This window comes from Nicotiana tomentosiformis, chromosome 8 (genome assembly GCF_000390325.3).
Source record: "Nicotiana tomentosiformis chromosome 8, ASM39032v3, whole genome shotgun sequence".
Lineage (NCBI taxonomy): Eukaryota > Viridiplantae > Streptophyta > Magnoliopsida > Solanales > Solanaceae > Nicotiana > Nicotiana tomentosiformis.
Genome location: NC_090819.1, coordinates 66,517,123 through 66,589,211, shown reverse-complemented (window position 1 = coordinate 66,589,211; position 72,089 = coordinate 66,517,123). Strand labels below are relative to the sequence as shown.

At 38.0% G+C, this 72,089-nt stretch overlaps 4 protein-coding genes, 1 long non-coding RNA gene and 1 other non-coding gene across 10 annotated transcripts; 3 read left to right on the top strand and 3 right to left on the bottom strand.

The window, feature by feature from the left end:
- The first annotated feature begins 10,128 nt into the window (after window positions 1-10,128).
- LOC117276222 (small nucleolar RNA R71) lies at window positions 10,129-10,235 on the top strand. The gene has a single exon (XR_004506461.1). It is a non-coding gene; the product is annotated as a small nucleolar RNA R71 (small nucleolar RNA).
- An 18,844-nt stretch (window positions 10,236-29,079) lies between these two features.
- On the bottom strand, window positions 29,080-31,256 carry LOC117272934 (glycine-rich protein A3-like). 2 transcript variants are annotated; one of them, XM_009599816.4, is made up of 3 exons: window positions 31,104-31,256; window positions 29,784-30,061; window positions 29,080-29,494 (listed from the first exon to the last, which is right to left on the bottom strand). In XM_009599816.4, the coding sequence occupies exons 2-3, from the start codon at window positions 30,043-30,045 to the stop codon at window positions 29,244-29,246; spliced, it is 513 nt and encodes a 170-aa protein (XP_009598111.1). In that variant the 5' UTR covers window positions 30,046-30,061; window positions 31,104-31,256; the 3' UTR covers window positions 29,080-29,243. The 2 variants fall into 2 exon arrangements, with proteins under 2 accessions (XP_009598111.1, XP_070038512.1); XM_070182411.1 differs by lacking the exon at window positions 31,104-31,256 and adding an exon at window positions 30,975-31,096.
- Window positions 31,257-32,276: 1,020 nt separating this feature from the next.
- Window positions 32,277-33,886, bottom strand: LOC104093977 (glycine-rich protein A3-like). Of its 2 annotated transcripts, none has more exons than XM_033655566.2 (3): window positions 33,732-33,886; window positions 32,729-33,027; window positions 32,277-32,571 (listed from the first exon to the last, which is right to left on the bottom strand). In XM_033655566.2, exons 2-3 carry the CDS (start codon window positions 33,012-33,014, stop codon window positions 32,393-32,395), a joined length of 465 nt encoding a protein of 154 aa, XP_033511457.1. In that variant the 5' UTR covers window positions 33,015-33,027; window positions 33,732-33,886; the 3' UTR covers window positions 32,277-32,392. The 2 variants fall into 2 exon arrangements, with proteins under 2 accessions (XP_033511457.1, XP_033511458.1); XM_033655567.2 differs by having other exon boundaries at window positions 32,729-33,042; window positions 33,732-33,871.
- Window positions 33,887-34,703: 817 nt separating this feature from the next.
- Window positions 34,704-47,678, bottom strand: LOC104093979 (F-box protein SKIP31-like). 2 transcript variants are annotated; one of them, XM_009599819.4, is made up of 9 exons: window positions 47,137-47,678; window positions 45,018-45,488; window positions 44,765-44,838; window positions 41,453-41,528; window positions 36,625-36,735; window positions 36,154-36,328; window positions 35,918-36,036; window positions 35,115-35,175; window positions 34,704-35,024 (listed from the first exon to the last, which is right to left on the bottom strand). In XM_009599819.4, exons 1-9 carry the CDS (start codon window positions 47,209-47,211, stop codon window positions 34,954-34,956), a joined length of 1,233 nt encoding a protein of 410 aa, XP_009598114.1. In that variant the 5' UTR covers window positions 47,212-47,678; the 3' UTR covers window positions 34,704-34,953. The 2 variants fall into 2 exon arrangements, with proteins under 2 accessions (XP_009598114.1, XP_070038511.1); XM_070182410.1 differs by having other exon boundaries at window positions 35,115-35,169.
- LOC138896773 (uncharacterized) lies at window positions 38,259-40,227 on the top strand. The gene is made up of 3 exons (XM_070182079.1): window positions 38,259-38,645; window positions 38,894-39,543; window positions 39,664-40,227. The coding sequence occupies exons 1-3, from the start codon at window positions 38,375-38,377 to the stop codon at window positions 40,225-40,227; spliced, it is 1,485 nt and encodes a 494-aa protein (XP_070038180.1). The 5' UTR covers window positions 38,259-38,374.
- On the top strand, window positions 41,784-44,131 carry LOC104093978 (uncharacterized). 2 transcript variants are annotated; one of them, XR_685769.4, is made up of 4 exons: window positions 41,784-42,285; window positions 43,185-43,220; window positions 43,314-43,368; window positions 43,841-44,131. It is a non-coding gene; the product is annotated as an uncharacterized lncRNA (long non-coding RNA). The 2 variants fall into 2 exon arrangements; XR_685768.4 differs by having other exon boundaries at window positions 41,785-42,285; window positions 43,185-43,368.
- Window positions 47,679-72,089: the final 24,411 nt, after the last annotated feature.

The following is a 72,089-nucleotide window of genomic DNA, read 5'->3' as shown; positions in this document are numbered from 1 at the left end:
CATCACAAGGAATTTGTAGTGACCATAGCGGCTCCTGAAAGCCATCTTCAGAATATCAGAGTCCTGAATCTTCAACTGGTGAAACCCAGACCTCAAATCAATCTTGGAGAACACTTTAGCTCCTTGAAGTTGGTCAAATAAGTCATCAAAGCGCGGCAAAGGGTACTTGTTCTTAATTGTAACTTTGTTCAACTATCTATAATCAATGCACATCCGCATAGTACCATCCTTCTTCTTCAAAAATAGAACTGATGCATCCCAAGGCGACACACTAGGCCTAATGAATCCCTTATCAAGAAGCTCCTGAAGCTGCTATTTCAATTCCTTCAACTCTATTGGTTCCATATGATATAGAGGAATAGAAATGGGCTGAGTGCCCGACACCAAGTCAATACCAAAATCAATGTCCTTGTCGTGTGGCATGCCCGACAGGTCTATAGGTAACACATCCAGAAAGTCTCAAACTACCAGAATAGAATTAATGGTAAGAGTATCAGCACCAACATCCCTCACAAACGCCAAAAATATGCAATAAACCCCTTCCCAACCATCCATTGGGTCTTTAGATATGAAATCACCCTACTGGGAACATAGTCTAGAGAACCTCTCCACTCTATCCTACGCAACTTTGGCATCATCAACATCACGGTCTTAGCTTGACAATCCAGAATAGCATGACATGGGGACAACCAATCCATGCCCATAATCACGTCAAAATCAACCATACTAAGCAATAAGAGATCAACTCTCATCTCCAATCCCCCAATGATCACCACACATGACCAATACACACGGTCCACAATAATAGAATCACCCACCGGCGTAGATATAAGAACAAGCATAACTAAGGACTCATAGGGCATATCCAAATAACAAGCAAAGTATGATGATACATATGAATAAGTGGAACCAGGGTCAAATAATATGGAAGCATCCCTGTGATACACTAAGACAATACTTGTGGTCACCGCATCTGAAGCAACAACCTCTGGCCTGGTGGGAAAAGCATAGCATCGAGCCTGACCGCCACCTGATTGGCCTTCCCCTCTAGGATGAACTCTTGCTGCCTAAGCCCCATCCCGAGCTGGCTAAGCAGGTGGTGAAGTAACTGGTGCTGGAATCGTAGGCTGCGATATCTGATGTGGATCCCTACTCAATAGTTTTGGGCAATCGCTCTTTAGATGACTCAAATCCTTGCACTCATAGCAACACTCTTCATGGGCTGCTGACCCTGATAACCCGAGGAACTGCCTGTAGAAACCTAGGAAGATGAAGCATGGTAAGAACTCTATGCTGGTAATGCACTAAATGGTGACTGACCCGAACAAGCACTATAGGAACCATAGCTAACTGATGCACCACGATGAACTAGATGAGCCATCTGAGCAGGCCTATAAGGATGACCCTTGTTGTGATGGGACTGTCCTCTAGAAGAAACACTATTGAAACTACCCAAACCATGATGCCTCTTGGCCTTCCTCTCCTCATGCTCCTGACTGCGAACCTGCTCTAGGCACCTAGCAATATAAACCACCTTATTGAATCTAGCGCATGACGCAATCTGTCGAGTCATAATGTAACGTAGTCCATAGTTGAGGCCATCAATAAACCTCCTGACCCTATCTCTCTCAATGGGAACTAACCATATCGCATGACGATCCAACTCTAAAAATATCATCTCATATTAGGTCACTAACATACCCTCCTAGCGTAGCTACTCAAACTGCCTACACAACTCCTCCATGCGAGTCGGTGGAACGAACTTCTCTAAGAACAAAACTGAGAGCTCATGCCACGTAAGTGGTGCAGCACCGACTGGCCTACTCAACTCATAGGCATCCCAATATCTAAAGGCTACTCCCGATAGCTGAAAACTAGTAAATAAGACTCCAGTAGTCTCTAGAATTCCCATCGTGCGAAGGATCCGCTGGCATCTGTCTCAAAAATCCTGAGCATCCTCTGACTCGGCCCCACTGAAAGCTGGAGGCCTGAGCTTCCAAAACTTCTCTAGCCTCTACTGATCCTCGTCACTCATAGGTGGACCAACCTGGGCCTGAACAGCTGCAACCGGATGGGCTGGTAGTACCCTCGGTGTCTGAAGTCCTTGAACCACCTGCTTTGGGGTACGAGTGGTGGGAGTCTGAGCACCTCCCCCGGCCTGAGAAGTGGATGGTGCGGCCTGAACTAAACTTGCCTGAGAAAGGCTAGTGCATACAATCAATATTCTACATTTTAGTATAAGGAAGGTAAGAAGAATAATTTCAAATTCACATAAGGTATTTTCAGAGTGAGTGTTACAGTTATGGCAATATGGAGGTGCTTAAGAAGAATACAATTGCGTATGGGCCGTAGGGCATTGTGGTTCTATGGTAAGGTTTGTGGGGTGAGTTGTAGCTAAAGATCGTGGCGTTTTAGTAAGGAGAAGTATCAATCGGAAGACAAATTCGGAAGGGACTCAGAGAAATAGGACAACTTGGTAGTAGGTTGGATCAGTATGGTAATGGATATGATCGGTTCTCTGGGTGCTTATGATGTGGGGGTTTTCTACAGGTGCTTTGTGGCAATACTCTTGGGTTTGGCGACATGCGTGGCTTGGTTGAGTTAGAGAGATTTAAATTTGATGGCTTGATTATGTGTTCTATGGATTTGGAGACTAGGAGTTTTTAGGAGCAAATTGTTTCATGGTTGTGGACTGTGAGGTCGTGGCCGAAGCTAGCCAGATGATAATATGTATTATGACTCAGTCATTGTGGATAGGTTCTAGGGATGGTTAATTCTATTTGTGGGGACCAGAGTTGATGTAATGACCCAACCGATCATTTTGACTTTTAGAATTCCGTTCCCCTAAATATAACTCTCCGTATGTACTTTATATATTTATGACTTGCGGGGATGGTTGATTCGGGATTTGGAAGTGTTCGGGTTGAAATCGGAACACTTGATTTCTTAAGTTGACCTTAAAATACTAAGTTTGACTTCGATCAACATTTTGAGAAAACGACCTCGGAATAAAATTTTGATGCATCCAACAGCTCCGTATGGTGATTTTGGACTTAGGAGCATGTTCGGAATTTTATTTGAAAATCCGTAGTTAAATTAGGCTTGAAATGGCTAAAATAGGAATTTAAGTTTAGAAGTTTGACCGGGGGGTTGACTTTTTGATATCGGGGTCGGAATCCAGTTCTGAAAATTTTTACAGCTCCATTATGTCATTTATGACTTGTATACAAAATTTGAGGTCAATCGGACTTGATTTGATAGGTTCTGGCATCATTTGTAGAAATTAAAAGTTTCAAAGTTCATTAAACTTGAATTGGGGCGGAAGCCCCCTGAAAGCCTGGAATCACAATGGGCACAGCTTGTGCCTGAGTTGGTCCCACTGGCTTAACCATATCCGGTATCTGCTCCTGAGCTGGAGCAATAGGTGGCTCCACTAGTGCTTCTCTAACCGTTGTACGACCTGCACCTTAACCTCTGCCGCGACCCCGGTCTCTTGCGACTCTAGCTGGTGGTATTGGTGACTGTCTACCCAATCCGATCGCGCGTGTCCTCACCATCTATGAGAGAATAGAATAATAGAAGTTTAGTTTTTGGAATCAATAAATCCACACGATAAGAATACAAGAAAGTGAAGTTTCCTAATGGTTTGGTAGCCTTTCAAAGATAAGTACAGACGTCTCCGTACCGATCAGCAATACTTTACTAAACCTACTCATAACTTGTAATACCTATGAACCTAGGGCTTTGATACCAACCTATCACGACACAAAATCCCTAACCATCATGATGGCGCCTGACACACCGACTAGGCAAGATGAAACATGATAACAAAGGAAAACAGAACAATTGAACTTATAGAAATAGCATAAGTCTGAAATCTTAATACCACAAAACTGCTAATACAAAATAGACCCCCCAAAAACTGATAAATACGGAGTCATGAGATTTACAACGGAATACAAGTCAAAAACTAAATAATAATAACATTGTCTAAACTGTAACAACAGTATGAAAGGAAAAGACCCAATGATAGTCCAACACGCAAGCCGACTGTTGATAACTGGTCCCCACACCTAGATCTGCATAATTAAGTGTAAACTGTAGTATGAGTACAACCGGCCCAATTTACTCAAAAAATATTGTAAATAAATACGGCGAGGTAAGAGAAGCACAAATTATTAAATGATGCTAGTTATCACCTGTGTAGTTTCATCTTTTAAACAGGTGCAGAACAATAATGGAATCAAATCATAAAGTTCAGTAAGAAACCATTTGTGTGTGTATGTGTACAGTTTCTCAAATACCCTGCTCTATCAATACTCAGCATATAGAGATGATATGTTGTTAAATTAGATAAATGATCATGAAATGAAAATCCATACAAAACACTAGCCAGACTTCCTCAACTTTTCCATATCCGTACCAAACCACTGATTAGTTTCCTCAATAAGTGCGTGTACACCATCAATAAAGAAACATGAGAGAGTGACCCTAGGGGAATGGATCCATATCCATACGCAAGCACGACCAATACAACATGCTACTAGCCCGGCGTGGTCACATGCTTAATATCATAATCTGCCTGGTGTGGTCACATGCATAACAATACAATTCGCCCAATGTGGTCACATGCATAACAACACAATCCGCCCGGCATGGTCAGACGCACAACAACACAATCTACCTGGCGTGGTCACAGTCACCCAGTCCAATCATATCATACAGGAGCAAATAAACAAGAATACATGAAATGAGCAAATAAAAAATCTCATGCTCCTGGACTGGTATAAACGACATGCTAAAGTGTAGGCATGTGCAAAGTATACTATCATCAGAGAATAACATTATCAGTTCATTCAGGGATTAAAACCCTATATAGCCTCAAACATAGCTCAAATAGTTCACAACAATGACACAAATGTGCGAAGCATTATAGCTTAAGGTTAAACGCTCAATTCTAGGCTTATTATAACCTGAGCACAACCCGAACATGAATAAATACCCCCAGTGTTAGCACATGGGCTCAACCCCACACATGTGCACACCCAATAGCACGTAGATATCACAATAATTCAGGCATATAGTACCTCAATCGAGTTTATATAAGATACTTGCCTCAAGAAAATCAAATCACACTGCTAGCAAGCCCTTCCCACGTGTATCAATCTCTGGGAGGCTCGAATCTAGCCAAAAATAATGTAATACTATCAATAAAAGCTATAGAAATTGATTCCAAATAATAAATCTAATATATTTAACCAAAATTAAAAAGTAAATCAAAAAAGTCAACTCTAGAACCACGCCTCCGAACCCGACAAAATTCACAAAATCCGAACACCTATTGACGAGAGCAAAACACACACTAAAATATGCTCGCTAGTCGAATATAGTAAATTATAATATCGCATCCACATTGATTGGAGTTAAACAGTATTATCATAATTTGTATTTATATTATTATCCAGGATGATCAACAATGGATACTTATATGATTTAAACTAAAATTAACTAAGAGTCTAAACAATTGACTAATGACAATCAACGCAAGTACTGAGCAAAGGAAGTTATCAATTGGGAGAAGATAGGGTTGATAGGATAGGTGCAAGACATATGTTTGGGATTTAACTCTAGGTAATTCACTTCTAATGTTCAAGTGAGTCTCTCGAATTCACTGGGTTATTAGTTTAATTGATTAGTAGAAACTCCTATCTTGATTAAATCTCAACCTCACAAGATGAACCAATTTTAAGCACGCGAAGATATGCAAGAATTCGTAGTGGATTGGTCTTTAGGAGAACCTCTCTCAATTATCCTCCTAACTAAGTTTAATCAACAATTCAACTAGCCTCTTCCGATTACTAAGAAGAATTAATGACTTCAACCAACAAAATGTAATGCAACAATATCACAAGTTATGCCTCTCTCTATTATACGAACATGTGAATATAGATGCAACAGTTAAAACATTCAGAACGATTCAATACATAAAAACTAGAGTTAATTATCCACAAACAAGTATCAAGACACCAAATACATCAACCCAAAAGAGAACTACTCCATAGATATGGAGTAATTCATCACAAATATAAAGAAAAACATAAAACGATCCAAACTCTTGTCTTGAGCGAGGATTAGATAATGAATCCCTTGTGCTTTTGCTTCTCCACCATCTCTCGAGCCTCTTTAGGTCTTAGATGTGTCAAAAGTCCTTAAAATAACGTTTTTACATGTATTTATACTAAGTAGGGTCGGGCCCAGACGAAAATGTATTTATACTAAGTAGGGATAATAACTCTGTAAATATTGCATAGGCGCATCGCATGGGGAGACACACCATGCGGGGAGGTTGTGGGAAACTTCAGAGAGCTTGTTCTGACAGACTTTAGGAAAATTGGGCAGCCGCGGTGCGCCACGCGCCGCTCCACGTGTCGCGGCTATGGGACTTTTTTTGAGTACGGGTTTTTCTTGCTTTTTAGCTATCCTAACGTGGTTCTCGACCCCCGAACGCGATCCCGGCTTATTCCCTTAGGCTTTTACTCAGACTTCAAAGCTCTAAATCACTCGAATTCATTCCATAACATCTACATACCTCGAAATCACTCCTATAAGGCATAAAACACATAATTAGTGCAAAACACTAGTGATTAAAGCTCAAACTCAATTAAAGTGCAGTAAATTAGAGTGAAATAAGCGACTAAAACATGTAATTAGCCTACCATCAACACCCCATACATAAACCATTGCTCGTCCTCGAGCAATCAAACTACACTTTATATAGACACTACCGTTTTAAATAACTCTCATAACTCATCACACCAAGAATAATTAAAATAGATTAAGCATAACACTGTAACATCCTAGCCTCAAGATTTGACTCGAAATCACCACGCATTATTTATAACCCGCTCAGTTACTCTAACACGGAGGTCAACGACATTACCTTTCATTCATGAATCAAGTGCCCTCCCAACAATAGAGAGTAGTTCCACACACCATTAAATTTAACAACAATCAAGAACTCAATATAGAAAGAATCACTCACTCTCATAAATAACATTCATATGCCACAAAAGATGAACCATAGGCTTGCCCGTAGTGTACTACTCAACTAATCGAGCTCATTCAGTCAAGGATCAAGTAGGACTTTAATTGGTTGTAATGTAGGCTGCGGGACGGTTAGGATACATTTAGATATAAGAGTGACTACACCTCCCTAAGCACTTTAATATATACATACCTTTCATTGTTCAAAACCCTACACTTATGTCAAACCATAACTCTACCTTCACATCAATATAGATTAACTCCCAACTTCTTTAAGCACAATTACATCAAGAGTTATCACTATCATGGAATATTTTGCACAGTCATACAATTAACTTTTTTTTCTTTTTCTTTTTCTTTTTCAATTCAAGTGGCTCTTACTTTTTTCAACACAATGCATCTTTCTCCTAATTCAATGGTTCCACTCAAAAGCCAAATCAACTATCCCACACTTCAACTTTTACAAAGTTCATAACAAATTAAAGTGCTCATGAGAGGTAAAAAGTTAAAATAGATAGTCAATTCAAACAAATAGGTAAGGCTTGTAATGTGGTTGCCAAAGAAATAGGATTACAGGCTCAACAGGGTTAACTAAGATACATAACAATTAGGTGGGTAAAAGCATATAACTGGCTCAACAAAGAAATGCCTATATCACTTCCAAGACTGAACAAAACTACCATTTTGCTTTGCAAACACACGGGGCAAGTTCTAGACATCAAATCCAATGCACAGAATAACACAAAACCTCACACACACATGGCATATAACTCACTCAGGATCGGACTATCAAGATACTCTAGTCAAAGCAGTTAAGCAAAGTTAAGATCATGCACTTTAAAGTATTTATACACGAGTCAAAAACTGAGCGTAAGCATCACAACTAAAGCACTCACTATTCTCAAGGCATAATAAAGTCAAGAGACATTGCTTTCAATTCAAAACACAGCACAAGTTCCCTACTACTAATAAAAATAAAAACTAACTACACCCGGTTCAAACAAAATCCTTGGAAAAGAACTGCAGCACAAAGAAAAATCAAGGGGGAATTATTACACTACCTAACAAAATAAAATCTTTTTGTATTTTTATTTCTACTTTAATCCCTCAAGAAACCCATCGAATGATATCCATCATCGGGAAAAATCGAAAATTTTAAAATTTTTATGGTTTTTCTCATTTTTCTATCTCTAACTACTAAAACAACAAAACTAAATTACTAACACAGATACATACAACATATAATTTTCCCCACCCCATACTTTAAGTTGTGGCATGTCCCCATGACACACAATTAAAAAGTATAAGGTAAAGAAAACTTCCCTGAATTTTCAGTCAGGGTCTGAATCGAAGTCGGGCTCTATTCCACGCACCCAAACCAATGCACACATCCATGCAAACAGCTTTTTCTCGGCCTTCTTGGGGTACACTCCACACTTATCTTTTCCACTCATTGTAGCACTTTCTTTCGAGCTCTTCAGTTTCCTCTCAACACTTGTAGTTGGCTTCTCCTTTTTCACCCACGTTTCTACATTCATCGCAAAAGTCACAGTCTCCTCACCCACTCTAAGCATGAGTCTTCTATCGTGTATGTCTAAGATTGCTCTGCCCGTTGCTAAGAATGGTCTTCCTAAGATGAGAGGGACCTCCTTATTCTCCCCCATATTCACTACTATAAAGTCTACAGGAAATACAAACTTATCTACCCACACTAAAACATCTTCCACAATCCCCTCGGGTATCAGAGTTGTTTGGTCAGCCAGCTACAAAGATATTGGTACCGACCTTATCTCTCCAATCTCACTCTCCAGCTTTCTGTAAATAGATAAAGGCATTAGATTAATTGAGGCACCTGAATCACATAAATACTTATCAAAATTAAGAGTGCCTAACGAGCAAGGTATAGTAAAACTCCCTAGATCTCCACACTTTTGTGGGAATTTATTTTGCAAGATTGCACTGCAATGCTCTGTGAGCTTCACTACTGATGTTTCTTCTATCTTTCTCTTCTTTGTCAGGATTTCTTTCGAGAATTTTGCATAAGCTGGCATATGGGAGAGCACTTCTGTGAATGGAAAATTTATATTAATTTGTTTCAGCATATCCAGAAATCTCTCAAATTGCTTGTCCAGCTTCTCTCTATAAAGCTTTTGGGGAAAAGGTAAAGCAGGCATGTGCTTGCTCTCTTCAGATTTATCCCTTCTTGAATTCTCTTCCTTCTTATTTTTCTCAGTTCCCTTCTTGCCTTTCTTCTTCTTATCAACTTCATTTTTCAGCTTCTCCCCACTTTCTTTTTTAGGTATCACCTTTTTTTGGATAGGGGTGGGCTATTTCACTACTTATCTACTTCTCAGAGTTACAGCATTTACCGTTTCCTTGGGGTTTCTTTTAGTATCAGCTGGCAAAGTACTTGGGATCCTTTCAGACAATATGGTGGAAATTTGTCCCACTTGCTTCTTCAAGTTTCACAGCCCTGTGCCAAGTTCTTTAATAGCTGCACCATGAACATCTAATCTCTCATCGATCTTGACAATGAATGACTTCATTAGATCTTCTAACCCAAACTGAATTGGTTGTTAAGTCTGAAATTGCGGCCTCGGCTGATTCACAAAACCATGAGCTCCTTGAAATCTGGAGTTATTTTGTTGCCATGCATTTGCTGTACCCCCAGGTGAACTCCATGAAAAAACGGGGTGCTTCCGACCTATTGCATTGAAGTTATAATTACCCACAGCACTAACTTTCTCAGTTGAGGCTTGACACTCATGGGTAGGGTGACCTCTTCCACATATGTCACATACTGTATGAGGCTCGTTATGTATCGAAGCTAAGGTCAGGTTCCTTATTTCTTTCGCCATGGCATCAAGTTGTACCTGGACAGATGTGTTAGCATCAACCTATGATCTTCTTCTTTCAGCAATTTCAGAAGGCCATTGATTTGCATCTTCAGACAACTCATCAAGAATAGTGACTATCTCCTCTAGAGTCTTTTTCATCAACGGGCCTCCAACTGCATTACTCAATGTTCTCCATGAGGTTGGTGTCAATCCATCCCAAAAATCCTAGAGTTACATCCAGAGTTCAATTCCGCTATGTTGACACTTTCTCACTATCTCCTTAAACCTCTCCCATGCTTCAAACATAGTTTCAGTCTCATTCTGGCAGAAGTTATGGATTTCTCTTCTAAACTTGCCCGTCTTAGCTGAGGAGAAATATTTATCAAGAAATTTTCTGGTCATCTCCTCCCATGTTCTAATTGATCCCTGGGGCAAGCTTCTAAGCCACTGCTTTGCATCATCTTTGAGTGTGAAGGGGAATTTCCTTAAGTAAACTGCATCTTGTGAAACATCATTGTATTGGAAGGTGTTCATAATCTCCTCGAAGTCCATTAGATGTGTATTTGGATCTTCGTTTGGCTTTCCTCTGAAGACACAGCAGTTTTGCAAAGTTTGAATCAATCCCTGCTTCAATTCGAAATAGTTCGCAGCCATTGGAGGTGGTCTAACACTTGATAAACCTTGGTTGTAGACTGGTCTAGCATAGTCATCAAGTGGTCTTCCATCCCCGATAGGTATATTTCCGAACTGGTATTCACCCACGAGTCGATTCTGAGCAATTCTTCGAGCCCTCTCCTCTTCATAGACATGTTGTGCATTTTGAAGAGCATCTTCCTCCGCATCTCGTGCAGCTTTCTGTCGTTGTTGGGCTGCCTCTCTTGCAGCCAAATCAATATTATCATCATCTCCCGCCATAATTTCTTTAGTTGAGCATTTCCCAACCTTCTCTATTTTCTCGGGGAGATTTCTTTCCTTCCTCAATGGTCGCAGTTGTTTCTCGATTTCTAGTTCGTATGGGAGTTCTTCTTTCCCATAGGATCGAGTCATACACCAATCTAACCTGTAGCCTGCGCACAATCAAGTAACACCAAATGTAAAAAGATAAAAAGAAAAGAAAAAAGAAAAATTCCTGAATTAGCACTACAAACTATTTCAAACACTATTAATTGCCAATCCCCAGCAACGGCGCCAAAATTTGACGAGCGCAAAACACACACTAAAATATACTCGCTAGTCGGATATAGTAAATCATAATATCGTATCCACATAGATTAGATTTAAATAGTATTATCGTAGTTTGTAGCTATATTGCTATCCAGGATGATCAACAATAGATACTTATGTGATTTAAACTAAAATTAACTGAGAGTCTAAACTATCGACTAATGACAATCAACGCAAGTATTGAGCAAAGAAAGTTATCAATTGGGAGAAGATAGGGTTGATAGGATAGGTGCAAGACATATGTTTGGGATTTAACTCTAGGTAATTCACTTCTAATGTTCAAGTGAGTCTCTCGAATTCACTTGGTTATTAGTTTAATTGATTAGTAGAACCTCCTATCTCGATTAAGTCTCAACCTCACAAGATGAACCAATTTTAATCACGTGAAGATATGCAAGAATTCGTAGTGGATTAGTCTTTAGGAGAACCTCTCTCAATTATCCTTCTAACTAAGTTTAATCAACAATTCAACTAGCCTCTTCCGATTACTAAGAAGAATTAATGACTTCAACCAACAAAATATAATGCAACAATATCACAAGTTATGCCTCTCTCGATTACACGAACACGTGAATATAGATGCAATAGTTAAAACATCCAAAACGATTCAATACATAAAAACTAGAGTTAATTATCCACAAACAAGTATCAAGACACCACATCCTTCAACCCTAAAGAGAACTACTCCATAGATATGGAGTAATTCATCATAAATATAAAGAAAAACTTAAAACGATCCAAACTCTTATCTTGAGTGAGGATTGAATGATGAATCCCTTGTAATTTCGCTTCTCCACCTTATCTCGAGACTCCTTAGGTCTTAGATGTGTCAAAAGTCCTTAAAATAACATTTTTACATGTATTTATACTAAGTAGTGTCGGGCCCAGACAAAAATACCTTTTCCTACGCGAACTAGGATAATAACTCTGTACAAATTGCACAGGCGCGCCGCATGGGGTGACGCGCCATGCGGGGCGGTTGTGGGAAACTTCAGAGAGCTTGTCCTAATAGACTTTAGGAAAATTGGGCAGTCGCGGTGCGCCACGTGCCGCCCTACACGCCGCGACTGTGGGACTTTCTCTGAGTTCGGATTTTCTTGCTTTTTAGCTATCCCGACATGGTTCTCGACCCCCGAACGTGATCTCGGCTTATTACCTTGGGCTTTTACTCAGACTTCAAAGCTCCAAATCACTCGAATTCATTCCATAATATATACATACCTCATAATCACTCCTACAAGGTAAAAAATACACAATTAGTACAAAACACTAGCGATTAAAGCTCAAACTCAATTAAAGTGCAGTAAATTAGAGTGAAATAAGCTACTAAAATATGTAATTATAGCCTACCATCACCTATCCAACCACGAGTCCAACCATACCAAAATCATCCAGTTCTGACCACAAATCGACCCTCAAACCCCCAAATCTTACTCTCCAATCCCTAGTAAAAAATCACCCAAATCGCACCTTAATAACATATAATCTAGGTGTAGAAATCAATGAGTATTCAATATTATTGGACAAAAGTGAAGAGAAATCCCACTCAAAACATCGCCCCTAGCCGAGCTCTCCAAGTCCAAATGTGAAATAATACTCTAACCCACGATTTGGGGTTTTAAAATCTGCTGAGGTACGACTTCTTCACGAACGCGAAAAGTGCCTCGCGTTCGCGAAGCACAAATTCCTCTTACGCGAACTTGAGACCTCCCTTGTGAACGCGACTACCACTGGACCATTGCCTCCGCGAATGCGAACTCTCTCCCGCAAACGCGAAGGCTTACATGCCTGATGCCCTAGCGGCCTCATTCTTCTACGCGAACGTGAGTCCCTCTCGCGATCGCAATGCACATTCCCATAAGACCTTCACGAACACGATGAACAAACTTTACAAGTCACCCAAATAAACTTCGTGAACGCGAGATCTCTCTTGCGAATGCGGATAAGGAAACCAGACACAACCATAACAGTAGTCCAACAAGTCCAAAAATGAGCCGAACATGATCCGAATCACACCCGAGGCCCCCGGGACCCCATCCAAACATACCAACATATCCTAAAACATCATACGAACTTAGTCAAAGCCTCAAATCATATCAAACATTGAAAACACAAACCACACCTCAATTCAAGCCTAATGAACTATTGAACTTCCAACTTCTAAAACCAATGCCGAAACACACCAAATCAACTCCGATTGACCTCAAATTTTTCACACAAGTCATAAATGACACAATTGACCAATTCCAACTTTCAGAATCAAAATTTGAGCCTGATAACAACAAAGTCAACTTTCGGTCAAATTTTTCAACTTTCCAACTTTCGTCAATTCAAGCCAAAATGACCTACGGACCTCCAAATAAAAATCCGGACATACTCATAAGTCCAAAATCACCATACGAAGCTATCAGAACCATCAAAACTCTAGTCGAAAGTCATTTACTCATAAGTCAATATCCGATGAACTATTTCAACTTAGGCTTCCAACTTTGGGACTAAGTGTCCTAATTTATTCTGAAACATCTCTGGAACCAAACCAACTACCCCGCAAGTCACAAAACAACAAATGAACATAGAATAAGCAATGAATGGTGGAATGGGACTACAACACTCAAAACGACCAACTGAGTCGTTGCATACTTATTCGTATGTGTCATCCTATTTTGCTTCATATTTGGCTATGTCTCGTGATTATTTGAGTACTCTTGTTTATGTGTCTACACCCTTTGGGGATTCTATTATGGTAGACCAAGTCTATCATTCTTGTTTGGTCACTATCAGGAGCTTTGAGACTAGGGTTGATCTTATATTACTTCATATGATGGATTTTGATGTGATTTTGGACATGGATTGGTTGTCACCATATCAAGATATCTTGGATTGTCATACCAATATTGTGACATTAGCCATGCCAGGTTTTCCTTGATTGGAGTAGAGAGGGACTCTCGGTCACTCCACTAGCAGGGTTATTTCATATGTGAAGGCTCAGTGTATGGTCGAGAAGGAGTGTTTGGTGTATTTGGCCTATATCTGTGATTCTAGTACCGAGATACCTTCTATGGATTCGGTACCGATGGTGAGTGAGTTTTCTGAGGTGTTTCCTACATATTTGTCGGGCATGCCATCTGACAGGGATATCGACTTTTGCATTGACTTGGTTCCGGGCACTCAGCCTATTTCTATTCCACCGTACCATATGGCCCCAGTTGAGTTGAAGGAATTAAAGGAGCAGCTGTAGGATTTGCTTGACAAAGGATTCATTAGACCTAGTTTCTCACCTTGGGGTGCACCGATATTGTTTGTGAATAAGAAGGAGGTATCGATGAGGATGTGCATAGATCATCGGTAGTTGAACAAAGTCACTATCAAGAACAAGTATCCATTGTCAAGGATTGATGACATATTTGACCAGCTTCAGGGTTCCAAGGTATTTTCCAAGATTGATTTGAGGTCGGGCTACCATCAGGTGAATATTAGGGCATCGACGGTCCCTAAGACAACTTTTCGGACTCGGTATGGTCACTACGAGTTCTTGGTGATGTCATTTGGCTTGACTAACACCCCAGCAGCCTTTATCGATTTGATGAACCAGGTGTTCAAGCCTTATCTGAATCCATTCGTGATCATCTTCATTGATGATATTTTGGTTTACTCCCGTAGTTGAGAGGAGAATGAGCAACACCTATGGATCGTACTTAGACTTTAAAGGATCATCAGTTATATTCTAAGTTTTTGAAGTGTGAGTTCTGGTTAGACTCGGTTACCCTTTTAGGGCATATTGTATCTTTCGAGGGCATCAAGGTTGATCCTAAGAAGATTGAGGCATTTTAGAACTGGCCTAGACTTACTTCAGCTACAGAGATTCGGAGCTTCTTGGGTTTGGGGGTTATTATCGCCAATTCGTAGATGGGTTTTCATCTATCTTATCCCCATTGACCAAGTTGACCGAGAAAGGTGCTCTTTTCAGATGGTTCGACGAGTGTGAGGTGAGATTTCAGAAGCTCAAGATATGAAAGCTCAAGGCTGCATTGACTACAGCCCCGGTATTGGTGTTACCTACGGGTTCAGGATCTTACACTATCTATTGTGATGCATTGCCTATTGGACTTGATGTAGTATTGATGCAGGACGGTAGGGTGATTGCCTATACATCTTGTCAATTGAAGGTTCATGAGAAGAATTACCATGTGCATGATTTAGAGTTGGAAGCCATTGTTCACGCGCTAAAAATTTGGAGACACTATCTATACGGTATTCCATGTGAGGTCTATATCGACCATCGGAGTCTCCAGCACTTGTTTAAGCAGAAGGACCTTAATTTGCGGTAGCGGAGATGGTTAGAGTTGTTGAAAGACTATGATATCACCATATTATTCCATTCAAGGAAGGCCAATATAGTGGTCAATGCATTGAGTAGGAAGGCTGAGAGCATGGCAGTTTGGCATATTTATCGATAGTGGAGAGTCCACTAGCCATGGATGTTCAAGCTTTGGCCAATTGGCTCGTGAGGTTGTATATTTCGGAGCCTAGCCAGGTTTTTGCTTGTGTTGTGGCACAGTCATTGTTGTTGGAGCGTATCAAGGCTCGCTAGTTTGATGATCTTCACTTGTTGGTGTTGAGGGACACGGGGCAACAGGGTGGTGCCAAGGAGGTTGTGACTGGAGAGGATGGTGTTATGTGGCTTCAAGGCCGGATTTTTGTTCCAAATATTGACGGGTTGAGAGAGCAGATCCTTGAGGAGGCTCATAGTTTGCACTATTCCATTCACCTAGGTGTCATGAAGATGTACCATGACTTGAAATACCACTATTTGTGGCAAAAGATGAAGAAAAATACTGCCAGTCATGTCTCTCGGTATTTGAATTGTCAACAGGTGAAATACGAACATCAAGAAATCGGGTGGGTTGACTCAGAGATTGGAGATACCGGAGTGGAAGTGGGAGCGCATCACTATGTATTTTATGGTAGGCTTACCACAGACCTTGAGGAAATATGATGCAGTTTGGGTTATTGTGGACCGGCTGACTAATTCCGCACACTTCATTCCGGTGATGATGTCCTATGCTTTAGAGCAGTTGGCTCAGATTTACATCCGGGATATAATCCGTCTGCACGACATGCCTATTTCCATCACTGCTAACTGGGGCACGTAGTTCATGTCACATTTTTGGAGAGTCGTACAATGTTAGTTAGGCACGCGGGTTGAGCTGAGTACTACGTTTCATCATCAGACAGACGGACAATCCGAGCACACTATTCAGATTTTGGAGGACATATTGCGGGCATGCTCTATGGATTTTGGGGGCCAGTGGGATCAGTTTTTTCCTCTAACAGAGTTCACCTACAAAAATAGTTATCAGTCGAGTATTCAAATGGATCTGTACGATGCCTTATATAGGAGGCGATGTCATTCACCGATTGGTTGGTTTGAGCCCGGTGAGACTAGATTGTTGGGGATTGATTTGGCCTGTGATGCTTTAGAAAAGGTTAAGGTGATTCAAGAGCGGCTTCGTACAGCTCAGTCCAGGCAAAAGAGTTATGCAGACTGGAAGGTTCGAGATGTGGCTTATATGGGGGGTGAGAAGGTTCTTCTCCGAGTGTTGCCTATGAAGGGAGTGATGCGGTTTGGGAAGAAGGGCAACTTGAGCCCGAGGTTTATTGGCTCGTTTGAGATGTTGGAGATTGCTTATAGGCTTGCATTGCCTCCTAGTCTGGCAGGGATACATCTGGTATTTTACGTTTTCATGCTTTGGAAGTACCATGAAGATCGGTCACATATTTTAGACTTCAGCACGGTGCATCCTGATGAGAATTTGACCTTTGAGGAAGAGACGATGGTTATTCTAGACCGGTAGGTTCGAAAGTTGATATCCAATAGTTTTCCTTCTGTGAAGGTGCGTTTGAGAGATCAGCTAATTGAGGAGGGAGTCCGAGTCAGATATGTGGAGTAGATACCCACACCTATTTACCAGTCCAGATACATTTCTATGTTAGTTCGAGAATAAACATTTCTTTTAAAGGTGGAGAATGTGACAACCCGATATGTCGTTTTCAGTACTAGCCTTTATTTCTGTATTTTGAGACCTCTCATAGCTTCATTTAATGTTATATGACTTGTGTGCATGGTCCGTGTCATTTTTTCGGAAATCCTTAATGTAAAATTTTAAAGAAAGCGTGATTTTTGACTTAAAATGAGTCTAGAATTTACCACGGTCAATATTTTTGGTAAACGACCTCGGATCGATATTTTAATGATTCTGGTAGATTCGTATGATATTTTTAGATTTGTACCCGTGTTTGGTTCAGGTTCCGGGTGACCCGAGAGCATTTCAGCGCATTATGTGAAAATTTAAAAATGAGTTTCAACGTTGAAATTTTGAATTTTGATGATCGATTCATGATATTTGATGTTATTTTTATGATTTAAGTTAGCGAGCGAGTTTGTATGATGTTATTACACTTGTGTGAATGATCGTATTGGAGCCCAAAGGGCTCGGGTGAGTTTTGGATGTGTTTCGGAAGGTTTTGAATGGCTAATGCATTTTCTAGTGCTTCAAGTCTACAGGTATCGCAATTGCGATGACCTATTCACAATTGTGAGTCCCGCATTTGCGAATTCGGGATCACAAATACGATATCTGTGGGGGGTTGTGACCTTCACTTTTGCAAAGGGAGCGTCGCAAATACGACCTGGTGGGAATCGCTTTTGCGATGCTTGTGTCGCAAATGCAACTGGGAACTTGGCTGGGCAACCTTCGCTAATGCGAAGAAGGCATCGCTTTTGCGAGTTGGGGCTCTTCGCAAATGCGATACTTTTGTCGCAAATGCGACTTCATAGTGCTGGGATGTTCGCAATTACGACATCTGTAGCTAGGTAAAAATGGAAAATTTCGGGACTTAACTCATTTTACACCATCTTTCAATCTGAAACACTCTAGAGACGATTTTTGAAGAACATTTTCTCCCCAAATTCATTGGTAAGCAACTTTAATTCATTTTTCATCAATTTTCATAACTTTTCCATGAATTTTAACATCAAATCTATGAATTTTAAGGTAAAAATTAGGAAATTTGGGTAGAATTTAGGGATTTTGTATAATATATATTTATATCTCAAATTAAGGTCGGATTTCGAAACAAATTACATAACTGGGATCGGAGATGAATGGATAATTGGAAGTTGGACCAAATCCCGGATTTCGACCAAGCGAGTCCGATGTTGACTTTTGTTGACTTTTTCAAATATGATCAAAATTGAACCTTTTTCATTCGTTGGGTAGTTTCTAAAGCTTGTTCTGAATTGTTTAAATGATAATTGACTAGGTTCGGTTGGTTTAGAGGCTTGTTCAAAAGGAAAAGTTGTGGTTGATTATTGATTTTGTTGCGGAAAGAGGTAAGTATCGTGGTTAATCTTGATTTGAAAAAATTAAGGTAGAATCGAATCTATTTGCTATGTGAACTATGTGTTGGGGGCGGCTATTGACACCCAATTTTATCCATCCTTACTCCATATTATTCTAATGAGCTACTACTTTATTTAAGTGTCATAGTAATATTTATAGCATATTTTAAGTATCACTACTTTATTTTTATTTTATTTTATATTTTTTCGCTGCATATTTTATTATTTAAATAATTAGCTATTGGTAATATAAAACGTTATAATTTACTTAAGCATCTGCATAAAGTGCATTTGTTTTAAGGTTTATATCTCACTCATGCATTTTACTAATTATTTATTATATTGATTACTATATTGTTATGGTATTTTAATTAAAATAGTAGCTCATTATACTTGTCCATTAATTATTCCCTTTTTTTAATTCCCAAATAGAATTCCCCGTCAACTTCGTCGTTGGAGAATCCCGTCAAGACTCCTCATCTTATTTATCCATCTTGGTTTCATAATTTTATTTTTATAATATTTTTTTTCTTTCTCTTATTATTTGTTTCTTTTTTTTCAGTACCTACTAGTTTTCCTCTCCCTCTTTTACAAGATTTTTGCCTAACTAGGATTACCATACAAAGCTTTTTTGCACCGTTGCAGATTCTCATACAAGATTCCTAAAGTTTTGCTCTAGTTTTTCATACTATGTTTGTTACTCGCAGCACCTTTCCCATACATTTACACAGATTCATCCATTTTTGGGGAGGATTTAATTTGGTAAGAAAATTAGAACCCCCTTTGATTTCTCTGTTGAAATTTGAACGAAATCTTTGCCTCAACTTCTACCTATAAATAACATGCTCTTGAACTGATTAGGAGCAGGGGCGGCCCGATGGTAAGGCAACTTGAGCAACTGCTTGAGGCCCCATATCCATTGGGGCCAAAATTTTCTAATATTAAATAGATAATTTTTTAAAAAGAATATCTAATATATCAAAGAAAAAATACATTTTTCATGAAAAAGGAAATAAGAGATAATTTGGTAATATGAATAATTACTTTTGGGATTCAACCCTAAACTTTAGCTGTGAATAAATTTCTTGCTCCTTTATACACTATCATCATTATCATGAGACACATATTACTTTGATTACTTTGTCTTTCTTTACAAGTCCACTATCTCATAAAACATTCCGTCAAGTAAGATAGCAAAAAACAATTGCAACCCTTTTTTGTCAAGCTTTCCCGGCATTGCACCAAAAATATTGATTATAAATAAATTATCCTAGTCAAGAAATCGATTATAAATAAATTAATAATAATTTTACATCTGAAAAAACTAAAAAAATAAACTTTAAATAAAATTTTACTAAACGAGTTTTTTAATACCGAAAAATTTAGGGCCCCTCGTTGAAATTTGGCTTTAGGCCCCAAACACTGTTGGGCCGCCCCTGATTGGGAGATCACTTTCACCATTGTTATTCACTACCCCTATAACACTTTTCAGTGAGATACATTATAATCATGGTTTCTCAGGTTTTGCTGTGCCGACTGTAAGCCGAGACAAAGTTTGTTTCTTTTCATTCCACTTTATATAACTAGTACCCGAAACCCTCAGAGGTTCTTGTGATTTTTGAAGTCTCAAGGATCAGGTTATCTTTCTTGTTGCTGCTGCGATTGTTTGGCTTATTTTCTGTCGAAAACTCTGCTCGCGAGCTATTTATTTGGATTTTTGGTTTTCTTATTAATTAATTCGGCACTTGGCGAACTGGTTAGTTTTCGTGAACAACGCATTATGATTCTTTCGTATGCTAGTTGTTGTTAGAAGACTAGTAATCTTCTTTAATCTTCGTTCCTTTTTACCTTCTTTTGCGTGTTATTCACACTTGGTTCCTTTGAAATGCATACCAAATTAAAGCTCAGGTACGTCTCTTAACCTCTGTAAGTGCACAATCCGGTGTGCTTAAACATGTTATCTTCCATAAGCAATTAATCTTTAATTGTCTAGGAGCATATCTATAGGATATTAATCTTTAGACATCATGCCTATAAAAGACTAATCTAGACAACTCGCAATCAATAACCTGCAATGTTTGAAGCCCTGTTATAACTATCCGTTGTTTAGGTTGAATGATTAAAGAACCTTAGTTAATTGCTAGAGATCCTGCCTTTAGGAATCAAAGGCAAATGAAGTCGACAATCTATTTGTGGCAAAGTCTAATTCCATTCTGAAGTTTATCTGCAACTATTTGTATTTCGTTCTAAACTCACTCCCTTTTCCATAAGCATATTTAAAATCTGGAGTTTTCTTTTATGTTGGTTTTTTTACAAATTTGAGGCTAGCTTTGCAAATGTTTTGGCGGTTTGGCCTTATCATTTAGTTAAGTTTTTCTTTACCAGTATACTTGTCGCATTTGTCTTTATAATTTTTTAATGAGTAATATTTTACTTGTGACATATGAGTTGCCTTTACAAATAATCAGTCATGCTTACTATTTTAAAAACGTCCTTTTAAAATACTTGTTTTCAGTTAAATTTGCTTCAACTTATTTCAATCTTGAATATTATATCAAATAACTTAGTTTATTTTAAGAGCCCATATAACTGTTCATTTTACTAATTATTTAATAAATTCGGAGGCCAACATGAGCCATTTCTTGCCTTATATGCTATATGGTCGAGTCTTTACCTATTTGCCTTATGTGACGCTTAGCTAAATCAAATGTAGTAACCTTAGCTTTTATTTGGGTCTAGAACTTCCTTTTAGATAGTGTCCAACGCCTCCTGGACTATAGGAATGGGACAGGTAGACCTATTAAGACACGATTTAGAATCAACTAGTGCGCTTTAGGTAACAACTTAAAGATAGTAACGAGGGTAGCAGACATGATACACAAATTGTCCGAATAGCCATTGCACTTTTGGCTATAAAAGTCTTAGCATGTTTTGCACGGGAGTTGATCTATTAAGCGTAAAAAGTTAGGTCACCCTTTAACTATTTAACTGGTCATCCTTATATATTTCATTTGTGGGGATAGCTGGATTTAATTTTATTTATTTTAGTATGTTTCCAATGGTAATTTATGTAACAGTCATTACATAATAGAAGAGGTTTTACCTACCTTCAAATAGTAGCTTTATTTCTTCGTTCCTTGTGATGCCTATTATTTATAACTTATAAGTATTGCTGCCTAATGAAACTGTTTCGTTCTTTGTTATCATTCAAATTGTTTGTTTTACTTTCTTTGTCACTTACTATAATTAGTAATTGATGTGTATGTTTAACCGGTTAGTCATTTTTAATAATTATTCAATTGGTATGATCAATCACTTAGTCTTATAAATAATCTCACATAGTTTAAAATTCGGCCGGGAACCACAATTGTGGACCTCGAAGAGTGACTAACACCTTCTCTTCGAGGTAATTTGAACCCTTATCTGATCTTTGGTAACGCAGACTAGTTAAATCAGAGCTATCTTCAAATAGGTGCCCTAACGCACCTTATAAATCGTTAGGTGACGACTCTCTCTTTTAATACCCATTTGAAAGAGTTGTCACATGTCGAAACCCGCTTTTGCGAGGAAATGGGGCGCGACAGCGACGTATATGCGAGGTGACGAGTGTATATGCATTGTCCATGGGGTAAGCATGCGGGTAGAATTTACCTTATTTGCACAATGTTATTTCATTCACTATACCTTCCATGCCTTTAAGATAGATAACTTATTCCTTGACTATTCACTTTCAGGTTATTTCTTACATTGAATTGTTGCGATATTGGGTATTGAGCATGCGGAACTTGTAATTTGTTGTTAGATCTAATTGGGGTAAGTTTCTCGTGTGACGAGTGGAGTTCAATACTACTATTGAAATGAATTTTCTTCCCACCTTGCTTGCTATTTGTGATGTTGTTGTTGCTTGGTGATGAAAAGTGAAGAGCATGAAGGTGTTGTCGTTCCTCATTCGTATATTGATATCATTGATTGAGTGAATGTGAGGATAAAAGCATAAAGGGTGATATCGTGCACATGCTTATTTATCATGAGATGTTAAAGCACGAAGGGTGATGTCGTGCATATGCATTTTTATTATGACCGCGTAAGGAAGAGAGTAAAAGCACGAAAGATGATTTCGTGCACTTGCATTTATGTTATATGGTGAGGATGAGAGTAAAATCATTAAGAGTGATGCCGTGCAATTTGTTGATTTTATTGTTTTGACTTGATAATTGAAATGTGAACTTGACCTGATGGTTTCAGTTCTTATTTTGAAAGAGGTTAGCTTGGTGATTCTAACTTATTTTTTCCGCTTATTGTCCCTTTATATATATCCCTACCGTGTTGTTACTTTTGATTGATTGAGATTTTGGGTCGTGACATGAAATCAGGAGAAGGATCCACATCTTTAATACTTTTTTTTTAAGGTTGAAACTTTAAACACTTGAGAATGGTTTATAACCTCCATGGCAGCTACTTCTTGCTTCAATTTCTCCATGTCTAACTTAACAAAATACAATGACGACCCTAATTTTAGGATTGCATTTATAGGTAAATCTGGGAAAACATCATCTTCCCGCTCCCAATACCCACACGAAAAAATCTGTCAACAATATGAAATCACACTTAAGACTAAAAGCTTATATGTTACACAATTATTTCACCAAAATTATGTAACAAAAATTTTAAACTTTACAACAACAACAACAACAACTAACCTTAGGCTTAGGGCATTTATAGAACTTCCTTCAAGGATTAGAAATAGTTGTGGAAGTTAAGTGGCTGGCTATCATACCACAGTGGCACCTAATCTGAGACGAAGAACTTCCTTGAGACATTGTATGCTTTGGAATAGGTTAATCGCTGGAGACAAGAACGAGTGAATCTAGTTTCGGGAGCATGCCTTACTCTAATAGGGGGCGTAGAGTTTCTAAATGAAGGCAAGCGCAACTATATATGTAATATCCTAGCTGTCAGCAAGGCAGGTCCGCTATAAAGCCTACCGGCCAGAAAGTCCTTAAGAACGAGAAAGCCGACTAAAAGTGAACCAAAAGCAAGGCAGACAAGGAGAGAATAGAGGAGAAATTTTAATTTTTGAACTAAATCCTAGATGTTACAGCTATGGTGGTGTTAGGAAGAAGAAGACATTAATATGAAGGATGGGTTGATTTATTTAAAGGAAAAAAAAGTCAGTAATCTCTAACGTGGCTTTCAGGTGGCTTTTTAATTGACACGGTGGACAGCCGTTTAAAATATGAGCAGTTTTATCAAGTTTTGGTAACGGTAGGCTTCTAGGTAAACTGATAGTATAACGGAGGATAATCCTATACTATTTATCAAGATAGAGGGGTATATTAGTCCCTTTTCCCATCTGAGAACGATGGATAACGAAGAAGGCGTTGTTTCGTGGTTGTGACATCAGTGAGTTTAAAGAAATTGTCACTCCACATAAATCTAAGATTGTTTTAGGAGAGGTATTAGCTCCACTATAAACAAGATTAGGAGTATAAGAAATTACTCTAAAATTAAGGTGTGTAAATAATTTTTTCAAACAAGTCTAATAACTTTATTTATTTTTTCAAAAAAAAAAAGTGAACTACTTGGTGTCCAAGCAAAATTATTCTTAAGGGCCAAAGGCACTGAACCAGATAGTCAAAGGGCTACACTATTTGAACTATTCCTCTTAGATGAGAAGAAATATATATATGATCCTCTAGTCCAATTTAACAAGCAAATATTCAACATTTCTGATATAAAAAAAAAGTGAATTCGAAAAGAATAAATTGAAAAAATTGGGAATAGCCTGGTTCCGTTTAATGTTAAGTTACTTTTCAAAATATAATGCAAAACAGAATATCAATAAATCTAAAATTCAAATCTTACTTTTTACTTTTACAAAAAAAAAAAAAAACATAAAAAAATAATATGAGGACAAAATCTCCATATGCTCCTTTTGAATTTTGAATTTGCTGCTCAAAATAGAGAAAAATGACAAAGATAGTCACTTATGTTTAGGGTAGATTTAAGATAGCCCTTTATATATATGTTTTTGTAGTTTGGTCCTTTAATTTACTCAAAAGTAAGCCTTTTCAGTTTTCATCAACTACTAAACAAGCTTTGTGGGTTAGATTTCACGAGAACTGTGCAAAAAGGGATTTAGCGGGAATCCACATTTTTTTGGTACAATTTTTGCAATCTCGTCTATTTTTGGTATATTTTAAAATTTTAATGCAATTTTTTGAGGTGTAATTTTTGTTATTTTTTTCTATCTTTTGCGTCTAGTGTAGTTTTTTGTGTTGCAGTATGTAGGATTTTATGATACTTTATGGAGTTTCTCGACAGATTTTTTTCTCATAGTGCCCATCAAATCTAATAGATAGAGTGTGTGTAATATTTGATGCAGACCAAAAGTGCTCACTTTCTATAAATTCAAATGACCAAAACTACTCAGGACATATTTAAGAGACCCTAAACATAAGGGACCATTTTTGTCATTTTCTTTCTCAAAATGTATTAGGTTGATAGTTTTATTACCATGAAAATAAATATACTTTGATAGTTACAACAATAATTACAGTGAGGCATTTATAATGATCAATATATACTTTCTTCAATCCATTTTAGTTGTCATGTTTCTCTTTTACAAGTTCCTTGAAAAAACTATTAGCAAGAAGGGGTTTGGCGGCAACTATACCCTTATTAAATCTTCACATTTAGGTTTTCAATAGTGTATAATCAATATTTTCTTACTTTTAAGAACAATTAATATTAAGGACAAAATGAAAAAAAAAATAGTTAATTCTGTCTTGATTTTCTTAAATGACAAGTAGTTTGGACTAGTTATGTTCAATAACCATATCAAGTAAAATGGTCGATTCCGTTTTAATTGGTTATGAGCCACAACAAATTGAAAGCCATTCTTTAAAGCCAATAGTTAATAGTGTGTATGATTAAGGAGATGCACGCACTTTTTATTTCTGTCCGATGTTCGATATTGGTTTAGGATTCCACAAAGCTCAATTCACGCTGGGAATCCCGCTTTAGGGTGTAATGCGCTCCTACCAAAGGCTACTTCGTAATTATAGCTCGAACATGAGGCCTTTAATTAAAAATGAAGAAATACGTACTATTCAACCACAATCTATGGTGATACTAAACTTGTTATAATTCTAATATAGTTGTCTAAACAAACGAGCCAAAGAAAAGGCTGGAAGACAAATGGAATGGACCAATCCTATAAACAATTAAGGATTTTTTAAGCGTTAGAGATAAGAGTCAATATATACAGCCCCTAAAAGTTGGCTTCAGTTTTCATTTTAGCACTTCAGCTAAGGTCATTACCTATTGAATACTTAACTCTAACAAAAATGTACCTATTGAACACGAATGTTGACATGATATAGTATGTGAAATCACACCCTCTTTTGAGAGCGTGGAAAGGAAAAGCAAAGAAAATAATTTTTTTAATTTTAGATTTTTATCTTCTCTCCTTAATTTTAATTTTTGAGTTTAATTAGAAAATAATTTTTTGTTGTCATCACCTTTAGGACAGCTCCCCCGATAGCCACAGCCTCCGACATCAACTCCATCTTCTTTGGTTTGGAGTTCTAATTTTATTTTAGAGTTGGATGCCTTCACTGAATTGACTTTATTCATCGTTTTGCTACCTAAGAATCTAATTTGAGGAGAGAATTTTGACTTCCATTGGAGCATCGAGCTTGAATTAAAAAAAAAACATATCTGAAAATTTTGAGTAGAAATCAGTTGGTTGTTATAGATTCTAGCTGGAAACATTTGTTAGAATCTGAATCTAAAATTTGAGTGCATTTTTGAGCTGGTTCGAATTGGATTCTTGGGTCAAATATTTCAGAGCCGCTCGGCGAGGAAGATGACCTGGGTTTCCTTAAGTTCGAGTCTGTTTGATCAAATTAATTACTGAATTTTATTCTAATTGTCATTCAGCGTCTATAGTTACATTTGAGTTCGATAGGAGATGTATAGGCTGAGATCGGATTAACAGAAACCTAAGTAAAATTGAAGAACACCAACTTAGTTTATTTTAATTTGTTATTGGTTTATTCAGATAAATTGTAGTTGCTTCTATTCGTTATTTGGAGAAGATGGGGTAGGAAAAATTTGGCTAGTGAGGAGTTGGGGATGACGGCGGTAAGGACTGCACAGGGTTGGGGACGATGCAGGCAAAAAAAATTTATTTTCTTTTATTTTCTTTTTTTCCCTTCAGATTTTAGCTTTTTCTTGTCTTTGTTGACATGTCATTTTATCATTGGTCTTGTTTGCCAAGTAGATAACAACTGATATTCACGCATCAAAGATGATTTGGGATTATCAAAGTTGTGTTTAATAGGTACACTTTTGTTAGAGTTGAAGTATTCAATGGGTAATAGCCTTAGTTAAAGTGTCAAAATAAAAATTGAAGCAAACGTTAAGGGGCTACGTATATATTTGGCCTTTATTGATCTTTCAATAACTGAATATTTTTCCAAGTATTGAGGTAAGACTCGGTCCTAGTTTATCAATTTTCGAGTAAAATCTAATTGGATTGTTACTTTTACCAAAAGTTAAGGGTAAGAGCAGTGATGCTCAGCTAAGATTCAATAGCAATCGAGAACTAAACTATACGGTGACCCCCAACAAATAAAGCAGAATAAAGTTTATGAAAAAGAGAGTACAAAATATGTTGTTTTAATGTATTCCCCTGAATTCTTTATGCTTTAATAGTGGGAGAGAGAACGAAAAGAGATTCACTCACAAAAAGGTTTTCCCATTAGACTCCCAGTTACTTTTTTTGTTTGGCTCCTAAATCAATCCAATTACTCTCAATTAACTACTTTTATACTTCTCCACTTCTAAACTTCGTAGATGAAACACAGAATAGACGCTTTACTTATTTAGTTTTGATATTTCGGTCTCCATATTTCACGAAATTTCAACAAGACACTTAATCTTGTACAAATTAATTTTTTTAAACCCTTTTGACCGGCATTTGTTTTGCTGAATGAGAGAAAGTGTGTGATCACACGCTCCCAAAAGCAAGTGATTGATTAATTCTGATTAAAAAATATTAAAAATAAATAAACGAAAAGAAAAGAAATGTAATGCCAAACAATTTTCTTCTCCCCCCTACCCTGGCCCATTCGATTCTTCCGTCACCACCATAACATCAAGAGCTTCAGCAATTTTTTTCTTCTCCGCCAATGAATTTTCATTACTATCTTCTTTTCGTGCTTGCCCATTTAATTTCTCTCAGATTTGTAAAAAGAAAAACTTATTGAAATATCTATTAATCAAGGTGATTATTAACCATAGTTTCTTAGCAGACAAATCTTTTTTTCATAGCGTGTTTCTTTCTCTCTTTTTGGGTGGGAGAAGGAGATGTTCGTTTTAAGAGGTGGACGTATTTGGTATTTGTGGAATTGAGATTTAGTGTTGTGAAAGTTAGAATTTCGTAGGCACTTCACTAAAATTTGAAGGAGAATCCCACCTCAAACAACTCCAAGCCATTAATCCTCTCCCCTTTTTGAAAATACAAGATTAATAATACCATCCATGGTCGCTATTTTCAGCAATCAAAACCAACTAGAACTCCGGTGAAAATGGGGATCTATGGTGAGAAAGAGAAAGGAAAAAGGAGGGTCGCCATAGTGAGTCTTTTCCAGCAAAGCCCCCTCGAGATTCAAGGTGATCTCCTGAATGTTCGATATTCCAAGGATCTATGATGTTGCTTGCTGGTCATGGACCCTGATTCGTTTGTTGTCTGGGTTTTGAGAGGGTGATGTGAAGGTAAAGAAGAGGAGAGGTAGGTGGAGGAGGGAGAGATGAAATGGGATAAAGAGAGGAGGAAGGTTTGAGATACTTTTTTTTTTTGTTGGAGAAAATGAGATGGAATTGGATTTTTTTATCAAAAATGATACTCCTTCGGTTTCGTGATTTGACTGTCACATAGTTTAAGAAAAGAAATAAGATTTTTAAACTTATGAGGTAAAATGAGACACATATATTTTGCATAAAACTAATTTGTCTTCAAATAGGGAAATGAGTCATTCTTTTTGACACATACTAAAAAAGAAATAATTTCACATAAATTGAAACGGAAGAAATATGTCCATGTCAGGGCAAGTGAGCAGCACACATTGTCGGCGGTGTTTAAAACTTATGTTTTGGTCGAGTACAAGTGTCTCGTTGAAACTTCGTGGAGTAACGGAAAACAAGTAGAGGCATCTATTAGGATATTCTGCCTAGATGAAAAGACAATTGAAAACAAGGACTTGAGGAAAAAAAATTAAAAAGTTCAAAGTTTTTCAACTACATTTTACTTCATAACTTCTAGCATCGTACAGAAATAAACAATTGAAAATAAAACTTCAAGAAAAGCTCTTAACAGAAAAGTTCTAAGCTTTTGCAATGATACTGTTGCTAGTGCGATACTGTACCAAAGGACGCTCCTATATTTGATTTCCTCATTCTACAACTATTCCGAATTCCCGAGTCTATTTTCAATGAGGAAATGCAGTAATACAGAAGAAAAGAAACAAAGAACAGTTTTAGGCCATCTGCGGCAATCCAACTGCATAGTCTCACACAATTTAGCATTGATTGAAAATGCAATATAACAAGAGAACATCTCACAGGCCTATAGGCCAATTATAACATGTAGTATGTCTTATTTAAAGACGGAGTATTAGCACACAATGTAAAAAACCAGGTGAAGTTGATATTATAAGTAAGACACTTGTTTACTTCCACTTCTTGAATTTGCCTCCGAACATCCCGCCTTTGCCATGCTTTCCGTGCTTGAATTTCCCATGCTTGCCATGCTTAAACTTGCCTCCATAATGACCGCCTCCATAATGACCGCCTCCATGTCCATAGTGAGCAGCACCGTGTCCCATGTGAGATCCACTTCCGTGTGCCAGGTGATGAGCACCATAGGCAGCAGCTGCAGCTGCAGCACCTCCGGCTAACATCGCCCCCATGCCCCCATGACCTGAAATGTAACAAGCAACAAAAGGGCAAAAAATACCATCAACAATGAAAGAAAATGTCAAAAAGTATTTGGTCACAAAGAGCTATCTATTATGAAGCACACCTAGAATTGTATGTACTCTGCTTCAGTGCTCACAATATATAAACTGTTCTTTCCATATTTGTGCATCTAGTTGTAAAAGAGATCCAAAGAAATTTAACTAGACAAATCCAACATATTGTGCACTTGCTATAGTTACAGCTTTCTATTATTCATTGGGGCCTAAATAAATCAGTTCCAAAGATAATACCTGATTGGTGTGGAGGAGCGTGGTGACCACCAGCGGGAGGATATCCTTGTGGAGGATATCCTGCAGGTGGGTATCCTCCTCCCTGTGGAGGATAACCCTGAGGAGGATATCCTTGAGGAGGATACCCTTGATGCGGAGGGTAAGCACCAGGCGGCGGAGGGTACTGCCCCGGTGGATATCCATGACCAGAAGAATGACCAGTCATACCGGGTATAAGATGGGAAAAGAGTCCCTTATCAGACCCATCCTGTCCACCTCCCATATTTCACTACTAGTACCTGTTACATGTCAAACATATTACAACAATGTCAAATTCAAAATAAAATGAAATTTGCAGAAGATAGAGAATATGACCCACAAGGAAATCAAATTGTAAATCCCTTTCAACTTTGAAACCTATAATGCTTTATGAAACATCAATCAGTCCAAGACAGAGTATGTGCAGCCACTAGCTTTGAGCTCATATCAGGATACAAGATAGCACACAACGGTTATAGAAAAAGGGTCACATGATACACAGTAAGCACTCTAAAACACATGAAAAGGGTGGACAATAAAACATGATAAGCTACTATTAGGGAAGGGGGGGGGGGAGACGATAGCTAAAAAAGTAGGTGAAAATGTAAAATTTAACACGACAAGTTATAACCAAAATTGCAGGAAGCCAGCAAATATGTTCTGAGCCAGAGCAAGTGCAATAAACAGGAGGAGGGTAGGCATTAACATTTTTTTGTGTGGATTTCTAGGCAGTACCATTCTCTCCATCAAATTCAAAACTCAGATCCATCATATTTGATTAAATTTTCAGATCACCTTTAGGAAAACCAAGCCAACACCTCTTAAAGACTAGAAAAGCAAAGGTTACATGACTATTTCCTGGCCACACTTTTGTCGCACACATCAAAAAGACAAAAATCCCATAAAACAGGTCTCTACTCCTTTACACAAATTCATGCAAAAGGACAGTAATCATCTTCTAAAGCATCCAAATTCAGTTTCAGAATAGCACAATTCTCAACCCAAAAGCAGAAAAAAACGAATAGTCGAAGTTGATCTATCTAATCTTTATTTGGTGATCATACAACAAACAAAAGCTCAAGAAATCAAAATGGTGGGACCAAACCCTCTGATCTCCATTTGACCAAACGCAAATCAAGAAAATATCAAACACAAGGGTATAAAAGATCAAACTTGTAAAAAAGAAAACAGATGTTATGTTTCAGAGTCGTGATCAACTGGGTAATTCAGATCCAATTTGATCATTCATGTATGACTTAACAAAGCAATATACAGAAGTAAAAAGGGAAGAAGGGTTCTTACAGATTTTCTTTGTTGAGCGAACGTTAAGCAAAGTTTTTCGAATGAAGATTTCCAAAGAGTGGATATGGTCTTTGAGTATTTATTAGTGGAAGATATTTAATTTATTCCACGCGTTACTTAAACGCGTACATGACGTGTCTACTTTCGATAAGGAAACGGCCAAAATATGGAAAATCTTAGCAGTTGTTGTGACTTGTGGCCTGTGGGGTCCTTCTTCTACACCGAATCAAAATATTCTTTTTCATTTATCTTTTCAATTTTTCCTATTTTGGAAAAACCAAAAAAATACAAAGCCGTTCTTTTTCTTCTGAATAGCTTCTTTACATTTATATGCCGATACTTTCGTATCATCCATTCCAAACTGTATTTATAAATTAAGAAATACTAATAAGCTTATATATATATATATATATATATATATCCATGAATATTCTGATATGTATTATATTACAAGTTTTAAAAACTTATAACACAAAATGTTGTACTCCGATCCAAGTGTATTTAAGATTATAAATTTCAGAAAATTTCATTATTTTTCTCCGTGTACAGACAAACTTTGGCAAATATAATTAATTGAAACGGATGAATTAATTGAAAACTTGATAAAAATAATACTCCCTCCGTTCTATAATAAGTGATCATTTTACCTTTTTTATTTTGGTCCAAAATAAGTGTTCATTTATATAATCAAGAAGGAATTAATTTTATTTTTCCAAAATTTGTCCTTATTTACATATTCCAATGTGTCAAGATATAATTAATTAAAATTAATTTAGTGAATACATCTTTGTTTTTTAGGAGTTCGTATTTCCTTAATGGGTATACCAAATGTAAAATGATCACTTATTGTGGTTCCGGAGAGTAATTAAGCTACTATATTATTATACTCAACTACACTGATGGGGTACAAATCATTACACCATTAATTTATGTATGTGACCTAAATTGTTTTCCGCGCGTATATAAAAGAAGGAAAACAAAAACTCAAGAAGTACTCTATAGACCATATCACCATAAGATGTAGGAATCGTACCATCATGTTGTCTTTGTCTAAGTTATAATTTTTTCTGGCTGCAAATGTGACTAATACTTTAGTACATGTATTGGCCACTTGGGCCATATTATTCAAACTCATTTTGAAACACTTTAATGTTGCAAAATTTCAAGGAAAAATGAGTCAATAAACTACAAGACGTGTACTATTCATTGTTGGGAACAATAGTACAAGAATTCATCTAGTTTGAATTTGAATTGCAAAATGAGGATGATATACACAGAAACTGAAGTGGTTATTTCCACTTCTTGAATTTCTTGCCAAACTTCTTGCCACCCTTAAACTTGCCATGCTTGAATTTTCCATGTCCATAATAGCCGCCGCCCCGTCCATGACTTGCAGCACCATGTGCTGCACCGTACGCAGCCGCCGCTGCGGCTATGCTTCCAGTTACTAATCCCATGCCTCCATGCCCTAAAATGTGACATCCATCTTAGTACAAACCAAAAATTACTATATATGATTTGATATAGTGTAATAATACAAACCTATGTACTAATTAACTATGGTCTCCAAACAAAAAAAAAACTTGTGAGTTTAAAAATGTCACGTAACTAGTGAAGATTGGTACCTGCATGGTGTGGAGGAGGGTAACCCGCAGGAGGATACCCTTGTGGAGGATATCCACCGGCTGGTGGATACCCTTGTGGAGGATATCCACCAGCCGGTGGATATCCTGGTGCAGGAGGATAACCGGCCGGTGGATATCCTGGTGCAGGAGGATATCCTTGAAGAGGTGGATACACTTGCGAAGGATTAACTCCTGGATATGCTTGTGGAGGGTAAGCTCCGGGTTGTGGAGGATATTGCCCTGGATAACCATATTGACCTAGATGTTTATTTTTTCCGCCTCCCATTCTTCACGAATACCTAATTTTGACAAAACTATTACTTAATGAAATCAAACGGTAGATTTGGAATCAATTTATTGAAAAGGATATGATGCATTCTTTACATGATTAATGAGTTATGAGCAAAATAGCATGTTGTATAGATGAACAACAATAACACCAATTTAATTCGTATGGATGGTCTGGATGACATTTTATTGTTTAGGAAGTCAAAGGAAAAGTGTTATACACGAAATTAAACTTAATTGTAAAAACTTTAGTACGAAGATTTTGAAATGAGTAGTAGTTAATTATTATTTTTAAATCTTATAACTTCCGTGTGATTTGATTCCTAGTAAAATTAAGAAGCCTAAGCTCACAACTTTCAAGCTATCTAAACGCTAAGAAATACAAGGAAGTTGTCTTATGCTTCCTCTTTCATTTTCTGTCAATCGAAGGAATTGAAGATCTTAATCCAACATAAACAAGGGAAAAAAAGATATATGCATTGCCAACCATGAAAAATCAAGAAGTTTAATTTGATGTTTAAAATGGCAAAAAACAAGACGGGAAAACGAAAAAGTGTATAAGGTAAAACAATCAGAAATCTGAACTTCAAGGTTTTATGATATGGCCAGATATATTCAACTTCTTAAATTAAAAGTAATGAAACAAATATAACATTTTGCAGAAAATGCCTAAGGGGCGCAGGAAAACCAAAGATTTGGAGTTCATAGTTCTTACAGGTTCTCCTTGCAGTTTCTTGGAGAGAAGAATGGAAGACAAGATGAAACACAATAGTATGATGGATGAAAATTTATAGCTTATTTTACTTGGCTAATTAATATATTGAGTGGTTGTGCAATACGATAAACATATTAACCAATGATTTCATTTCCAATTGTAGAGAATTAGGAATACATTGAGTAGTTATAGTTTGTTTTACTTGGGTGATCGATACGATCATTAAATATTGAGGTAATTTTTGGTTGGCTCACTTGGTTAATCACTAAATATTGAGTGGTTTTGGTTTACATACAACAAACAGAGTGACCAATGATTTTCTTTCTAAATCAATGAAATAGAAAAATATACATATATATTAGTAACCGAAAGGTTTTAACTAACACTTTAAATTGAGACCGTTTTTACTTTTTAACTTCAGCAATATTGTAATTTCAAATTTATACGTAGCCTGATCAGGATTGCGTCTAGCATTTAAGGTTCATCCAGACCTAATAGCTATGGCTCTAACTACATATATGTGCTAAAAGAATTTATTAAACAAATATAAAAAATAGATTATAAACCCAGTAAATCAAATAAATTATGGTCAAATTTTAAACTCGAAATCATAATATCCAAATCCTGGATCTACTTTTGAGTGTGATCCTGTGGAACAGAGGGCATATCCAAGATTTTTAGACGATAAATGCACTTTTACAAAGAAGTGGATCTAGTATTTACGTTTGATTGATTCAACTTTCAGGTTCTGACCATGTACTCATTACACATTTCAAATTTTATATATATATATACTTGGTATCGTAGATGTCGGAATCAGTTAAACCCACTGAGGAATTAGTTTGCTTAGCTATGAGATTAAGATGCCATGTCCCTTTGATAAGGTGTCAGCCTTCTGGTTCTTTTGATGAGAGATTAATTTATTGCATGCATAAATGCATGTGGCTTTACGTGATGGAATGGACAACGCAGTAGAGGAATATACCTTTTGATCGTCTGTGCTAATATTAAAGAAGGAAAACTACTGCAATAACATCAACTAACGATTTTCCCCCTTATGAGTCACATTTTGGGTATTTAATGATAAGAGAGTAGCTTATTAGAAATATTAGGTGAAAACCAAACTTGGTAATACTTAATTTAGCGATCTAAAATTACAAGACAGCTAGAATGTCATCATCATTAGAGCCAAAAGCTTTAGCAATACACATGAGCAGTGGAATCAACAAAAACGCAAAGCAGCTTCTAGTTCCTTCTCGTCATCACAGTTATATCCCAATAAATAAGCTCGAGCTGAAACAGAAAAAAAAGGAGAAAAAACATGAATAAAAGGAGATGAGCAATCAACAAGCCAAAAGGAAAAATTGATACAAAGGTATATACCAAAACGACCCGATCCCATGAATGGCTCCGCTTCATCTGTAGTGCCACCTTGTTGCTGCTCCTATTATAAACGTAAAACTAGCTAACGATATAGTACTATATTATATACTTGTACTGAGCACATTATCACAGAGAGGAGATGCTACTATCCGTTCAAGGATGTATTTACAACAGACACCATACAAGCACAAGGTGCAAATAGAAAATACGCAAGATGCATTATACATTCTCAAATCAAAATCAGGCATGAACACGCTTCACATAGACTAAAAATCACAAAATATGCATGAGAGAAATTACATCCCACAATAAGATGAGAGGTGCCTACTCACACTCCGGAGAAAATAATCCAACCTAATTAAAGGCCACTAATAAGACTAGGTTTTACAGTCAAGGAGACAGTTGACCTACTTCTCATTCCATCCTGCATAGCTGTTGTATTCTAGCTGTATGTTAACATCGGTGCAACAGCTTTACATTTTTAGTAAAAATAAGTGCAATTCCATATATGAACAGTGTACTTTATCCACCACAACCACCAAACAAGTAAGCTTTGGTGCATTACAACAACTGATTTTGCGGAAAATGCAGCGAATATTTTACCAATGCAAGAAGTTCCAAAACCACAGAAAACATAGGCTTTGAAGTTTATCTTTTATTTTGCTGCAGTTAATTCCAAGTTGCATTAGAATAAGCAGTAAACTGTTTCTATTTTCACCCTTTCTACATGGAACAAGGAATTTTGCTTCGCTCATAAACTTCGGTTCTTTCAGAAATGACACTACAAGTTACTTGTTTCTTACCCCATCTTGTTCCATTTCGGAAGGTGACAACATCCTTTCAAAACAGTGGCCTGAAATGGTACACACCAGAAGACCATTTGTAGGATCAGGTACAACTTCCCTACATGTGTCATCACAAACTGCACATGCACACATAAAAGAGAACCAATAAGCGACAGTAGGTCAAGGTCAAATACACAGGAATCTCATTGTATATATCTAACGACTAAGTTGCACCTAAGCAACCCATTTCTTACCATGAACGTGTCCAGTTTTCTCACAAACATATACATCTCCTATTTGATAGTAATTGCACGTCTCCCCAGAGCACGAATGATCAATCACCACTTTATCACCCAGACCTTTGCTTTTCTTCCACATAGAGACTTGATCAGCAACTGTTTTATCAAGAATTATTCGGTCATCATTCATCTGTACATTAAAGCCAAAAACTATGGTAACTATTCATAAGACCACATACAACTAGACGGAAATCAAAATGTAGGGTGTTAAGGTTTATTTAAGTGATCATTTTTTCGCTATTTATGTCTTGTTTTCACTGGGAAAAAAGAAAAGTGAAGGCATTGTTCACGTATGAAATAAAGGGAAAGGTCTCTTGGACGATTTACAGCCATAAATCAGGGATATAAATTATGAATTTATTTGTAACTGCCCAGACCCAGACTCAAATGCAATATTGTGAAGTCTCTAAAAAGACCTCCAGTCACCTGAGAAGGAAGAGGAGCTTGGCTTCTTTTTGCTGTCTGCATTTGGATATAATACTCCTTAAATTCCTTAGGAGTATTCCTGACAAACTCCATCATATCCTCAGCATCACGCTGTTTGAAAAAGTATTCAATTTGACCCAAATTAATTTAAATTTGAGGATACATCAAATTAGTAAATCAAAAACACACTTAATGCTAATATATACACACTACAGCAAAATAAAATTAATGAAACATCCCAGATGCCTCACTTAAGTATCTCGTCAATTGATCCTTTTTCTGAATTAGATAAAATCATAACTATCAAAGTCCACGGTATTTATCATATCCTTCCATTCATGATGACAGGCAGGGGCGGCCCGTCCATAAAGCGGGTAAAGCAATTGCTTTAGGCCCCACATTTATGGGGGTCCCTTTTTTTAGTTATATCTATATTATATATATAAATTAAAAAATATATAAAATGAAACGGGAAGTGAGTCCACAACTTTCTCAAAGTTTGCAAAGTGAACACAAGCAGAACGTGTGCACTGTGCATTGTGCAATTGTGCACTGTGCACTAATACTCTAATAGCTATGCCATTATATTATATATTATACTTTGTTCTTACTCACAAAACTTTGTTGAGCAAAGTGAAGACAAGTAGACAACTTGTGCAATGTGCACTAATAACTATGACACTATATTATATTTTATACTTTGTTTTTACTTCATTTTTCAACGGTTCAACTTATACCTAACGTGAGTAACACTATACCACTATATTATATTTTTATACTTTGTTCTTCATTCTTCAATTAATCACACTCCATTCTTCATTCTTCAATAGCCAAAGATCAAAGCTTTATTTTGGATCTTCAGACTTCAGAGTTCAGTGTATTGATTCAAGAAATAGTGGAGTGTTTTTGTTTGTTCTATTTTCATGATTCAAGTCTTACAAGTTACAACAAGCATACTCGAACAGAAAATTTAATTTCATATCAAGCTATCCGTTTTTTAACCAGGTTCTATTATTCTATCTTTTATTATTTTCTCATCTAAAATTTAATATTTTGTTATTTAGTGCATTTTTAGATTATTTATTATTATTAGAAGATAAGTATGTCAAATAGAAAGTGTGAATCTGGTTATGAAAAACTCAAGAAAAAAAGAAGAATTCAAAATCTAATACAATCTCAAAAAGGTGCTCTTGACAAATTTTTATTGAATAATAAAAATCTTGAATCAGAAAAGTTGGGAGAGTGTTCTCTAGATGACCAAGTTAGTAATTCAGTTGAGTTAGATAATTCGAAAATTAATAATATTCAAGTAGAAAAAGAACAAGTAAGTGACAAGCCGGAAATAGATCCTCAAAATAATACATTGATACTTATGAATGAAATAAATAATTCAACTCATATAAATATATATGATCCTAGTCAATGGACTAATATAGATACAAAGTTGAGAGATCTATTGGTAGAAAATGGGCCAATTAGAATAATTGACACAAATTTTCCGAATGATACATTTTCAAGACATTTTTCTACTACACATTATATTCAAAAATTGGTGAATGGTGAAAGACATGATAGAAGATGGTTAGTTTATTCTAAAGACTTAGATAAAGTATTTTGTTTTTGTTGTAAGTTGTTTAGTTTGAGTTCCGGAACTTGTAGTAGTAAACTAGCTAGTGAAGGTAGTAATGATTGGAGAAATATTAGTACTAAGCTCAAAACTCATGAAACAACAAATGAACATATTATTAACATGGCTGCATGGATTGATTTAGAAATAAGACTGCAAAAAGATAAAACAATCGATAAAGATGTTCAAGAACAAATCAATAGAGATAGAGAGCATTGGAAAAATGTATTGTCAAGAATTATTGCCGTGATCAAAACTCTTGGAAAAAATAATTTAGCATTTAGAGGAAAAAATGAAAAGATATATCAAGAGAATAATGGAAATTTTTTAAGTTTAATTGAAATGATTTCAGAATTTGACCCTGTCATGCAAGAACATATTCGACGAATTAAGCATGATGAAATTCATAGTCATTACCTTGGGCATAGAATACAAAATGAATTGATAAACTTATTGACAAGTGAAATTAAGAATAAAAAATTATAGAAGCAAAATATTTCTCTATCATACTTGATTGCACTCCAGATACAAGTCATCAAGAACAAATGTCTTTTATACTGCAGAGTGTGGATATTTCGGCAACTCCAATAAAAATTAATGAATATTTTTTAGAATTTTTAAAAGTAGATGATACAAGCGGAAAAGGTCTTTTTGAAGTTATTATAGATGAAATAAAAAATATTGGACTTGATATTGATAATTTAAGAGGGCAAGGATATGATAATGGGTCAAATATGAAGGGAAAACATCAAGGAGTGCAAAAAAGACTTCTTGATGTAAATCCTAGATCATTTTATACACCATGTGGTTGTCATAATCTAAATTTGTTACTTTGTGATATGGCTAATTCTTGTACAAAAGCTATATCATTTTTTGGAGTAGTACAACGTATATATTCACTATTTTCATCTTCTACTAAGCGATGGAAAGTATTAAAGGATAGTGTACCTAGTCTAACTCTTAAATCATTGTCACAAACTCGTTGGGAAAGTCGTATTGAAAGTATTAAAGCAATAAGATTTCAAACTCCAAAAATAAGAGATGCTTTCTTGAAATTAGTAGAAATTAGTGATGATCCAAAAACTAAAAGTGAAGCTAATTCCTTAGTAACATATGAACTCGAAAATTTTGAATTTTTATTGGGTATGACTATTTGGTATGATATATTATTTGTTGTTAATTCAGTTAGCAAAAGTATGCAGTCAAAAGACATGCATATTGATGTTGCCATAGATCAATTAAAAGGTTTGATTTCTTTTTTTAACAAATATAGAGAAGAAGGATTTGTAACTGTTATGATTTCTGCCAAAGAAATTGCATTTGAAATGAATATTGAATCCGAATTTCGTAAGAAACGTGTGATATCTAGGAAGAAATTTTTTGATGAGAATGTTGCTAATGAAATCTCAAAGTCTCTTGAAGAGTCCTTTAGAGTTGATTACTTTTTATACATTGTAGACAAGGCTATTGTTTCACTTCAAAATAGATTTGAACAATTTGAAGCATATGAAAATATTTTTGGTTTTCTATTTAGTGGTAAAAAACTAAGATCACTAAATGATGGAAATTTAAAAACACATTGCCTTAATCTTGAATTTTTCTTAAAGCATAATAATCAATCTGATATTGATGGTTTAGATTTATTTTCTGAGTTGAAAGTATTAAGGGAAATAGTACAAGTAGAAGATAATAGTTTAATCGATATACTCAATCAAATAAAGAGACTTGATTCTTTTCCAAATGTCTGTATTGCTTATAGAATAATGTTAACAATTCCAGTTACCGTTGCTTCAGCGGAAAGAAGTTTTTCAAAATTAAAATTGATAAAATCTTACCTAAGATCAACAATGTCTCAAGAGAGATTAAATGGGTTAGCTATATTGTCAATTGAGAAAGACTTATTAGGAGAAATTGATTATAAGAAAATTATTAGTAACTTTGCATCTAAAAAAGCTAGAAAAATTGACTTCAAATAATAATAAAAAAATTAAAACATTAAGGCCCCTCATTAAAATTTGGCTTTAGGCCCCAAAATACGTCGGGCCGCCCCTGATGACAGGAATGAGACGACAGTTCCCCTTGCACTTCCCAGATATAATTTTACTATGTCCCTTCATAACCTTGATAAAAGTACATAAAAGTATGCTCTCTCTAACACTTTTATCTACTTAATTATATTATGCCTCAACATGTCTCCTTACGTTTGGACCTAACTCTTTTTTTTTCCAGGAGCCGGCCCTTTGGGCCAACCACAGCCTTCGAAACTCGGGGATAAAGGCCCACCCTCTAGCTTTCTCCACTTAAAAACCAGAGTTAGTTCGCTTGGTGCAAGGCTCGAACTTGTGACCTAAAGCACAAGTCGCTCAACCTTTGCCAATTGTACTAACCCCTGGGGGTGTACCTAATTCTTTTTCATGGGACAAACATGTGAAATTATTTTTAGTTTTTTTTTTAAGGTTGTGAGATTTGAACATAGAATCTCTTGCTTGCTTTGTTATAAAGAAAATGCATTTTCCTCTAACTCAACTCCAAAATCTAGCTCATGATGTAAGAATTGTCCAAAAATATATAAGGCGACAACAATAAATTTCCTCAACCAAGCCACACCTAGGGTTGGATATCTGGAGCGTGAACAATATAACATGAGGGCCTAATATTTGGTAAACCAGGAATAGTGATAAGTTTGGCTCAGATACCATGTTGAAGTAATTGATTATTTAGCTAAAAACTTAAAACGGTTAGAGAGAGCACATTTTTAACTACTTATTTATATTATGCCTCAACGAGGATAAACTTTCTCAAAACAAATTCAAGTTTTTAATTTTTACTCTCAAACTTAGAACTACTCACAATGATAGATTTTTGGGACGAATATATGCTTAATATAGCTAATGATCAAAAAAGTAAACTAGAATTTATGTAGGAGTAATTTCACATATGGTCATTGAACTTTGAAGAGCAGTAAAGTCACAGAATTATTTTTTATCACATTAAAGTAACTAAAATTTACCCACTATAATAATAGAGTCACTAAACTTTACCCACTATAATGGTAAGAAATTATCTTTAGACAAAGAATAGTATTGTGATCTAATGTCAAAGTTAGTAAAGTTTAGTGACCATTCGATGACATTAACCCACTACATAGTTGTAATGCTTACTCAATGACAATTGGATCATACATTTTGAACAGGAGGATACCTGGATGTAAAGTTTCTTCCAAGCACATTCTCGTGGCTTTCTTGTTGGGAGCAGCAGACCCCATCGCATGCAGTACCTGAATTTATTAATCAACAACAACAACATACTCAGTATTATCCCACACCGTGGGGTCTGGGGAGGATAGTGTGTACGCAGACCTTGAGAGGATGTTTCTAATAAACCCTCGGCTCAGGAAAGCATAGCACCACATTAATGAAAAAATACACAAGAAGGGTTAAGCACAATAGAAACAACAAGATAGTAAGGTGATCAACAAAAATTTATTAACACTACAAGAAAAGAGATCTACGGCCACATTTAATTAGTGACATGTGAGAAAAATGTTGGAAAAAGAATCATTTTATGACACTTCTTAGAAAATGTGGTAAATTCAATGACATTTGATTAAAAGTGTCACAGTCATTGCGACTTTTAATTGAAATGTAGCTATATGAGTCGGTATTTACTGACATTTATATCTAATGAAGGAAACTTGCTTACATTTATAATTATTAAGCTAAAAATATATAGGCCTCGTCTACTATTTTCATTAAAAACCCTACCCCCAATCTTTCCTCTTAAAACCGTGCCTTCAATCTTCCCCTTTCCTCATACCCAAATAATTTATGCCGTCATCTCATATTCACGAAATTGATCGGAGTGCAAATGAAATTCTCGAAGTTCAAAGTCGCACCCGATTAGCGATAAGCAAATCTCAGTGTGACGCCAAAAATTGAAAGGGGAAGCAACCATGTTGGTCTTAGATTGTTCTAGAACTCTAAACATGACAGATACTACTGATACTTCTCAGACTTTTGATCGAGGTTATTAAGGTGCGTTAAGTATTTACTTTTTATGATTTTCGTTCTATTATGTTCACTGGATTGTATTTCCTGCCTTTAAAATGATTGCCCTTTCGTTTATTATGATGTACCGAAGTTTGTTGTGCTTGGGAAGTGGTAGCTAGGTTTATTTATGCATTTAACAGTTCTTTGTTTATGTTCAAGATACATGGCTATTGCGGAGTGATGAAATTGAATCATTTTGGGGATAAAGCTTTAGTATCTGCACCTTTTTTCTTTTAATGTGATTGTGTATTCGCAGTTTTTGTTTCATTTCAGTGGCTGATTGTTTCTTCTATTGGATTTTGTCTATTCTTACATCTTTAATATGATTGTTTTACTATCATGTTGTTATAGTTAATGCTTGTTACGCTCCTTCTTAGTCCATGTAAATTATTTAATTAGTTGATTAGGTTTATAGGTGCTAATAGAGGTAGGATGAGTGTAGAAAGGACCTGCAGGTCCAAATTACATAAATCTTGCTTGGATAAGTCAGAAACTGAACTATGCCTTACAGGAAATATCACGCTTTTGCATTTGGTTGGGTAAGATTACATTTATGTCCGACAGAACAATCTTTTAGTATGATAGAATAACTTATTGATACCTATAATGCCAAAACCTTAGTAGACAAACAAGCAAGATTATGTTTCCTTGACACATAAATACTCAAGATCAGTTCACCAGAGGAAGAAAAACTTGGAACTGTAGCACCAGATAACTAACCTCATCGACTTATAATGTTGGATTCCTCACAGGAGATGACATTCTGCTTTTCAGTAAGAATATGGATATTACTCTGTATTTCTAGGAGAAAAATGACCTCTATAGCATGATCTTTAACCAAATATGGCCTATGAATTCTAGTTGATTGTGGTTCTCATCTGCAGGTCACTCAAGAGGATCATCTCCTTAAATTGAGATAAGTAAATATCTAGTTTGTATTACCTATCAATACCTCAAGACGCTTGCTTGATTGATTAGCCCTAAAATGTGATACTAACAAGATTACCGTGCAGGTGCTGAAAATGAGTTGCGTTAGGAGCATACTCAAGGTCTGCCAGCTCGTCAAAGGTTATCTTCACAATATCATTGAGAAATTCTTGTGGTTTACTTGCAAAAAGGGTATCAGTCTATCCAAATGATTATAATAAACATCATTTAAGCCTATAACTGAAATGTCATGCTTAGTTAGAAGGGATTAGGAAGAGGAAAAGGACAGAGAGAACTTCTCATTCTGTCGGTTAACTAAGCAGATGTAGATGTGTTCAAGCACCTTTTGCATTTTCTTACTTATGGTACATATTTACATTGTGGCTCGTATTCGAAGACTTGAAGTTTCTTATTGTTTTATTTTTCTTTGTGATAAGCAAGTCTATTCTTCATTTTTATTTGTATGATGGAAGTTTTTTAAGCTGCACGGATTCTAACTTTGCATGTGATATCATATGCCATATAATTCTATAGAAGTGGCTTGCTAACTGGTTTTTGTTACCTTATATTTTTAACTTCTAATTGTTGCTTTTATTGTTTGGTTTTATGTCAGGTTGATATGCAAAAATTGGAGTCAAAAAGAGAATACTCTTGTGCAAAGCGTGTCGCCACAGAGATTTCAGTTGCCTCTTTATATGAAGGCTCATCGAGTGAACTGTTGTGAATTAATATTTTTGTAGTCAGCATTGGAGTTTATTTATAGTTAGCATAGCTTGTTCTGAAGATGTACAGGGGAAAAACTTTATGTTTTTGAGAACCACTATCGAATGGTGTTGTAAGATTTTCAGAAATAATGTGTATGTGCCTCTTTTGTTTTAATTCAAAGTTCTTTTGTTGCGTATGACATTGTAGGATCAAAATTATATGAATGATTGTGTTATTATTAGACAAGAATTATTAACTTTCTTCAAGTATATAAAGAAAAAAAGCTATTGACAAAAGAAGATTTACCGACATTTTGCATGTATATATAGAAAGGATGAGTAAGATTGCCGACATTTCTTTATATGTTGCAACTATATTGATTTTGTACTCAAGCTGGTGACATTTGATAAAAAGTCAGTATATAAATGTCACTATTTATTTGCCAACATTAATGTAAATGTCGGAAAATTCCCGCATCGAAATTTACGACGTTTGCTATAAATGTCAATTAAATGTCTGTAAATGATTTGTGACATTTATGTGACTCAAAATGACATTTAAAAAATGCCGTCGTAGGTCTATTTTCTTGTAGTGTAATCATCATCAATAAATTTAAATGAAAAATTGAGCTTCACAAATATGCTTCTCATAGAGAATGAATAAGTAAATGAATGAAAGGTCTTTTAACGCAAAGGTAGTTATGGTTCACGCATAGCAATTTCTATCTGTTAGGGTTGGCAAATGATTGGATGTTTAAAACACACACCCATTTAGAGGGAGATGTGGAAAAGTGGGAGACAAAGGGAGAGGACGCAATGTGCAGAATACTTACAGCCAGCGCCACAGGGATTCATCAGAAGCAGCAAAATTTAAGAACTTGCAGACCAATGAACATGCCACAAGATCCTGCTAGATTTTACATAAAACAGATAATGTTTAAGACAACAGAAAATCAAAACAGAAATGCACATCGAAACCATAAATGGCTCTAGCCCTCTGCACCCTATCTGTTCTCTTGCTTTCAAATGTATATATTTTGACAAGCAGTTTGGACAAAGCGAAAAAAAATTAACAGCAAAAATAACCTCCGGTGAAAGGAACTTGAGGATGTGACGGAGCAATTCTGGAGGGACTTTGCTGAGAATCCCAGTCTCTATCCTACTTGGAACCTGCCTCATGTTGCTGCTTGTACTGGCACCACTGTTATTATTATTATCCATGATATTCAGACTCATCCTTGGAGGTGAAGATGCACAATCAACTTCAGCTTCAACTTCAACTGGTGGTGACAAAGATGGAGATGATAATAATGCATTCACCTTTTCCTCCTCGTCTTCCTCCTCCTCCTCAACTTTCATTACCTTTGCATCCCTCTTCTCTTCCTCCTCCTCTTCCTCTTGCTCCTGCTTCTCTTTTCGCTCTATCTCATCCTCATCCTCATCCTCATCCTCCACAACTCTCATTTTCTTTGTTACTCTCTCCTCCTCTCCATCAAAGTGCTTACTTTTCCTCTTCACATCACCTTCATCCAAGATATCCTCTACCATCTCATCCTCCTGAAACAGAAGAACCATTCACCAAATTCCAATTAAGTGCATTCACACATTCTTTTGTAGCAAAAGATCAGATGCAAACCAGACAGTCATTCATACGTGAATTTGACAAGAAAATGAAATGAAATATCCTCCAACTCTTCCACCATAAAGAGAAGACGAACACTAAAGTTCCAGATATTATCCCCAGAAAAACAATGATTTTTGCACATGCACGACGCCAGGGGCGGATCTATGTAGTTGATTTGGGGTGCCACGCCACCCGATCGCTCGGATAAATTTTTACATATGTACTGGTATTTTACATTGAAAAGATAAGATATAAAAAGCTTGGCACCCGAAGTGCAAAATTGACTCCATGTGCCATGGCTAAATTGCTGAACCTCCAAGCTAAGGACGCAAGATCGAATCCCATTAGTTTTCAAAGTGAGTTCCCTTATCTGTGTTCGTGCCTATTCCGTTTTCTTTCATTTCTTTCTCAATTTTAATTCTTTTTTAATTTATGCATCTTTGTATGTCCTCTCTTTATACAACCCTATTTTATTATGTATTAAATTGTATTTTTCCTTTCGTTTTTCCAAAATCTTCAAAATTTTGTTTGAATGTGATCTTTATTATTTTCTCTTTTTATCCATATAATGTTATTCCCTGATTTCCAAAATTTTCTAAAATGATGGCATCGATACACATAATATTAATCTAGTCATTGAAGATTGAAGGAGTGTATTTGCTAATTTAGAAGTTTGTTTTTATTTTATATTTTTAATCACATTATTCAATAGAATTTAAATCGATAGAATTATATTGAGTTGGACCAAACTTATTCAATTTGGTGATCACTTATTTATTTGTGCACCAAAAATCTTGTAAATCAAAATAAATTAATTTAAAGTGGATCGAACCAACCAAATCGAATCGATTCAAGACGGATTGAACCGACTAAATGTATACTCTAATCCAATCTCCTTCACTAATGATAGACAATGGCACCCGCAGTTATAAAATCCTAGATCCGCCTCTGACGACGCACCATACAAGTTACTAGTCTACTAGGCACATAATCACCCTTTTGCCTAATTTTGCCCATAGAAAAGAACCATTTTCCTCAACTCATGGCTGATGCAACAAGGAAAAAAATGTGAAATCTTGAAACCAATTGAGAAAAACACAAAAATCCTAAAAAGACATGAATTTTCCTCATGTGTTTTACTAGCAGCTGATAATTAAAAAATGAATGGAATCTTCCTCATGTTTTCCCATCTACAAGTTTACTATTGATCTTTATCATTCTTTTGTAATTAAAAATGAAAATAAAATGAAGGGGAAACATAGTTCACAACTATCTCTTCTATTCAATTAATTATATTTCCTCTTAAGAAAAACTTAATTGCAGCTGAAAAATCAAGTCTTTCGTTCTTCCCTATTTCTCTTGGTAATTAAAAAAAATTAACCCAAAATTCCCTATTTTTCTCTAATAAGTATCCAATTTATTTTTCCATTCTTCTTGTTACCTCAAAAAACCCTAATCATAGAGAAACAACATTCGGATCTTGACCTGATCCGTAAAAAATCTATTTTAAAATTGATTATCAAAAACACAATTCTGAAAGTAAATTAGTAGAATGAGAATGTAAAATTTCAGAGAATTTACCTGATCGGAGAGAGCGAAGATCTCCGATTCGAGGAATTGAGCAAGAGGCTCATCTTCATCGTCGAATATTGCCATGAGTTGACCGGAAAATGAACTCGGTGACCGGAATAACGTCGGCCGATCTACGCCGTAGATTGAATCGAGGTCTCATCGACGCAAAATGAGATCTGGAGATTTGCGTCGCTTGAGGAAGATATCGGGTCGGGTAGGATCCGAAAATGTTGGGTCGGTGAAGAATGATTCGTGCGTCGGAGCAAATATGTGAAGGTTACGCGCTACTAAGGAGCGTGAAGGCAGAACTTTTTTATTTTTATTTATTTATTTTGGATGGATTTTTTTTTGTGTTTTGCTTTTTCTTCCTTGAGAAATGGTTGCCAAAAGCCAATATGTGTTATAAATATAGTATTTATTTACGGTGTATGTCTATCTTTTAGAGAGATTTTAAAATTTGTTATTTTGTGGTTAAGTCATTTTTCCCCTATAAATAAAGAGGTTGTATTCTATTGTAATTCATTCCAAAAATCAATAAGAATTTTCTCTTTATTTTTCTCTGCAATACTCTTCTTCATTTATTGTTTTATAACACGTTATCAGCACGAGACTCTAACCAATTGAGTAGAGGGCGATTGTTTTAATTTGTAGACATACTATTAATTAGTTGTCTAATGTTTGAGAAATTAAACCACCCGTGGAGAGAAGATATAGGAATTTGCGTGAGGCTATTGCGTGAATGCATTGATATTCCTATATTAGGCATCTGCTTTGGTCATCGGGCTTTGGGATACGTGCATGATGCTCAACTTGTATATAATATTGATCATAATGATTGTCAATTATTCCATAAACTTCCTTCAGGAATATTTTCTGGATTTGAGGTAAGTATTTTACCTTATTTTCTCTTTTAAATTCTTGAAATTCTATAAGTTAATTAAATACAAGCAAAGACAATAAATTTTGATTATAACTCTAGTAGAGTTTGTAAGAAAATTATGTAAGAAAATTTCTAGGTCTTGCCATGATCAAATTCATGTACGATTGTGAGCACAAGAAGTGGAAATCCGTCCCATTGAATTTCCTTCATTCTCGTTTCCTTAAGAGAATGTAGTAGCAGTATGTGATAAGTCCGAAAGAACACAATTATTACCATGAAAGTATCAATGGATGTGGACGTGACAATACATGAAATTATAATCGTCATCATTATGGTAATGAAAACAGTAAAAATTCTCAAAATAATCCTTCACTCTATGAAGGTAATATTTGTCATCGATTTGAATGTGAACGTGATTTATGAATAAATATTTATTCTTGGAAGAATATGAACGTGGTAGTGACAATGAATATACCACATTCACCTCAAGAAGAAGATTCGAGATAAAATAAGAAAATAATTTCGTTATTATTGTATGAATGGTCATTGATCACGTACCTATTGTGATTATGACAAAATATTATGGCAATGTGATTATTAAAGGGCAAAAATTATGAAAGCAACATATCTTACCTATAATGATTTTGATCATGACCATAATGATTATAACTTTTTCCTTGAAAGAGATATTCACATATGGATGTTGATGAATATGTAATAGTACAAAATTATTTGAGAAATGTTTCTTTAAAGGGGTGAAGAATTATATGCATTCGCTATTTTTTGAGAGTGCAATAATTAGCTCAGAAACAACACTGAGTTGGCTCTTCTGTTAAAAAAGGAAGGTGAAGTGGAATAATATAGTCTTCAGTTGATATTGTGTAAAAGCGATGGAAACAATATCCATTGGAACCTGAAAATTAAGTGGGCGTTTGGACATAAGAATTGTAAAATTCCAAATAAAGTTTGAAAAATATTTTTAAGTGAAAATGGTATTTTAAAATTAGAGTTGAGTTTGGACATGAATATAATTTTGGGTTGTTTTTTAAGTTTTGTGAGTGATCTGAGTGAAAATTTTGAAAAATAGCTTTTTGAAGTTTTTAAAATTTTCGAAAAATTCCAAAATGCATCTTCAAGTGAAAATTAGAAAATTTATGATCAAGCACTGATTTCGAAAAAAAGTAATTTTTTTTAAAAAAAATAAAAAATTTCTTATATCCAAACGGGCTCTAAGAATGAACAAATTGTACACCAACCTTTCAAAATTCCGTGAAGTAAGTCCATGATTTCATAAGGAGTAATTAGATAAACTAGCTTGAATCAGAATAGCAGTCAATCTATAATAAATATTTGCCCTTTCACAATTATAACATGCAAAGGCCTAACTAAAGAAGGATATGGCATTGCATTGAAACGCCAAACTTAGAGAATATAATTAAGGAGTCCAGAATTCATTTGTGATTCTTTTGAACAAGTGTGACGGAAATGTGTGTTTAAAAAAAAGAGTGATATTTTTATATATAGCGTTCTTTTAAGGAGTATATATATATATATATATATATATATATATATATATATATATATATATATATATATATATGTATATATAACGTCACTGTAAAGCGCGCTATACAGGCCTGATAAAATAGCTGTGCATAGCACGGTATATAACCGCGCTATATATGTATAGCGCAGTTATATACCGCGCTATACATAGATAAATAAACGGTCTCCCTCCTTCCCCACATTCGAACCAGATGCCCCACCCGGCCACCCCACCCCCAATTCAAAATTCTTAATCGACCCCCCTCCTCCCCCCCCTCCCCCCCAAATTTTCTTCTAAAAAAATTATAGTGGACCACACCCGTCACACAAAAAGATAAGATTGTGGGTCCTACATCCTAGCCAAGCCTTCTATTGTTGCGGTTTCCTCGTTTCGGCCAAATTTTTAATTCATCGACTTTCCGAAAAATATAAATCGAGGTATTCCGATTTAGTTTATGTCGAAACTCGTATAATAATACATATTAGTTGTTTTGAATATGTTTTCATGTTGTTTTGTATTTTTTTTGCGATTAAACTAGTATGTTATTTTTATCCAGACTAAGATATTAGTGTTTTGTGTTTGTTTTGTGATTAAAATATATTTATTGTTTTCATCTAGTTTAGATTAAATATTTGCTTAAAGACTAGTGCCCTTTTAGCGTAGTAAAATATAGAGCCTTTTAGCGTAGAATCCTTGTAGTTTAAGTATCTTTTATACTGATAGATCAAACACAAACTCTGTCCATATGATAAAAATTAATTATTTAATTTACAAAACAAACATACAAAATTATAAAAATATTAAAATTGACACACATAAGAATTCAGGATAACTTGGTGCTACTGGGCCTCAAATATCGAGCATGGAACCCATAGGTATATACTATGTCCAATTAAATATGATAAAAATTAATTATTTAATTTACAAAAAAAAACATACAAAATTATAAAAATATTAAAATTGACACACATAAGAATTCAGGATAGCTTGATGCTACTGGGCCTCAAATATCGAGTCTGGAACCCATAGGTATATACTATGTCCAATTAAATATGATAAAAATTAATTATTTAATTTACAGAACAAACATACAAAATTATAAAAAATATTAAAATTGACACACATAAGAATTCAGGATAGCTTGATGCTACTAGGCCTCAAATATCGAGCCTGAAACCCATAGGTATATACTATGTCCAATTAAATATGATAAAAATTAATTATTTAATTTACAGAACAAACATACAAAATTATAAAAATATTAAAATTGATACACATAAGAATTCATGATAGCTTGGTACTATTGGGCCTCAAATATCGAGCTTGGAACCTATAGGTATATACTCTGTCCAATTAAATATAATAAAAATTAATTATTTAATTTACAGAACAAACATACAAAATTATGAAAATATTAAAATTGACACACATAAGAATTCACGATAGTTTGGTGCTATTGGGCCTCAAATATCGAGTCTGGAACCCATAGGTATATACTTTGTCCAATTAAATATAATAAAAATTAATTATTTAGTTTACAGATCAAACATACAAAATTATGAAAATATAAAAATTGACACACATAAGAATTCAGGATAGCTTGGTGCTACTGGGCCTCAAATATCGAGCCTGGAACCCATAGATATATACTCTGTCTAATTAAATATTGTATAATTATAAAAAATAATTATTTAATTTACAGATCAAACATACAATTAATGTTGTTTAATTTACAGTAGACGACATGGACATGCTGCCTATGCATCCCGGACCTGTCTCCGATGAGCTATTAGTGTTACATGGCGATCATAGGTCTGCCTACGTATGGGAGGGAGAGTTACTGGCCCAGACTCTCCGCGCCAGGAGAGTGGACGACATGTGGGATTTTATGAAGGACAGAGATCTCCATCCCCGTGTAGTCCAGCGCCTGCGGGATACGGGCTTCTATAGGATTTTGGAGATCGGACGGTTGTAGCTCGACTGGTCTTTGATCACGGCCCTGATAGAGCGATGGTTACCGGAGACACACACTTTCCACCTGCCCATTGGCGAGGCCACCATCACGCTGCAGGACGTGGAGGTTTTATATGGGATGTCTGTTGATGGACTACCCGTTGCACTGCCATAGGCCATGAGAGAGATAACGCGTGGGCAGTATTTGGACATGCTGCAGCAGCTCACTGGTTTCAGGCCACAGGATGAGACTGCACACTCAGGGGCCAGTCACATGAGTTTGATAGCTATTCGACAGCATTTGGAGATATTGCACCCCGACATCACCGGGGAGACAAATGATCTGCATATTCACCGGTATACGAGATTGCTGCTGCTCCTTCTGTTTGTGGGGGGGTCTTCTTCCCGAACACTTCGGGGAACCTAGTCAGCTTGCGATTTCTTCATCATCTTCAGCTGCTAGATGATTTACCCCGGTACATCTAGGGTGCTGCTATTCTCGCCTACTTGTACAGGCATCTGTGCCGGGCAAGCATGGGCACCCAGCATGGCATATGTGGATTTTTGCCGCTTCTACAGGTGACAACATATTCGAATACTCTGTTCATTCCTTCCAATTCTATCTAGTCAAAAATTTTCTTAAACTTTACGTCAACTTTGTATGTTAGGTTTGGGCCTGGGAGCGGTTCCTGCAGTTGCAGCCACCTCTACCACCATTACCTCCGGAAGTACCACCTCTGTTTCTCCCTCTAGCTAGGAGGTGGGTTCTCCGGCATAGATATGTATGAGATTACGAGGCTCGGCATAATCTCCCCCTTTGCAGGGATGTGTTGGATATGCTGGAGGGCGTACAGGTAAATGTGTACCTAAACTTACTTGGTATAGCTTCACATGCATTGTGCATACTCACGTTTTCTGTTGTTATTTGATAGTTCATCTAGACGCCATACAATGACGACTTGATAGATGGCCTGCCCGATTATTGCTCGGCCGACCGACTAATTTGGATCACTTCCCTCCCGCTGATATGCCTCGATATTGTGGTGCATCATGCCACAGAGCGGGTACTTCGCCAGTTTGGCCGTCCGCAGTATATACCGAGGGGACCTATATAGGAGGCCACACATTATCAGCGGGATGATCGTTCCAGGGCGGACGACGCATATGTAGCATGGCTAGAGGCGCAAGTCCATACTTGGGACCGGCGAGCTGACCTGATTCTGCCCTCTCCCCCCAGATCCAGACGGAGACTATTCAGCTCTATATGCCCTGGTACCGCCGCGTTACCTGACTTTTTGTCGGGAATCCCATTCATCAAGCTGGCGGTCGGTACGTTCCATACACCGGGCGGCACGAGGCCCTGGTATGTTTTCTGTTATTATTAATTATATAACTGTAACTTAGTGTTCTGTAGTTTATATTTTATACGTTGTGCAAGATATTGGCCTACATATAGTCTACCAGATGGGACTGCAAATGTAGCAGCATGCTGGCGAGGGAGCGGCCGCTTTGCATGATTAGGGCCTGCAGGTTGCAGAGGTGGCTGCCCGGACACTGCAACGAGCTCGAGAGGATCAGCGCTTGGGACACGACCCTGCTTATGTGGTGCCAGAGCAGTACCAGCGAGGTAGGGGTGTCGCATGAGGGAGGGGTGCCCCATGAGGTAGGGGTGCCCCTCGAGGTGTGGGTGCCCTATGAGGCAGGGCTGCCGCACGGGGTCGTGGTGGGCGGCGAGGAGGTGGTTCCCAGCAAGGGGCGTTGAGGCCCTTGTTGATGATGTTGATGCTGATCTGCAGGGTGACCTATATGAGTCGGACGAGTATCCCACCAGCATGCCGTTATACAGCCTTGGTATGCAGCTCACTCGAGGGACTTCGCAGGTGACCCCGTCAGGTCCGTTATTGATCACGGGCACGGACCTTACCGCAGAGGATTGGGAAGCATACTTCCCAGGGTCATCGATCGCTGCTGAGGATCGGCCGACCCGAGATTTGGATAGTGGGCGCCGGCTGAGTTATGGCTCATCATCACATGCGCAAGTATGTTTTTATTAGTATTAAATTTAAATTTGTTTTTTCTTTTCTCATTTATTTTCCATAACTTTATTAATTTTCTTATTAAGGCTTCATCCCCGCCAGTCACGGAAGCCCATTTGTGCAATGCTGACATGGCTGCGACGAATGATTATATTCAGGAGCCCGACGAGGCCTTGGTAAGACAATTTAAATTATTGTGACTTAATATATACTTTCTTATACTAAGCTGAATTATTCTTCTCTAGGTTTCTACTGGACCGACAGCCCCTTCTACCGATCCTGCCAGCACCACTGATGATCATGCTGCAGCGCATCCTACTATAAAGAGGCGTCGTGATGAGGATGATCCTGATAGCGTAGCCGGGCAGGATGGGATGCGCCTCAGACCAGCGGCTGCATTGAAGCATACAGGCTGTGGGACACATTGAATTTTTTTTTTGTATTTTATGTAAATAATAACAACAATTTTTTATGTTTACATAATATGCGCATTATATTTTTATTTCCCCGTTCCTTCTTTATTTTAATACTACAACACAAACACAAAACATAACAACTTAACATAATTTAAATTCAGTACAACTAATAAAAATACATGACACGGGAAACATAAAGATAAAGTAGTACACTCAACACATACATATCATTGTTTAGTCACTGCCGCCCATTATTCTCTGCTCCAACCACTTAAATTTCTCTTCCATCTTATTTTTTTCTAATTCTGCCTCTTTCAGTTTCTCCTTCAACTCCGCAATTTCTTGTTTATATTCTTTTTCATAATCACATTGTTTTAAGGTCAAATCATGAAGATACCGCAAAGATCGTTTGTAGCATTCCTGCTTACAGGGTTCATCAATCCATACCTCAAAATTACAAAAAGGTTCGCCGGAAACCCTATAAAACTTGTTCACACACATCCAGTAGTGGCGTCCAACTTCACCATCATCCCAACAGTCATTCATCAAATATTTTTTGCCGCACTGGCACCTTGGTACATAAAGGCGTTCAGACATTTGTTAAAGCGTAAAATAAACCTTGCTTTTATGGAAAGTTTTGCTATTGGTTATTGTTAAGCGTAGAAAATAACTAGAATGCGCCTGTTATTTATAGGCAAGGCAACACACATAACGTAGTATTTAACCGCGCTATATATATTCACATAATATAGTATTTAACCGCGCTATATATATTCACATAACGTAGTATTTAACCGCGCTATGTGTATTCACATATTTATCAAAAATCTACCTTTAACTCAACTATTTTTGAACTATATTTATCAACTATATTTATCAAATATATTCACATATTTTTCTATTTTTTAATCCAATATTATTTTTGATTACATGAATGGGAGGGAGAAATGCATTAATTTACTCAACTGAAAAATGTTAAATATCAATAAGATTTAACAACAATGGAAACATAATTTTATTTGATACATCTTGTAACATAAACAAAACAACTACTTATTACAACATAAACTCATTAATAGTTAGCCACATTAGAAGAACACCCACCATGATCTTGATTACCACCACCACCCAAACCAGCCGAAGGACATTTTCGACGGTTGTGTCCTGTTTGCGAGCATATACCATATTTGTGCGCATAAACGGTATCGCTAACATCCATTTGGTTTCGTATACGCGTTCCCTTCTGCACCTGTATTCGACGCAAATAGTCCTTGTTACACACCATTTTAAATGGTTCCGGCGGCCAATAATGCTTAGCACCCACTGGCTGCAACTGCCCACTATAGGTGTTTAAGTAAGCAGCAACACTATATTGTTTATCAATGTAGTTGGTTAGCCCTAAACCTGTATGTTGAAAGTACATGATGGCATGTGAGCACGGCATGTGGTAGATGGACCATTTCCCACAAGAGCATAACCTTCTAGATTCATTTATGGTATGTACATTATTCCCCTGGTTTTGATGGATAGCGGTGCGAACTTCAAAAACATTTCTATCGTGATCATACTGCAAAAATGAATGCCAATGTACTCGTCGCCTGCATTTCTCAAATCTCTTCATCGGTAGTGGCATAAATTCAATACCCCTTTCCATCAATGACGTTGCAGCTGCAGCCCTTTCAACAAACCTCTCCGCCATCTGCTTGAACGATATCCGCACCATGGCAGTGACAGGCAATCCTCTTGCCGACTTCAATAACCCGTTGAAAGACTCTGACACATTTGTAGTCAGAATCCCACATCTTCTTCAACCATCCACATGCAAAGTCCACTTGTGAAGCTCATGTCGTATCAACCAATGATAGGCTCTCTCGTCTTCCTGCCTGATAGATTCCATGTGCCTCCGGAATTTATGCTTTTGGTGGTCTATTGCTGCCATCCACATCAAATCATGCAGATCCTTTTTGGGATGTGCCTTATGGAAATTGGCCTTAAAGTGCCTCACACAGTAACGGTGGTAGGCATAAGGTTCTTGCCATGCAGGCAAGTTCTCTATAGAACTTAAGATACCACCATGCCGATCAGATATTAGACAAATGTCGGAATGCTGTTTGACAACGTGCTCTTTCAAATGGTTCAAAAACAATGTCCACATCTCTTGGCTTTCATTGGCACAAATAGCAAAAACTATAGGAATTATTTGTCCATTAGCATCTACTGCAATGACTATCAATAGCTTGATATCATACTTTCCATAGACATGAGTGTCGTCTATGGATATTACCGGCCGGCAATGCGGAAAACCATCAATTGCTGGTTTAAATACCCAGAACACATAATTGAATATATATTCTGGTTTTCCCAGACTCCACTCAAGCTTCCATTCAACAACCGTCCCACGGTTAAAGTGTTGTAGTGCAACCATGTACTTGGGTAGAGCTGCAAATGACTTATCCCAGTTACCATAAATAATTTCAAATGCACGTTTGCGCCCGAAAAATTCCTTTCTTTTGGTAATGGTATGGCCATATTCCTAGTGGACTGATGTAATGCACTATTTGATTTTATATCTAATGGACGCTTCAAGGTGTGGAATAAGGACAAGAGAAATCAAGTCAATATCCAAGTTGTAGTGATTCCCATTGAATGTGTCCATTTCACATCTGTGGGTGGGAATGTATTTACCCACTTGCCACAAACTTGTTTTCTTCTTGCTCGCACACAGCATCCAATGTCAACCCATAAACCATCTGTGACAAACAACCTTGTATACCTCCGGAGTTGACTCCCATACCGTCATCTCATGACACTCTTTTACGTTGTGCATTTTTGCCGCCCTGCTTAGGCGCGCTTTATTGGGAAAAAGCGTGCCCTTTGCCAGCACCGTTGGTCTAGAATCATCCCACATTGTTGTCCGGATTTCATCAAAATCCCTTGTGAGAGCATCCACATCCGGCATACTTGGCAAGTTATCAAAGTAGGGAATCTTCCTTGAATGAAACGGCACTTGGGACTCGTACACTCTTGGTCTAACGGGGGGTGGAGCATACTCCCTCGTCAAATCAGGTCCTTCATTCTCTTCCTCTTCGTCACCATCCTCACAAAGTAAGGGTGTGTCATCTCCGGAATCATCGGCATTGTTGTCAAAATCAATATTCTCTTCCTCACTCTGTGCATCTGCCAGATCCCGATTTAATATGTCGTCATCGGGCAATTGAGTGAGGACAGGTGGTTCAACTTGCTCGTTTTCACTGCACAAACAACAAAATAATAAGCTACTGAAATTAATAAATACTTTCCATATAGCTGTATCACTTCACTTACAAGTCGTAACGTGTTGACATTCCTTGATAGACATTATCCTATTGGTGATGACTCCCGGATGGACCACCATGATCCAACACACCAGAACTACGCATATTCCAACTGGGCGTGGGTTCATAACTTGTAAAAGTCATATCTGGCCGGTACCCCTGTGGAATATATGAGTGTTAATACAAATTCAATACAACAAAAATATACATCGTAACACTAAGGAAAATTGAAGTTTACCACTCGTCTTGTAGATTATGTAAAGCAGGAGAGAAATTATTTCCTCGCTCCTCATTCACCCGTGGTGATAAGTTTAAATCAAGGCAAACTCTTTCATCCGGAACCTGTCCGGCAAAAACTACTCCAGAATAACCACCCGATAACTGAGGGTTATCCCTACTATGCGCAACCTCATTATTGCGAACGTCTTCAACCTTGACGTACATTTCCAACATTTTTATCACAAGAAATTTCCGATATTCATCCGGAGTCCTCAAAAACTCCCTTAAAGCTTCATCATCGTCGATGTTAAACTCAGCGTAACAAGAAACCCCTTGCGAAGTGACGGAATACGGATATCTTCCGGTTACTTTAAGGTTCACTGAACGTTTCCTCACACTCATTTTATTACATAACAACGATACCAATCTATCATGCTCCATTATAAGTGGCAACTTAACATGACACTGTGGAGATAAACTATAGCTCACAGAGTTATTCGCCACCACAACCTCATCCCCCCCCCTTCCCCAATATAATGAAACCCTTACTTTTCGCTCTTTAGACATTATGAAAAAAATGCTTGAGAATTTAACAAGAAGAAAAATTTGAACGAGAGTTAGGAATATTTCTGAATGGATTTTTGTAAAATCCTAACGCCTTTAAATAAGATAATGCCTAGCTCGGTGGGCTGAATTGTTTTAGGTATAGCGCTCTTTTAAAGAGCGCTATACCCATTTGAATTATTATTATGTTAGTTAAACGCAGGAGACTTATTGGTGGGCCCACAAAACAGGTATAGCGCGGTTATATACCGCGCTATACATATAGCGCGATTTACAGTGGCGTTATATATATATATATATATATACAGTGGCGTTATATATATATATATATAACGCTCTTTTAAAGAGCGCTATACTTTAACGGCCAAAACTCCGTTAAAGTATAGCGCTCTTTAAAAGAGCTATATATAAAAATGTCACTCTTTTTTTTAAACACACATTTCCGTCACACTTGTCCAAAATAACCATAAATGGGTTTTGGGTGTTGTTTTTATATATATCCTATCATAGTATTCTCTCTTTCTGATGATATATTATGGTTTTTAATCACTTAGTGGGGACCATATATATTTATAGTAGCAAGCAACACTCCATTTTAAGTTAAAACTCGGATCGGAGTTCATGGCTACTTGAGAACATGGAAGACACTCCTATATAGGTCAAAATCTGTCTCAGTGGGATTTAGCATGGAGCGATATCGTGAAAAGAAATATGGTCGAGTTCGACTAGTAGATAACGGGGCTCGTAGCCGAGCAATCAATAACGGCCAAGGTCGAGTATCAAGGGAAGTGCTAACGGCTAGTTTTTGTAATAGGACATTGGTGTCTGTACTTTTAAGGTTGACTAGGGTATGTCCCATATAAATAAAAAAAGAGAAAGGGGAAAAAGGGCATGTAACATTCTCTGATAAGAACACTTTTTGAGAAGAAGACTTTCTCTCTAGAAAAGATACAAATACTACCTTTCTAAGAAGATTCGATTATCTATTATTCCACACTTTTTCATCAGATTCGAGAATAGTTCCAATATTATAGCATTTGCCTATCACTCATCACTATGAGAAGGAGAAATCATCCACCCCATTCAATATATTGGGTGAATCATTCTCCTTATTTACGTTAATGCCATTTATTATTATTTATTGCTTGAAATTCTTCCATTATTAATGATCTTGAAACATTGAATGTACACAACATTTAATCCTCCACCAACACTGTCCGATTTTATTTGAGTTGACTAGTTATAAATCTGAAATATTATTATTAACTAGGTTTAATCCCTTTTTATATAAAATTAATTAGTTTAATCAAAGTTTTACATTTTTTGGTCAAACAATTTGGCGCCGTCTGTGGGGATACCTAGTTAAGTGTTTAGTTTCTTCTAGATCTATAACTGGCACAGTTCACAAAAAAAAAAAAAAAACTCCTACTTCCTTGTACACACGGATCTGACATGGCTGGTAATGGAGAAAAAAGAATGAAGATAGTGGCCGATCTCACTACCAACCTCTTAAACACCATCAATGAGGTCTCTGAAACCGAAGGCGAAGACATAACACCTAACGCCTCTACCAGGCGAAGTGGGTCGCCCCTCCCTCACGGCAGTATCACAACATCCTGCGGTAAATGAGCTTCCACGTCCACAGCGGAATAAGCGCCACCAGCGGTGAAGAAACTACTTGAGGCTTGGCTGGAAAATACGTTGACCGACATCCTAGACAAGCCCGCTCAGGAGGCAGTTAGAGAAAATGCAAGGACTTGCATTACACCAGTAACGATCGAGCAGCACATCCCTCCCCCTTCACTAACATGTATCAGTCACAATATTAATAATGCAGGTAACGACACCCTCACGGCCATTCTGAGGAAATGGAAGAAATGGAAAATGAAAACAAAATGCTTCGGGATCAAATGAGAGAGCACCAAGAAAGAGTCGACAAAATACCGGGTGCCCCAAAACTCTTGCCAACAAGAGACGATGATCGGTTCGTTGAGCAACCCTACAGTGATTAAGCCGTCCCACATGCCATACCTAAGACCTTCAAGATACCGCCTTATCAGAAAATATATGACGGTACGACCGACCCCGAAGATCATGTGACTCACTATGTCAATGCGGTAAAGGGCAATGATCTCGCCAAAGAACAAGTCTCTTCCATCTTGTTGAAAAAGTTCGGCGAGACCCTCACCGGATGAGCATTAACTTGGTATTCACAGCTGCCCGCACGCTCCATTGAAACATTTGAAGAGATGGCCGACAAGTTCGTAACGGCCCATGATGGGGCTAAAAAGGTGGAGGCAAGAGTGAACGATATATTTGACATCAAATAATCACCCGGAGAGGGATTGATGGACTTCCTCGCTCGATTCAATAGAGTAAGGATGACCTTACCAAATGTATCGGAAGGAATGGCTGTAGCAGCTTTCTAGAACGGGATGACAGGAATGGCTCAAAGGTGACCAGAAAATTATTAAGTCGGCTTATGAAATATCCTCCAACCACTTGGGATGAAATACACAGCGCCTACTGTGCCGAGGTTCGTGCAAACGAAGACGACTTGAATGGACCAACCCATCGATTGACCTCGGTACAAGCCGAAACCAGGAAGGATCAGAATAATGATTCCATGAGAGATCTTGTAGCCCCACGATCCAACAGAGAAAGGCATCAACCATACATCAGAAGCGCCATCATGCCCCCCTCCCGCCATGAAGAGGGCCCATCTAGGCCAAGGTCGGGGACTCACCAGAACGAGAGAGGTATTCCTCCTTTACTATCCGCTCACAATTTTGTGTGTCGCCCTCAGAAATAGTCTACGCATTGGAGAAGCTCGGACCAAAAGTAAAGTGGCCACAAAAGATGAGGCCAGATCTAAGCACTAGAAAGTCAAACGCCCTCTGCGAGTTCCAACAAGAGCGAGGTCACAAAACTGAGGACTGCATCGCCCTAAGGCAGGAGGTCGTGAACATGCTTCATCAAGGATACCTCAAAGAATTGTTGAGCGACTGAGGGAGGACCAACTTTGCCCGAGGACGTGAACAACATCAGGGACCGCCGAAACCACCCTCACCAGCTCGAACCATTAAAATGATCATCGGCGGCGACGACGACATTTCGATCAACAGCGTAAAGTTCACCACAACCCACAAGCTCAAACGGAAAATCACTCATGAACGGCATGACGAACTCGAAGAAAGTATCATCTTCGATAAGTCAGATACCCACGGTTTGGTTTTCCCTCACTATGATGCCCTTGTTATCACTTTACAAATATTAGATACAGATGTAAGATGCATTATGGTGGACGATGGGAGCGGCGCGTGCATTGTCCACCCTCGAGTACTTGCACAAATGAAACTCGAGAATAAGATAGTGTTGCGTTGCATCACGCTAACAGGTTTTAACAATGCAGTTGAATGAACGTCTGGGGAATTTTAACAATGCAGTTGAATGAACGTCTGGGGAAATCACACTCCCCGTCCTGGCCGGCGGCATCACTCTGGAAACCACATTCCATATCATGGACCAGGATATGGCGTACAATACCATAATAGGTCAACCTTGGATACACGCCATGAGGGTTATCCCCTCCAGCTTGTACAAGTTATCAAATTTCCACCCCCATGGGGAGTATTCAGCATATGGGAAGAATAATGCACATCTTGAGAATGCTATCGCATCGCCTAGGATTGTACATTTACCCAACAAATGAAGGGCAAATCAGAAGATGCATAGCAATTAACAAGGTCGAGGTCGAGCTGTGATGAAAAGGCGGACGTTATTAGAGATCCCAAAACAATAGATGCCACAGGATCAATCGTAGAAGACCTCGACCCCGTCCAACTTGATGATAACGACCACAACAAGAAATCCTACGTCGGCTGCAAGCTTCAAGAATCAGGTAAATTCTGTCAATTCTTAACTGCTAACGCAGACTTGTTTGCTTTTTCCCACGCAGACATGCCAGGTATCCCGAAGGAGGTCGCCACACACAAGTTGAATGTCGACCCGTTCTACCCCCTGGTAAGGCGGGTTAGGCGAAAGTTCAATTCCGCAATAAACGATGCAGTCCGCGAGGAGGTCAAAATTTTGCTGGAAAACGGCTCCATCAGGGAATCATAATACCCCAATGGGTCGCCAATGTGGTAATGGTGAAAAAGAAGAACGGGAAGTGGCTGATATGCGTAGACTTTACAGTTTAAACAAAGCATGCCCCAAAAATTCATTCCCGCTACCTCATATCGACCAGCTCATTGACGCAACGGTCGGGCATGAACTGTTGAGCTTCTTAGATTCCTACTCGGGCTACAATCAGATCCTCATGGAAGAGGAGGACCAGTAGAAGACCACCTTCATCACCCACCAAGGAACGCACTGCTACAGGGTGTTGCCCTTCAGACTGAAAAATGCGGGGGCGACATACTAAAGGTTGGCGACCAAAATTTTCGAAGACCAACTCGGCAAGACCATGGATGTCTACATAGACGATATGTTGGTCAAGTCCAAAAGGAAAGAAGATCACATCGACCACCTGAAAGAAGCCTTCGATATACTCAGGCGGTACGGAATGAAGCTAAATCCTGAAAAAGGTGCATTCGGCAAAACCTCAGGAAAATTCTTTGGCTTCCTAGTATCGCAAATACGTATTGAGGCCAACCCTGACCAAATCAAAGCCATAGAAGGAATACCAAAGCACTTAACCAGCAAAAAATAGGTTTAGAGGTTGACCGGTCGTATCGCCGCCCTATCGAGATTCATCTCGCGATCATCTGACAGATCCCATAAGTTTTTTGGCGTACTCAAGAAAGACAACGGCCTCCAGTGGACTTCTGAGTGCGTTCAAGCCCTGAAGAAATTAAAGGCTTATTTGTCGTCACCGTCGTTGCTTTCTAAAGCAGAACCGGGGGAACACCTTCTCGTCTACCTCACCGTATATGAAGTAGCGGTAAGTGCAGTCCTGGTCTGAAAAGATAAAGGTACGCAATCTCCCATCTATTACAATAGCAAAACCTTGATCGAAGCCGAGATGAGGTATCCCCACCTCGAAAAATTAGCCCTGGCCTTGGTCGTAGCTTCACGAAAGCTTAGATCCTACTTTTAGTGCCACCACATCTCGGTAGTCACAACTTTCCCCTTGCGAAGTATTTCGCATAAGCCCGAGCTATCGGGCAGGTTAGCCAAGTGGGCCACAGAATTAAGTGAGCATGATATCATATATCAACTGCGGACGGCGATAAAATCACAAGTCCTTACCGACTTCGTCGCCGACTTCAGCGCAAAAAAAAATGCCTGAAGTCGAAAAAGAAGCCGCCCACGCTTCTCCACAAACACAAGATCTATGGATTTTGTACACCAACAGTGCTTCCAATGCGTCGGAGGCCGGACTGGGACTTGTGCTCGAAGTCCCGATAGGCGAAGTGATTCGCCAGTCCATAAGGTGCCCAGACATGACTAACAACGAGGCCGAATATGAGGCCGTGATTGCAGGGTTAAGGCTAGCACTCAAGTACGGGGAGAGGCGGGTCATCCTACGCTGGGACTCTCAACTCGTCGTCAACCAAGTCACAAGGACTTTCTAGATCAAAGAATAAATGTTACAAAAATACCAGGCCGAGATCTGCAAACTACTGCCCGAGTTTAACGAATGACAGCTCGACCAAATCCCTCGAGCACAAAACATCGAAGCAGACGACCTCGCCAAATTAGCGGCAACAACTGAAAGCATAACCGGAGAAGGAAACGTGGTCACCCTCCTCCACTCATCGATAGATCAAATCGAGGTAAGGACTATAAATCTAACATAGGGCTGGCGCAACCGTATTGTTACATACTTGACGGCGTACTCCCAAATGATAAAAAGGAAGCCAAGAAGCTCCATATACAAGCGGCCAGGTACAAAATCATTCACATAACGACCTATACAAAAGGGCGTATGGTGGCCCCTAGTGAAATGCTTAGGCCCGAATCAAACGCGGTGCGTCCTAGAAGAAGTCCATAAAGTCCACTGCGGATCTCACTCAGGCAATCGAGCTCTGATCAGATGTCTCATACGGGCAGGTTACTACTGGCCTACCATGAAAAAAAAGGCTGCAGACTTTGTGAAACAAATGCGAGCAATGCCAAAGATATGCCCCAATGATCCATCAAGCGGGCGAGCATCTCCACTCGGTCACTTCCCCTTGGCCTTTCATTAAATGGGGAATGGACATTGTCGCCCCCTCCTTGCGGGGCGAGGTAACGTACAATTTCTTTTGGTTTTAACTGACTATTTTATAAATAGGTAGAAGCAGGAGCATTCGCCCAAAAACGCGAACATGAAGTGATCGTCTTCATATGGAAAAACATTGTGTGCCGCTTTGCGCTCCCCAAAGAGATCAGTTGCGACAACGGACCCCAATTTACGGAAAAAAGGTCGCCGAATTTTTTGAGAAGTGGCATATCAAAAGAATACTCTCCATACCATACCACCCCGCGGGCAACGGGCAAGCAGAATCCTCCAACAAATCAATACTGAACATCATGAAGAAAAAACTTGAGGACGCCAAGGGATTATGGATGGAGCTATTACCAGAAGTGCTTTGGGCCTATCGTACAACGCCAAAGACGAGCACAGGAGAGACGCCCTACTCTTTAGTCTATGGGACAGATGCGATAATACCAGTCGAAGTTAGAGAGCCTAGTTTGCGATACTCACATGAGAGCGGGCCGAGGAATGATGAAAGAAGAAGGCAAGAGCTCGACGAAGCCGAAGAACGGAGAGATATGGCCTACATAAGGATGATCTCCCTAAAACAGCAGGCAGAATGCTATTGTAACAAAAAAGTCCAAGATCAGACCACTCAAAGTCGGGGACTACGTGCTCAAGGCCAAAACACAAGCAAGTAAAGACCCACGGAAAGGCAAATTAGGGACGAATTGGGACGGCCCATACAAAATCACGACAGCAGCAAATAAAGGGTTATTTCAACTAGAAACAATGGAAGGAAAACTACTTCCAAACTACTGGAACGTCGCCCACCTCAAGTACTTCAACTTTTAAGAAAATGTGTCCTCCACGTCGTACTCTTTTTTCCTCACTTAAGTTTTGTCCCAATTGGGTTTTCTCAAGGAGGTTTTTAACGAGGCGACAAGGGGGACACTTCAAGTCGAAATACGAATGGAAAGAGACACCAAACGGTCAGTTCATTGCCCAACTTCTCAACGTTTCCAGGTCACCCAATGAAGGGACTAGATAGACTGGGACTGGAATGCCAGCCCGAAAAACATGTAAATTTCTTTAAGTATATGAGCAAAACATAAATGTATGAAGTTCGCCCATGTTTTCTCCAGAACAACATTGCCTCAATATATACTCGACCCCCAGCCACAATTAAGTAAATAACATTCGACCTCGTTCAAATTAACTCACATTCGACCTTGTTCGAATTAAATCACATTCGATCTCGTTCGAATTAACTCACATTCGACCTTGTTCAAATTGACTAACATTCGACCTCGTTCGAATTAACTAACATTCAACCTCGTTCGAATTAACTAACATTCGACCGTGTTCAAATTAACTCACATTCGATCTCGCTCGAATTAACTCACATTCGACCTGGCTCGAACCAACTCAATACAGGTTACATTCGACCCCGTTCGAATTAACACCTACTAATTCCCTGCAATGACCAAAACCAAATTTTTATGATTGAAGCGACCAAACAACAAAACAAAAGAAAGAAGCGTGCAAGCCCGAACAGAAAGAAAAGAATCAGATACGAAACAATGAAAATGACATTTCATACTTCAAATATATTCCTTACAAAGGCTGAAGTAGATGCCAACAAAAGTATGTACAAAAGCTACAAGCAAAAGAAGGAAAAGCAACTGCGCGCTACCTAACTCAGCAGTACCATCTCGACCCGTCTCTCCACCATCGTCATCGTCGTTGGGATACTCATCTTCGTACCAGACATTCTGCTCAATCCCTTCCACGTCTTCCTCATCATCACCAGTTTGTGGTGTAGCGGGGTCATAGCCACAAGCAAACCGAGCTTCACGTGCCTTAACACATGCATTCTCTAAGTCGGCGTCCGAAACAACCCCCGTCCCTATCAGATCCCTGAATATATCCAGTTGGGCCTCAGCGTGAATCCATTCCTCATATAGATCCCGAGGAACATTAGGAAAAGCATACGTGCAGGATGAGTATGGCTGAGCCAGTAGCTGTGTCTTTTCGGCCTCGAGGGAAACAACTTGATCACTAAGGTCCGCAACCTCTTTTTCTAACTCCCTTATCCGCTCATCAAGCCGCTCCTCTCTAAGCCTAGTCGTCTCCATGGAGCAATCCCATTCAGAATGGATAACACGGATCGTGTCCTTTAAAGTTGTCGCTTTAGGCGCAGCTAATAACTGGGCCGACTCCTCCTTCTCCAAACCCACTACCTTTTCGGCGACCTCGCCACTCAAAACAGCCGCACGAAGTTGACACTCCTCCAGCTCAGCACTCAATAAGACCACTTAAGCCTGAAGGTCGGCGCATTGGGCCTCGACCCCCCTACTCACCTCGAGCTCCTCCTTTTTGTCCTTCAACACCCCCTCGAGCTCACTACATTTTTCGATGACCTTCACCAATTCGTCATTCTTTTCCTTTAGCTCATTTCGGAAGGCCCGGAAGTTGCTACTGCCACTAAGTCGCTGGAAAAGCTCACGGTGCTTATCACGATATTCGGGATATTTCTGCTCCATCTTTTGGAAGATGGCCTTATGCCTCTCCTCTCGGTGGGAACTTCCAATCACCTAGATCACGGTCTGAAAAGAAAGCCAGAGCGAAGAACAAAAGTCAAATTCGACATGAAAAATGAATATGGAAACGGAATACCAAACTTACCCTAAGAGCAAGGCCGGCTATGCTCTTCGACAAAGTGGAATCCTTCAGCTTCTCGAGGGTCTTACCCTCAACATCGGAACAGAGTGGACCAAGAGAAGGGACCACGTACTCCATGCCAACTAATAGATCCCAGTCCAGAGGGATCGCAATAGTTCGCGTGGTCCCCTCCAACCTCACGTCAAGCCGGTGAGTCCTTCCCCCATCATTCTAAACTCCTCGGTGTCCATATCGGAGCCCGTCTCATAATCCTCTTCGGCTACACTTTTGCCCTTTGTATCAATCTGAGAGGAAGGATCCTCGGCTAGTAACGAAGTCGATGGCCCACCCTTTTGTAAGGCATTAGGGACTCGTGCCGACAACCCTTCAAAACCCATTTCTACCTTAGGGAGCAACGTACATCCCTAGTACCCCACGATGGGGGAATCGTGGACATAAGCTCGGTATCATTTTCGGGATCTATGGTCGCCATTTCTCTGATGACAAATTCCTCTATCATCGAACTCCCCACGCGGATACCTCATTTGCCGATACCGACAGATCGCCTCTTGCGGGGAAGCAGACTATCATCATTCGGCGATGATCCTTCCTTATCATCCTCGTCAACTAGATGACGTAGAGGGGAAGTGGAAACACCCACCGCAGTAGTCGACGATCGAGCAGGTCTCACCACAGCAGCAGGAATAGAAATGACATTCATCTTACGGAATGCCGGAGCAGGAGCTTTCTGCCTCCTCGAAGACCCTCGGCCTGCAAAAGAGATTAGAATGTCAACTCATACTTAAAGTCATAACGAACATGCAACCACAAGGTCAGGATGACATATGTAAAAAGTAACTATATAAATGAGTACAGACGGACAAACTCATCGGTCGCTGAAAGCTTGGGCCCGAACTTCTTGAAAAAGGCTGGCCACCCATGAATCCCCAATGTGTGAGGCAAGACCTGGCTAACCTAATCGTGAATATCCGCAACCAACAGAGGGGGCTCAGTCTCGGCTGATCAATAAGAAGACAGAGCGGTTAGCCTATGACCAGAACGAGCAAAATGAGCACTTAGTAAAAATACTTACGGGCAGAATTCCACGCCTCAGGAAATCCATTTGCGTTCGCCACCACGTCCTTAGTCTTGACGTGAAAGTAATTAAACCAGAATCGACGATTTGCTTTATTGTCCATCTTCACTACCAAGCTCTTGCCTCCATGGCGACGAAGGTGCAACATTGTACCCCTATGGAAATTGGGAGCGAAGAGGTGCATCAGGTGGCGAAGAGAAACCCCGCGGCCTGTCAATTCCGCGTACTTCGTCAGCATAAGGATGAGCTTGTAGATATAAGGAGAAAGCTGAGTCGGGAAGACGTCGTAGTAGCGACAGAATTCTTCTGCCAATGGGGGAATGAGAAAAGAGTAGCCCACGTATAACGGATATGCGTAGAACGAACAATATCCAGGGCGATGAATCTGCACCACATCGCGTCCAGCCGGGACCAGATCGATGTGGACTAGAATTTTGAACTTCGCTCTGAAACTAGCAAGGGCGGCTGCGTCCATCTCAGACTTCACGACCTCAGGGTCATCCTCGGGCAGCTTTGAGAAGTCGGTTCTAGCCTTCTCGTTACGGAAAATTATTTCCTCCACCGTAGGAAAGCTTTCATCTTCTGCAACAATGGCAGCCCCATCGTCATGGGGAGGAATGCGCACTGCCAAGGGAACAGGGTCAGGTACCCCCCAGAACTGGAAGACACGTTAACCATTTTGGTTTATGAATAGAGGAGGTGTAAATGCAGAAGTGTCTGTAAGCACGTAATTTTTGACTCGCACAACTTTTAAAAGTAGTATTTTTAAAATATTTACTTATTTTAATTTGATAGGATTTAGCCTATTTTTCACTTTTAATCTAATAGTAGAACATAAATTTCGAAAACACAAAAAATAGTTTCACATTATTTTTTACCTCATTACATATCTTTTTCAAGAATATTAGTATTTTTGGTAGAAATATTATTTTGATTTTGCGATGATTTTAATCTAATCCTATTTTTATTTTTAGTATGATATTTGAAAGATACCAAAAATAGTTTTGTTTTAACGGCTAGTTTTATTTTAATAGTTATTTCTACTTAAGTAGGGCTAATTAATATTTTTGTAGTATTTTGTCTTTGTTTTTTATTTAATAGGCAAGAGTTGATGTGGGGTGAATAGAGTTTTGGTTAAAGGCCCATTTTAAATACAAATCTGGCCAAAAAGGCCCAAAGTGGACGGCCCATTCCCTCAGCCCACATAGCCCATAACAAAATATAACACCCTAGAACTCCTCCATTCTAAAAGAGAACTAACTCTAGAGCCAGCGACAGACCACCCCCAAGAAGAAAAACGGCCATACCCCCTCATCTTCCTAAAAAAATTGGCGGTCCTCTCTAATTTTTCGATCTCCCTGACTTGAGCAAAGGACAAACGCACACAAATAGAGAGGGGAAGAGACGAAAAGGGGGACATAAGGGAAAAGGGATCGATTTTCTTTAGCCTAAAACACAAACAGAAGACGTGGGGAAACGAAAAATGGAAAAGAGAAACTAAGGCTTGGTTTTTGTTTCTGATTCTCTCTTTTCTGATTTTTCATTTAGTTCTTTGATATATATGTATATATAAAAGAATTGAGTCCAATCTAATTTCAAACTCGAAAATACACAAAACATATTTCAGTTTTCGTTGGTGGTTTTCAATCATGGAGTTCAGTTGAAATTCGAGTTGGTTTGTGGTTTGCGGTCTCAATTTTGGAGTTCGATTGTTGCCCAGTCGAGGTTGCTATCCGAGGTTCGAGGTTTGCAGAGTAAGTTTCTGCTGCTGCTCCATACCTGTTCGTGCTGTGATTTGTTCGATTTTGGCCGGAGGTCCTTGTATATTTTTTCAAAGTATCAAGGAAAAAAGGAAATCTATTTTTGCTGCTATAAGGTCCGCTCGTACCTCTTTAACTTGCAGTCTCTTATTTGCTTTATTTGGTATTGAAATTGATTCATGAAACTCTCTGCTTACTTGTCTTGATTTAGATATTAATTGATGCTTTGGCTTCTTTGCTTTATCTATTTGATGTCAAAATTGATTTTCTCACTAAGCAATTAAGATGGATTAGCAGTTAATGAGTTAAGTGGCCGTGGGGTTTGGGGTACTGCAAATTGAAAAGAAGGATTTGAGAATGTGGGTTGTTGGGGATTAAAATTAACGGCATTTGGGTTTAAGATTATTCCAATTGTTATTATTTTATTCTATTGAGTCGACAGTAGTATGTTTAAGTCCGCTAACACTCGAGTAGGCAAATCGTAGGTCGCTTCTTTTCATTTTGTCGAGGTAAGAGGTTGTTCTATTTACTTTATATTCAGGGGAATACCCCGTAGAGTTTGTATATATTATTATTACCCGGGGTATGCCCCGAAGTGAATGTAAACGGAGGCCGAGGCTACACTGTGGAGGAAGTATAGTGTAGGTTAGCTTGAGATTTTCATTTTCAATTTTTTATTTTTCTTTTATTAGGCGGGGACAACCTTGAGCCTCTTCTGTGTTTATTCTTGCTCTTTGTGTGTTTCTACCTCAATTAGAATATTTTTAAATGCCAACTTGATCATGTACGCAACCGTACTAGTTACGGGACTCGGGGAATGCCAAACACCTTCTCCCCGAGTTAAATGAACCCCATTATCTAGAATTTCTTGTGCAAACTGGTTTAAGAGTCAAATGTGTGAAGGAAAATTATTATTTTAAAAATGGTGACCTGGCACACCGAAATCAAATGTCAGGTGGCGACTCTGAAAATCCTTCGAAACGCAATCTTTTTGTCACTTTCAAATTGAAAACTCTTTTGAGCTTAAAAATCTTCTTTATATTTTTAAAGAGGGTCAGTAAGGTAAAAAAAAAGGGTGTGACAGCTTTGGCGACTCTGCTGGAGAGTTGCAGGTTCGAGCTGATACTTGATCTTGTTGGCTTTTAGGATATTCGTTTGAGGTGTTTGTTTTCTTTATTTGCTTTATTTATTTGGTTTGTTTGTCTTATTTTCTATTTTGTTGGTTATTTGTTTATCGCTTTTCCCTATGTGTTTACCGCTTTATAACAGTCATCATTTGCATAATCATGAGTCTTCTTTCTGCAACAAGTCTTCCGGAGTACGTTTGAGCGTACACGGCCTTTTGTGAGTCACCCGTGTCTTTAGGGGGGTGGCGTGAGAGCGTGGAGTGGGCGGATAGCTAGAGCAGCCGCCATCGACCACGTGCCGCCCCGAATTGCCTTGTCTAGTGAACCTCCAAACTTAGGTCAGCCTTTAGGTCATGCTTATTTGCATCATGTCATTTACACTTAGCGAGGCTCGGTCCCAGGCACCGGTCCCTTTATAGGAAGCCTATCCAAATTATGTCAAAACGGGCCCATGGCCCAAAAAAGACATTTAATCATTCTCATGTGCTACATGCTGCATTCTTTAAGGGTAAAGGGGTCATTTGGCGGATCAATGATGGTTTGAGGGTAAATGAGAAAGAAAAGAGGGTGAAGTGTAAAAATGAAGCAAGTAGGGCCTAGTTATGTTTTTCTTTCACAACTTTTTCAAGAAAAAGACCAAAAAAAAAATTATAAATGAAAAAATCCAAAAAGATTTTGCACTTTCCCATCATTTTCCAAAAACAAAAAATCAAAAAAAAAGAGAAAAAGAAAATCAAAAAAGATTTTACACGTTTTATCATTTTTCAAAAAAAGGCAAAAAATATGTTTTCTCCTAATCATTTTTTTTTAAAATTCTCTCCCATATCCAATCTTCTTTTAAATTCTCTCCCATATCCAATCTTCCTGAACTACGCATACCTGATTCTCGTCTTTCGGGGCGGCATATGTAGGCAGCCCACATAGAGTCCGGTCTTCCTAGTGAGTTTTAAGTTCTTGGCTTCGCGGGGTCTTAGCCAAATCTTGCATGTCTAGCCATGTTCGGCCACATCCGCCGTTTTTGCAAAATAGGGATATTTTCGCAAAAGTGGCTTGTTAACCCATGTCTTAGAGTCTTAAGTCTACCACATGGTGTCCTCTTAGTTTAAGATCCATTCCTATTGAATTTGCATGTTTAGCCATTTTTCGGCCATATAGGCCATTTCTGCAAAGTTGGGTCATTTTCACAAAGCAACTTTAGGGACC

Bases quoted from the DNA above. Each gene is read 5' to 3' on its own strand.
- LOC117272934 (XM_009599816.4), bottom strand. From the start codon at position 30,045: ATGGGAGGTGGACAGGATGGGTCTGATAAGGGACTCTTTTCCCATCTT. The intron at 29,495-29,783 runs GTATTATCTTTG...GTTACATTTCAG, and splicing joins CGCTCCTCCACACCAATCAG to GTCATGGGGGCATGGGGGCG.
- LOC104093977 (XM_033655566.2), bottom strand. From the start codon at position 33,014: ATGGGAGGCGGAAAAAATAAACATCTAGGTCAATATGGTTATCCAGGG. The intron at 32,572-32,728 runs GTACCAATCTTC...GTCACATTTTAG, and splicing joins CCCTCCTCCACACCATGCAG to GGCATGGAGGCATGGGATTA.
- LOC138896773 (XM_070182079.1), top strand. From the start codon at position 38,375: ATGGCTGCATGGATTGATTTAGAAATAAGACTGCAAAAAGATAAAACA. The intron at 38,646-38,893 runs ATGATGAAATTC...ATACAAGCGGAA, and splicing joins ACATATTCGACGAATTAAGC to AAGGTCTTTTTGAAGTTATT. The intron at 39,544-39,663 runs GTTATGATTTCT...GAAATCTCAAAG, and splicing joins GAGAAGAAGGATTTGTAACT to TCTCTTGAAGAGTCCTTTAG.
- LOC104093979 (XM_009599819.4), bottom strand. From the start codon at position 47,211: ATGGCAATATTCGACGATGAAGATGAGCCTCTTGCTCAATTCCTCGAA. The intron at 41,529-44,764 runs GTAAGTATTCTG...TAATAAATTCAG, and splicing joins GAATCCCTGTGGCGCTGGCT to GTACTGCATGCGATGGGGTC. The intron at 35,025-35,114 runs GTATATACCTTT...TTTCTGTTTCAG, and splicing joins CATGGGATCGGGTCGTTTTG to CTCGAGCTTATTTATTGGGA.